Source organism: Antechinus flavipes, chromosome 5 (genome assembly GCF_016432865.1).
Source record: "Antechinus flavipes isolate AdamAnt ecotype Samford, QLD, Australia chromosome 5, AdamAnt_v2, whole genome shotgun sequence".
In the NCBI taxonomy this organism is placed as follows: Eukaryota; Metazoa; Chordata; class Mammalia; order Dasyuromorphia; family Dasyuridae; genus Antechinus; species Antechinus flavipes.
In genome coordinates, this window is record NC_067402.1 from 222,560,376 (window position 1) to 222,621,323 (window position 60,948).

The 60,948-nt window shown below is 38.3% G+C and overlaps 1 protein-coding gene across 6 annotated transcripts; it reads left to right on the forward strand.

The window, feature by feature from the left end:
- The first annotated feature begins 47,097 nt into the window (after positions 1 to 47,097).
- NFE2 (nuclear factor, erythroid 2) lies at positions 47,098 to 60,332 on the forward strand. 6 transcript variants are annotated; one of them, XM_051961589.1, is made up of 4 exons: positions 47,098 to 47,371; positions 48,865 to 49,152; positions 51,898 to 52,067; positions 57,401 to 60,332. In XM_051961589.1, the coding sequence occupies exons 3-4, from the start codon at positions 51,954 to 51,956 to the stop codon at positions 58,412 to 58,414; spliced, it is 1,128 nt and encodes a 375-aa protein (XP_051817549.1). In that variant the 5' UTR covers positions 47,098 to 47,371; positions 48,865 to 49,152; positions 51,898 to 51,953; the 3' UTR covers positions 58,415 to 60,332. The 6 variants fall into 6 exon arrangements, with proteins under 6 accessions (XP_051817549.1, XP_051817548.1, XP_051817552.1 ...); XM_051961588.1 differs by lacking the exon at positions 48,865 to 49,152; XM_051961586.1 differs by lacking the exons at positions 47,098 to 47,371; positions 48,865 to 49,152 and adding an exon at positions 50,266 to 50,458.
- Positions 60,333 to 60,948: the final 616 nt, after the last annotated feature.

The window sequence follows — 60,948 nt, forward strand, 5'->3', positions numbered from 1 at the left end:
AACTATTATTTTATCCATTCTTATTTTCAAAAAGTCTATTTTATACCTAGGTGAGATACCTCTTGTGCTAAGCTATTCATTCTTTTTTTCAAGTCTTGCCTCCCAGTTCTTACTTTTTTTTCTAATTCTTTCCTTCATCACTCTAATTTCCTTTTGATGTCATTTAATTTTTTTAAATCTTGCTTTATTTCTTCTAGGAATGCTACTGGATCTTATGGTCAACCAGTGTTTTTCTTTGAGGCTTTGCTTGTAGATGTTTAGGAGTTATTCTATTCTAGGTTTGTATCTTGGGCTTGTCTAGCCTCATAATAACTATTTTTCTTTTTTGTTTTCTCTTTTTTTTTCCAGAACTATTTCTAGGATTGGGACTTTATATTAGAACAGGCTCTTCACACTTCTGGCAGGATTGTCATGGCTATGAATGTTTCCATCCTGCTGCTATTTTCTGTTGGTGTTGAGTGCTTTGTTCTTTAAAGATCACAGGACAGTTCAGCAGCTTCCATTTTTTAGCAGGCACTAGACCATCAAACCAAAGGCATGATCTGATCACTTCCCTCCTGGGCATTCCACAGTCCACAATCCACAATTATATCTAGATTAATAGCTACATATTTGCTCTTGGTTGGCACTCCAGTAGATAATAGTTGACTGCAGTCCCCTACTAAGTGAAAGGCTCATCAAGTTCAGAGCAATGCAACTTTCTGATCTTGCTCCTTTATCGGTGCTCAGAGTCAGTCCTCACTCCGTCCTGGGCAAGTGCACTGTTCTCTTTTGGAAGATCTGGGGACTAAATTCAAGATTCTAGTCCCTCTGAGAGACTGAACATTGCTGGATTGCACCAGGAAATGAGTATACAAGCCCAATCTACCTTTGTTCCACAAATACTGCTCTGGTCACTTGTAGGTCAAATTTGTGATTTGGGTCTAGATAGATGCCACAATATGGTTTTTCATTAAATTTCTTTATCACTGTTCAGTTTGATGGTCTTCTAAGAACTTTGTTGATGTATTTATGAGGCATTTGGACTACATTGCTTCCTCCTACTCTGCCATTTTTCTGGTCTCCTCAATCGTATCTTTTTTATGACTTAGTTCTCTGAGAATCCCTCAGTTTCATTCTACTTCACAAATTCTCTATATTTTTATCCATATTCTTTTCAGATTCCTTCCTCTCATTTCAGAGGGAATATGTGTCCTTTATTCTTTTGAAAATAACCCCTCTTTTTGTACTCTGTATCCATTCCTTCTTAACTCCTCTGAGACATTGTTTCATAACTTTTATCTATTCTCATATTTATCTTTAATCCCTTCCTTTTAACTGATTTCTTCCTTACCTACAAATATTATCAAATGTCTGCCGATTTTTCTCCTTTCTCAACCAAAACGTATTTTCTCTATGACTATTTTCCTTGGATCTGGTCTCCCACTTAAGCTTTCATTTAATTTTTTCTTTGTCATTTTCTTGTCAAACTTCTTCAAGGGGTGAATTACATTTATTGATATATTTCCTTAAAGCCCATCCACTCCTATAATCTGGTTTTCATTCTAATTACATCCATAAAACACCTTTTTAACAAATCACCAATGGTCTAATTATCTAAGTAAATGTATTATGTTGAATTATCATTTTATAATACATTATATTATGTTTTAATTATCTAATTCATCACCTTCCTTGACTACTCTGCAATTCTGTTTGTTTTTTTTAATGATTGAGTCTACTCATATACCTTTTTTGTGGAAAACCCAGAAATTCTGCCTATTCTAAATGGGGAAATATAGTAACTTCATGGCGTGGATATAGAGCCGTCTAAGTTTTAGCCTGATGATGCTCCAGAATTAGTCCTGGACTTGCTGTTTGAATGCACTGTGCTTTTTCAAAACCACAGTCTTTGTGCATGCTAGATAACATTCTTGCTTGTTCTGTTTTTCATGCTTAAGAAAATTAAGCTGCAGTTAGTAATAGAATGTCTCTCTTAGGTAAGATCCAAGTGCTTTTTTCTTTTGAGGGGAGTGTATAGGTGATGGGTATAGGGAAGAGTTTAGATACTGCATGTTTTTCTATGTGAATTGAATAAAGGATGTCATAAGCACTTCTGTTCCAGATCCTCCCTTTCTGACCATTCCAGTGTCCCCATCTTTTTTAGTTAATCTTCTTCCCCCCATTTTTAAGTTTAAGTGTACCTCAAGGTCATAGGATCCAGGATTTGGAACTGGAAGAGATCAGATTTGGACCTTATCTCACCAAGGAGAAAATTGAGACCTAGAAGAGTCAAATGCTTTGTCTAAAGTTATAGAGCTAGTTTGTGTTGTGGTTAGAACATAGAATGCATGCTTCCTGAAATTCCTGAAGTTGAGCAAGAACTTGATTCCATAACATCAGAGAGCCCCTCATTCCACCCAAAAAAGGAGCACCAATCTGCCCTTTCCCTGAGAGCTCTTTAATTCATACTTATTTCTGGAAATGCCATACTCTTCTATGTTTAGAAGTTTAGAAGACTTTAAACAATGAATAGGACTGGGGGATAGCACAGTATGAGATTTACAAAGGATTAAAATGGTGATAGAAAAACCATTTCTGAGGGTTGCTTATATCTATCTCTTTGTGTATGGAGGTGTGTTTGGGGGCTGTGGATGTGCATATACATACATATATATATACACCTATAGACCAGGGAGGGTAAAATCTTCCACTTATTCATAAAATTAAAGAGTGTTCAGACCTTTTTTCCACTACATTATTGCTCAGTGGCTTTCCTTTTAAAAAGAGAGCTTATCTTCCCCCATTTGAAGTCACTTACTATTATAATGGTTGGGTCTGGATTTTCTAAGAGCCAGGAAAGGGCCAGCAGGATTTGGATAGGGGAGGAAGAATGCAGTCTCCAAAGAATAAAGTAGCAGAGCTAGATTGCTGGACAAGATAATTCCTTGATCTCCTGTCTATGTATTCTACTCAGTCAATAAAGAAGTAAGTAGTCTTGCCTTAAACTCTTTGAAATATCCTAGTAGCCTGTTACTTTGTCCAAGTGAAACGGAGAGTCTCTTTCTGAGCTTAAGGAGTGTTGCTGAATTATAATAATACATGTCATTATGGGGGATTCTATGCTAAATAGTGAGTGAATATCAAACCCAGAATTCAGTCAACAGATAGCACTTGCTATGTATATTTTTCCTCACAGTCTTATCAAGACTTCATTAGTGAATCAGACAAAAGTCAAGTTCTTAAATATTCCACAGTACCTTCTACAGCCATCTATATGGCCATCAAAATACATTGTTCTCATCTACCCATTCTGCCAGAAGTCTTCATATACTTGGGATAGACATCACCAATGGGTCTAAGGTCTGTCAGTTACCCACAACCTGGTTTAGCCTGCTGAGCTGGTTTATTGGGATGTGACTACTGTGCATGCTTCATGGTTTTTGAAGGTAAAAGTGAATGTCAAAGGTGGATAAGCAGCCTAGAAAAAGCCTTAGCCAGCCTTCATACAGAGGTACTTATCTTCCCCAATCAACAAATGAACAACAAGGAAAAAGGAAGAGAAAAACCAATTCAGGAGGAAAACTAGCCTATGTAAGAACTGACAGTGTATTCTATGTTCCCTAGTCCTCTCAAGCCCACTTACTCTGCCTCCCCCTTCCACAAAGAAATAACAGATATGGATTTTCTCATCTCTTCTTGAGTAGACATGCTTTTGTAACCATAGATTCTCAAACTCTATGCCAGCAGAGAATAAGCTCTGTCAGATGTTACATAGCTGGAAAGACTCCAAAGATAAGGCTATATACTTTCAGGAGGTCTGAGGACCACCCTAGATAAAATTCAAAGGATTAAATACCAGCAAAGTAGCACATATTGAGATCACAACTCTCTTCACCAGTTCTAGGCAGGTAATGACATCCATGACTACAGACTTACTGAGCTTTGAACCATTGTGGCATAACTGGTACAGCTCTGTGCTAAACATTATACAGGATGCAAAAGACATTCTCAAAAAACTTGTTTGATCTTCCTCACTGAGAAAAGGGTTCGTCAAATATTATATAGCAAGACAGATGTTATTACAAGGCAATGTTGTGACTCAGGATCATTTAAGTGATCTTAATTATATTCTACAGGAATTCACAAATTACTAGGAATAGGATGAGCTGGAGGAGGTAATGAATGAGGTTGGACCCCAAAGAAGGGTAGGATTAAGATGGGGAAAGGAGATTGCAGATGGGGAAGGCAACATGAACAAAGACTCAGAGCTAGGGACAAGAGGTCCTTGAGGCACAGTCAGAAAACCATCCATGATTTTTTTTTCCTGTAAGAAAACCAAAAGCTGGGAAAGTAAAGAAGAGATTATGGAAAACACTGAATGTCAGACCAAGGAATTTGGATTTGACCTAATTGGCCACAGGAGACCATTGGAGGTGGGATTACATTTTTCTGAACTGTTTGGGCATAAGGATAAGTATAGCATAGAATACTGAAAAGAGAGTCTAAAGACCTAGGTTCAAGGCTCTGTGAGATTGCTTTTTTTCTTAGTCTCAAGCTCTTTGCTTTTCTGAGCTTCTGTTTTCTCCTCTGTAAAGTGAAGTTATTCTCAGTTCCCTATGTCTCTAATATCTGATGCTATCAAGTGGTAATAGTGTTAAGAAGGAACTGATGTGTGTGATGGAGAGAGATCAGAGGCCTAAGACAGACAGCAAAAGATCCAAAAAGAGGAGAGATGAAAGAATCAGGAAAAGTGGATCCCTCAGCAAAGTTTCTGACCTGACACCCAGTACTACTCTCTTCCTATTGCTCTCAATCATACCACTTAATTCTGAAAGGCAGACACAAATAACTATATATGTGTGTATAATTATTTTATACATATTTCTATTTATTAGTTTTTTCTCTGGATGCAGATAATGTCTTTTTTTCGCATGTCCTTTATAATTTATTTGTGTATTTATGATAGACAAAATAACTTTTTTGCTCAAAGTTTTTCTTAAAATAATACTGCTGTTACTGTGTACAATGGGGAAACTGGGACCCAAAAAGTAAAGCTTCTCAGTGTGGGGATGAAGCTAAGATTGGACTCTGGGACTCTTCTGAATACCTGCTATAGGAATGGGGCAATAAGTATTTCTTGAAACCCAAAATCACCGCATTTTTTGATCAAGAAGTGCATGACTAGTTCCAAAATTTATTGTTTTCTGTGACTGAGTTTAAATATACTATAGAAGAGGAACAAGTATTATTAAATTTAATGAATTTCTTACAAATTAGGAGTGACCTCATACTGAAAGTGATTCATTTGTCCAAGTGCATCTTTCTCCACAAATATTTGCACAAGCTTGGGTAAAGATTCCTGGCCTTTGACATTTTCTTTGTGAATAGGGCCAAAGGATTCCCACTCTTCTATAGTTTATGTCTTTCCTTCAGCCATCTTAGAGCCAGTTGTAGTCAGCAGAGTCTTATTCTTACAGAGTAGCTCTCCCTTTGACTATAGCTCTGCTTTTCTTCCCTTCCCTGCCAAGAACTGAAGAAGAGGGTTTTTCTCTTTGTATTGAGTTAATCAGATATTACTGAACCATTAGCAAGTTCATATCCAAACTACCTATGAGAGTGCAATATCAATAGGAGAAGGCAACGTGGTGTAGAGAAAGACTCTGGGACTGGAATCAGAGGAGGTGAGTTTGAATCTCACTGAAGTTCACTGTGTGAATCTGGACTAATCGGTTCATCTTTTAGTACCTCGGTTCCCTCTATGAAATGAGGGAAATAGAGGCAGAACTTGTATAATCACTTTTGGGGAATGAAATATTCTTTTTTATTCACAGATTGAAATAAATAAGATCACTTATAGCATCTGGGATTCAGTGATTCAATGAGTTTCAACAAACACTTATAAATGACTACTGTGTGCTGTGGATACAAAAACAAAAAACAACTGTCCTCCAGTTCCTTGCCAATCCCAACCCTATCCTATTTTAACTTCTCAGATATTTCCAAATTTTTTCTCCAAACCTGCCTTGTGGGAAATATTGCCAGGCCCTCCTCACTACTAAAGACTGGACCAGCTTCCCTTTTAAGGAGTACAGTAGATGCTGTCATATTTATTATGTCAGGGTACACAGTTGCCTACCTTCCCACTTTGTGCCTGGCACAGTGCCTAGTAATATAGGGAGAGGTGTCTGCTATACCTCAGGGTGCTAGTCATCACTTCAGAGGGATGAGGGTGGTTCATTCACTCAAATGCCTACTAAACGCCTCTGGGCACCTGCCAGAATAATCTTTCTTGTATGTTGATCTACTCATGATATATCTGTCCAAAAATCTCTAGTAGCTATTCATTGCCCATCTGGTAAATTTCCAAATCTGCTGCTTGGCCTTTACTGATGCCCGAAAGCTGGCTCCGCCACACCTTATCAGCCTGATCTCTTGTTATTCCCTGAAGGAATCCTGTGCTTCAGCCAAATCAGAAAAATATGGCCTGAGAGCATACAAAGCATTTGCTGTCCTGCACCTTCGCTCACTCTATTCCCCAGGCTTGGAGGTGCTTGCACATTCCCTCCTTGCCTTTTTATTCCTTCCCTGGAAAGGTTCCACGATGGAGATTATGTCTTCTAAGGGGCAACAATTCAGATGGGGGAAATGTATCAGTAGAGAGTTGACCACGGTTTTTGTTTGACCAAAGTAATAAATTGTCTCCTCAAGCATGAAGGACTTCAAAGATCCATGGGTACTCCTTCCATTGAAACTATTCATTTTGTTTTAATGGAAAAAGTACCCATGGATCCTTGAAATAGTAGTAGCAGTAGTAGTAGTAATTGCCATTTATATAGTGCTTCCAGTGAATTTTCCAGTGTCCGTGGTACCCCATAACTAAACCTCCTCTTTTGCCCATTTGACAGAAAAGAAAATACAAGCAAGGGTCGAGTGGTGAGTATTGTGTTTAATGATAGATGCCACAGTTTAAGAAGGATGGTAATAAGTTGGAGAGTTTCCTTAGGAGGAGAATAGGGGAAGTTAAAGATCATTGAGTCTGACATACGAAGACTGGTGGGAAAACTGGTTGAGTTGAAGGCCTGAGCCTCTGAATTTCTGACCATCAGTTGTATGAACCCACCCACCAAATTGCTACTTCCAATCTTATTCATGCCTTGCATACCTATCTAGCCCTCTGTCCTGTTTTAACCTTTATCTCTGGAGCAGTAATCAAATTTACAAGGTCATTACTAGAAAGGAGAAGCCAATTGCTTAAACTCCACTCACCATGCCTCTAACTTTTCTAACCAAAACATCCCTCTCTGAGCACTATTCTTTTACGCTCCATTTAGGGGTCTAGAACAAAATTTATTTTTCCCAATTGCCCTGAGCATATAGAGTAGCTCATCCAGTGGAGGTAACAGTTTATTCCTGGCAAGCTTAGCTCCTTTCTGTCAAATATTTGACCCCACTTCCTTCAATGTGAAGGAGTTCTTGGAAGCCTTTTCAATGCTTTTTCTCTATTTCATCGTGTTTCTTAGAGCACAATAACAGATGGTCATTGAGAGTGGGCAACCATTTATTTAAGCAAAGGGTGAATTGGAAATTGAGGAAGGAATACAAATTAAAGAAGAGGATAGAGTATAATTGACTCAGGAGGAAGCTAAAATCTAGACTCAAAGATGTCTGCACCTAGCAGTCTTTGGGGTAGTAGGAACTGGGAGTCAAGAAACATCTTTTGAGGGAAAGGGGGTCTGGGAGCTAGCTTTCCCCACTTGTATGTAGCACTGGGGAAATCTCCTTTCCATCTTTCAAAGACTGTACCTTGTCTTTCATTTACCATTTCTCAATGATCCTCCAGTCTCTTTGAAGAATATCTCTCAGTTACATGAGACCCATAGCCATGAGTTCATAAGTTTCTCAATCAGGAATCTAACTTCTTACATTTACATAGGATCAGAAGACTATTTTTTAGGGATCTGACCAATACCTTCTTCATTCTCCATCCCTGTACAGGTATTTTATATATTTGAGAGCTTAAGGGTAAATGAAGAATTATGCAAATAAAATGACTACAATATCCCTATTGGCAGCTAGGTGGTGCCATGAATAGAATAACTGAGTCTGGAATCTGGAAGATCCAAGGTAAAATCAGCCTACTAGTTATATGATTCTGGGCAAATCAATCCCTTAATTCTTTTTGCCTTAAATCCATCAACTATAAAATGGGAACAATTACACTTACCTCACAGGATTGTTGTAAAGATCAAAAAAGATGCTATTTGTGCTTAGCATAGTCCCTGGAATGAAATAGTAACTGCATAAATGTGTATTTCCTCTCCTTCCTACTCTTTGACCCAGAGATTGCATTATTGGGTAATATTCTAGCACCTCTGGAGACCCACCTTTAGTGTCTACCTGTTACCTAATTCTCACCTGGGGCTCCATGAAGCTCTAGCATGAGCAGTGACCATATCCCAGTAAATCATCTTGATAAATTAAACCAAGCTGAGAGTAGCTAACATATGGGGGAATGCCTATTCCAAGCATTTGAAGAGTTTTCCTGGCAGGAATGGACAGAAATTGTTGCATTGGCTCTAAGGATGACTTAGCTCTTGAGTGGCCAAGAGGCCAGTAGGTTTATTGAAATGGATTTACTGCCCTAACTTTGAGAGGTTATTATAGTCAATTTGGGTGCCTTTAGAATAGAACATCAATGACCACAGGAATATAGAGGGATAAAAAGGGGACCTAGAATAAGGGAGATATAGGCAGCAGATTTTATACTTTTTCCTCTGAGACTTAGCATTATACAAAAATCAAGGTTTTCTGGATGTGAGGGTTATATATTGAAAAAGGTCCTTGATGAAGCTTAGCTTTTCCAGTGTGATAAATCCATGTGGCCTTCAGGACAGGGGATCATTCCTACTCACCCCAAATTTCACTTCTAAGCATTTTGTGTTGTCAATTGGTTGGAAACACAAAAGAAAACTCTACTCCTATATAACTAGAGTTGAAATCACTAGAAGAAATCCTAAAAACTTTGTAGTCTAATCACTATCATTTTACAGATAAGAGAATTTTAATATAAATGTGAATATAACCAACTACATTGGAAGAAGTAGATTTTCCTTCACTTTCAATGCTAGAAGAAGATGAAATATGATATCCACAGGACCAGAAGGCTCATCCATCAATGTTCTTATGAAGAACCAGATAGGAAAGAGAGAGAGAGAGAGACACACACACACACACACACACACACACACACACACAGACAAAGAAAGAGAAAGAAATACAGAGAAACAGAGAAAGAGAGAGAGAGAGATTGAATGTGTGTGTGTATACCTGCCCATGCATGAGTGTGTGTGTGTGTGTATGTGTATGTGTGTGTAAAAATGAGTTAAAAGATCTAATTAATAAGAGCTCAGATGAGAGGCTTTAACTCATAAAGGCCTCATTTCCAAATTATATAGAAAATTGTAATTTATAAGAAATCAAGCCCTTCTCCAATTGACAAATGGTCAAAGGATATGAATAGACAATCTTCAGATGAAGAAATTGAAACTATTTCTGGCCATATGAAAAGATGCTTCAAATCACTATTGATCAGAGAAATGCAAATTAAGACAACTCTGAGATACCACTACACACCTCTCAGATTGGCTAAGGTGACAGGGAAAAATAATGATGAATGTTGGAGGGGATGTGGGAAAAGTGGGATAATGATAATACATTGTTGGTGGAGTTGTGAATACATCCAGCCATTCCGGAGAACAGTTTGGAACTATGCTCAAAAAGTTATCAAACTTTGCATACCCTTTGACCCAGCAGTGTTTCTACTGGGCTTATACCCCAAAGAGATACTAAAGAGAGGAAAGGGACCTGTATGTGCCAAAATGTTTGTGGCAGCTCTTTTTGTAATGTCCAGAAACTGGAAACGGAGTGGATGCCCATCAGTTAGAGAATAGCTGAATAAATTGTGGTATATGAATATTATGGAATATTATTGTTCTGTAAGAAATAACCAACAGGATAATTTCAGAAGGCCTGGAGAAACTTACATGAACTGATGGTAAGTGAAATGAGCAGAACCAGGAGATCATTATATACGACAACAATAAAATTATACGATAATCAATTCTGATGGATGTGGCTCTCTCCAACAATGGAATGATTCAAACTAGTTATCATTATCTCTGGTAGCATCTCAGGAAATATAACATGGCCAATACAGGTCCCTTTCAGATCATCAGGGTGGCCAGCACAGGTATCTATGAGAGCTGCAATAGGTCACTGCTCCAATGATTTTCTAGCCATTGGAGGGCAGCAATGTTTGCTAAATATAGTGGCTCCATCCAGGGCGCCTGTGGAAGTCCTGCCCAGACAAGAATTGATAGCCATAGGGAGGACAAATCAAACAGGATTGCTATCTGTGGCAATCCCAATCCAGTCATCTGTGGAAGCTACTCAAGGGCCAACTCAAGCAGAATTTTTCTTTGTGAGTCCTTTGTGCTTGTCTTAGATCATTATGTTGCTGAGATGAGCTAAGTCATTCATAATTGATCATCACACAGTGTTGTTGGTGCTGTGTATAATGTTTTCCTGGTTCTGCCCATTTCACTTTGTATCAGTTCATACAAGTTTTTCTAGTTTTTCCTAAATTAGCATAGTTATCACTTCTTATAAAACAATAGTATTCCATTACATTCATACGCCACAAGTTGTATAGGTATTCCCCAATTCATAAGTATCCCCTCAATTTCCAATATTTTACTACCACGAAAAGGGCTGCTTTAAGTATTTTTGCATCTGTGGGGTCCTTTTCCCTTTTTTATGATCTCACTGGGATACAGGCCTAGTAGTGGTATTACAGGGTCAAAGTATGTGCATAGTTTGATTACCTTGTGGGGATTGTTCCAAATACCAGAATAATTGGATCTGCTCAAAACTCCACCAACAATGCATTAATGTCACAATATAATTCATAGCAGGGCTTCATGACCAAGAAACAATCTTGGGACTTTGCAGTGGCTGGGATTACCCAGAAGGTGAGCATAAAGGATTATTATTATGACAAGCTCAGGGTACAGTGTGTTTGTGGGGCTTTAGCTCTGAAAAACAGGATGTTTTCTAATGTCTTGACACTTTTTACACCTTTCTAATTAACTATCAGTTAAATTCTTAACATTTGACTTTTTCATTACATGACTATATCACAATAGTTCAATCATTCTCTGATTAATCAACACCCACTTCTAGTTCTTTGCCATTATAAATATATTTGTTCCTATGAGACATTTCCCTCTGTTTTTGATTTCTTAGGAGTCATTGTCTATTTATGGTATTGCTAGGTCAAAGAATTTGTACACTTTACTGACTTTCTGGTTCTTGTTATTAATTGTTTTCCAGAATATTTGGACTATCACAAATACATTAGTGTACCTAGACTCTCTAATAGTTGTCATTTTTCAGTTTATTATATTTGTCAATTTGATTGAGAGATGGTAAAACTTCAAAGTTGTAAACATTGTACATCAATTATATATATGTATATATATGACATATATATATACACACACATACAACATTATTATTAGTGAATTTGGAGCATTTTTACAAATGGTTGTTGGTTGCCTACATTCTTCCAAGAACTTCCAGTTCATATCATTTGACTCCTTAGCCCTAGAAAAATGCCTTTTCTTTCTATATATTAGCAATAATTCTCTATCTTGATTGTCAAAATCTTTTCAGAGATTATTAATGCAAAAATTTGTAAGATTTGCTCTAAATTAATGATTTATCTTCTAATTCTAGCTATACTGATTCATGTAAAAGCTTATTCATTTTATCATTCCAAATTTTCAGTTAGTCTTCTGGGATCACCTTTATCACTTCTGGCCAAATATATCTCCTTCCTTGCTCCTTTACTTCTTTAAATGTGACATTGAATATTTAGGTGCTATATCTTTTAAGGCATAAGTGGCATATGTTGGACATCTAATTTCTCCCAGAATGATTCATAGTTTTTATCAAATAGAGAGCTCTTAATACAGTAAGTGTTATTCCTGAGATTATCAAACATTAGATTACTTTCCTTGGTTGCTTCTAGATTTAGTCTGTCCACTAATCAATTTTTCTATATTTTATCCAATGTCAAATAGTTTTGATGAAGGACTGAAGGAAAAGAGGGCTTTTGCTTCACAACACAGCCCTGTCTCTAAATTCTCTGAGAGGTCTTGTTAGTACTGACTCATTAGCAACTTCATACTCAACCTCTTTGTAAGATCTCTGTCAATGAGAGGAAGCAACCCAATTTAGGGAAAGAGCCTGGGATTAAAATCAGAGGACCTAGATTGGATCTCCGTTATGTCACTGTATAAATGTTGACCATTGATTCATCTTCCAATGCCTCAATCTCCTCCTCTATAAAATGAAGTAGGTAGAAGATAGATGACTGCTTTTTGGGGGGATGGAGGATTTCTTCTTATGTATATATAGATTAGAATAGATAATCCTGAGATTTTTTTCAGACTAAAGTTTGAATTCAATTTTGAACTCTTGCTTACTGAGTCCCAACCTGTGTACTTGCCCCAGAAGGCCCTCATATTTTGGGACTGATGAACAAAGTGCATTTCTTCCCTTGGTATTTGTGATGCTAGGAGCATTCACTATAATAGAGGGCAGTGTCAAGTTTTCCAAGTCACAAGTCATATTTAATGGTCTTTTAGCTATGAGGAGCAGCTGCATATTTTTTTTTTAACTGCGTAATTAATGATACTTAGGAAATCCCTTTCTCTCTGTAGAAGATCTGATTCACTTAATTTTCTAGTTTAGGAACACTTGATTTGACATTATTGATCAGCCAATCTCTAAGGTGAATCCCTTTTGTGGTTAGACAGGTTGATGCTACATTCTGGTTCCTAGAAGCTCAGAATCTTCCCTCTTTTATACATTAAGTTGGCATCCATCTCTCCCTCCATCATCCATTAACTCCCTTTTTCTTGGGTAGCAACTTGCTTTATTTTTTTATGCATATGTTTTTGTTGGAACCATATGCTAGCTGCTACTATTTCTTGGAATAGCAAAGTCACCTCCTTGAATCTTTCCTATCAGGCCTCTTGAGGAATATTTTTTCCCCAATAGTATTTTATTTTTCCAAATATATGTATAGATAATTTTCAATATATATTTTTCTCTATTTTTTATTAAAGCTTTTTAATTTTCAAAAGATAAGCATGGATAATTTTTCAACATTAACCCTTGCAACCCTATGTTCCAATTTTCCCCTCCCTTCTCCTCACCCTCTCCCCTAGATAGGAAGTAATTCAATATACAACATATTTTTGTATTCTAAATTTTTCTTCTTCCTTCCCTTACCTCCCCCTTCCCCAAGACTGTAAACAATCTGATTTAGATTAAATATGTGCAATCCTTTTAAACATTGAGGTTTTTATCACTTCACTAATTGTCTCATTCTGATTATTGGAGTGTAAGAAATTGTGCGATAAAGTGATTCTCCTTGTCTCTTTGGAATGGCTATTCGATTGAAGGGCCAGAAATCAAAGCCAGAGGACATGTGACCTAGGAGCATGACAGAGGCCCAGTCTGAGGGCTTTAGGGTAAAGACAGAACAGATTACAGTTCAAAGGGAGGGACCTTGTGGGTAGAGGACTCCCAAGTTGGAATACTTCTAGAAGAAAAGATTTCTTGTTGCTCCCAGGATGATCTAAACCAAAGCAACCTAGATTCTAGGAATGACACATCTCAGAGGATATTTGAGAATCATCCTTCAGGAATCACAGTAAGGTCAAATTTTGCACCTCCAGTGGTCATGGTAGGGCCAAATCAGGCAGTTTTTTTTTTTTTTTAACTTTTTATTGATAGAACCCATGCCAGGGTAATTTTTACAGCATTATCCCTTGCATTCATTTCTGTTCCGACTTTTCCCCTCCCTCCCTCCACCCCTTCCCCCAGATGGCAAGTAATCCTTTACATGTTGAATAGGTTACAGTATATCCTAGATACAATATATGTGTGCAGAACCGAACGGTTTTCTTGTTGCACAGGGAGAATTGAATTCAGAAGGTATAAATAACCCGGGAAGAAAAACAAAAATGCAAGCCATTTATATTCATTTCCCAGTGTTCTTTCTCTGGGTGTAGCTGCTTCTGTCCATCTTTGATCAATTAAAGCTCTCTTTATCAAAGAGGTCCACTTCCATCAGAATACATCCTCAAACAGTATCGTTGTTGATGTATATAATGATCTCCTGGCTCTGCTCATTTCACTTAGCATCAGTTCATGTGAGTCTCTCCAAGCCTCTCTGTATTCATCCTGCTGGTCATTCCTTATAGAACAATAATATTCCATAACATTCATATACCACAATTTACTCATCCATTCTCCAATTGATGGACATCCTTTCATTTTCCAGCTTCTAGCCACTACAAACAGGGCTGCCACAAACATTTTGCCCCATACAGGTCCCTTTCCCTTCTTTAGTATCTCTTTGGGGTATAAGCCCAGTAGAAACACTGCTGGATCAAAGGGTATGCACAGTTTGATAACTTTTTGAGCATAGTTCCAAATTGCTCTCCAGAATGGCTGGATGTGTTCACAATTCCACCAACAACACATCAGTGTCCCAGTTTTCCCACATCCCCTCCAACATTCCGCATTATCTTTCCCTGTCACTCTAGCCAATCTGACAGGTGTATAGGGGTATCTCAGAGTTGTCTTAATTTGCATTTCTCTGATTAATAATGATTTGGAGCATATTTTCATATGTCTATAAATAGTTTCAATTTCTTCGTCTGAGAATTGTCTGTTCATATCCTTTGACCATTTATCAATTGGAGAATGGTTTGATTTCTTATAAATTAGAGTCAATTCTCTATATATTTTGGAAATGAGGCCTTTATCAGAACCTTTGATTGTAAAAATGTTTTCCCAGTTTATTGTTTCCCTTCTAATCTTGTCTGCATTTGTTTTGTTTGTACAAAAACTTTTCAATTTGATATAATCAAAATTTTCTATGGTGTGGTCAATAGTGATCTCTAGTTCTTCTTTGGTCATAAATTCCTCCCTCTTCCACAGGTCTGAGAGATAAACTATCCTATGCTCTTCCAATTTATTTATAATCCCATTCTTTATGCCTAGGTCATGAACCCATTTTGACCTTATCTTGATGTACGGTGTTAAGTGTGGGTCAATGTCTAGTTTCTGCCATACTGCAACTCAGGCAGTTTTTTAAGCCATTGCAGCATCAACTTGAGCAGGTTGTGGTACCTGGTGTTGCCAACACAGACAAGATGGGGAGCTTTGAGGGGATAATTAGGGCTGCTTTGGGAGCCCTTCTGGGGCCATATCAGATAAGTTGTGGAGCCATAATTGCACTAATTCAAGCAGCTTTGCAAGATACAGCCCGGTCTCCCTAAGTGCCAGTGGCAAGCCCGGTGGCACAAATTTAGATAACTTTGCAATCACTGTCAGGACCAATCCATGCTTCAATGGGTACCCATGGAGGCAGCTGGATTATATTTGGAGACACAAATCCAGGGAACTTGAGGAAAGCCCAGGGGACAACACTAGGCCATCTCTGATCAATTCAATAGCTAGCGCTGGGCCATCTCTTAGGGAAAAGACCCAAAAATAGATCATATATAAAAGAGGGAACAGAGAAAGTCAAGTTGGAGTGCTTAAAGATGTTTTTCAAGGAGAGGAACAGGAAGAATTTCCCTTAAATAATAAAATGCTGATGGGGCTCTTTCTCTCAGAGCAGGAGCAGATCAGCTGAAATAGATTAATACAACATCATCTCAGGAGAGAGGCAGAAAGCCAAGTCTGGGCCTTCTCAGGCTTAAGCCCCTATTGAAAGGGTCTCAGATACAGTGGCAGGGGAAGCACTGCTCTATGAAGATAACTCAGACTGCACTGTACCTATCTGAAGAAGCAGATCTAAGGGCTTCTCAGCTGTAGTCCTCAACTGTAAAGTTCAGGCAGTGAGGAATTATAAAACTGGACGTTATGTCAGAAACAGAATCAGAAGTTTTCAAGGTGGGAAAAATCAATATGTATAGAATATTGGTAGAGACATTCTCAAGAGGTTCAGCCATCCCCCAATTATCATACTTTGTTACCCTTCCACTGCCAGCCTGATCATAAGAAAAATGGCATGTGGGACAGTAGAACCCAAATGAATTTGGAGATGATCCCAGGCATGAAATTGTGACACTTGAGAAAATGTGAGTATAGTTTGAGGAATCCCCTCTCTTATTAAGAGCTATGTGACTGTAGTTCGTTGGCTAAAGGCAGGACCAGCATCTAGGCCAGGGGATAATAAATTCAGTCACCAGTCAACATGAACATTCAAACATGGGGAAAAAGATTGCACAAGAAATTGTGAATTATTACACAGTTATTTTTTTTAAGTTTGCTAATAATTTGACAGAATTGAACAAATTAAGGAATGACATAGGTCCGCTTTAAACTTTTTTGTTTAAGCATATATATTTTTAATATTTTGGTATTTTAGTACTTTTTTTTGTACCTGTCCCTTTCCACTAATATTCCTTTTCCATTCCCTTGTAACAAATAAATGTGTTTAAGAAAAACAAATCTGTAACTTGGCCTTGTCCCATTCCTTATCACTTCTCTGCCAAGAGTTGGGAGGAGTCCTCTGAATTTGCAACTGGTCACTGCATTGATTAAAGTTTTGATGTTTTCCAAAGTTGTTTTCCTTTACATTATTTTATTTATTTATTTTTTAAAGGTGTTTTTTTTTTTTTTGCCAGCAAAATAAGAATTGCTTTTTTATTTTATTTTTTTATTAAAGCTTTTTATTTTCAAAACATATGCATGGATAATTTTTAAACATTAACCCTTGCAAAACCTTGTGTTCCGATTTTCCCCTTTCTTCCCCTCCCCAGATGGCAAATAATCCAATATATCCTTTACATTATTTTAGTTTTCATAGAAATTGTTCTCCTGGTTTTATTTATTTTTCTCTATGTAATTTCTTAAATTTTTCTTCAAATTTCACTGAATTCATCATATTTGCTACTTTGATTACATTCAGATACCTCTGTGTTCAGCCACTCTCCAATTAATGGACACCAACTTTGTTTCTCATTCTTTTTTGCTATAAATGTCTTTGTACCATTGACTCCTTTCCCACTATTTTCTATCCTTTAGAGTAGAAAATGCCTATTCATGATATTGCCAAATCAAAGAGTCTGGACAGTTTAGTATCTTTTTGGATCTGGCTTCAAAATATTTTTCAAAATATTTGGATTAACCCACAGCTTCACTAATAGTGTGTTAGTGTGCCTAGCCTTTCCAACATTTACTATTTTCACCTTATGTCACCTTTTCTGTCTATTGGCTGGATACTATCACTTCAAAGTTAAAATATTTGCATTTATCTTATTAGTGAATTTGGAGCGTTTTTGCAAATGATTATTGATTTCCTACATTTCTTCTGAGAAATGTTTATTCATATCATGTGACTCCTTATCCATTGGGGAGTGGCTCTAATTCTTATAGGGGATATCCCAAAAATCTTAAAGAAGTTAGTAGCTTAAAACTGCTCTAAGATTTTTGTACCCTGTATATATTGGTAGCAATTCCATCTATATCTTGGATATCAAACATTTACCTAAGATATTGGCTGCAAAGATTTTGTTCCAAATTACTAAATTATCTTTTAATTTCCACTACATTTTTTGTTTAAGCAAAATTTATATGAATAAAATTGTCTGTTTAATCATCTGTGTTCATATCTGCTCCTTGATGAGTTCATTCTTCTCCTAGATATAGTTATAAAACACATCTCCTTCCATATCCCATAATTTATTTTTTTATTGATATTGCTTTCAATATTTAGTTCATATGTCCTTTAGAGATTTATTGTGATACATGGAATGGGATGTTGTTCTAAAATACTATCCATAATATGTTTAACATGATTGTACATTCTAATCTATATCAGATTGTTTAGCATTTTGGAAAGGGGAAAGAGGAGGAAGGAGAAAGAAAACTTTGGAACCCCCAAATCTTATTTAAAAATGAATGTTGATGTGTCAGACTGTCCGGGCACACTATGAATTTTCCTAATGTGTTAAAAACTATCTTTACATGTAATTGGAAAAAATGAAATTCTAGTTATATAAAATAATAATTTCCATGAGACTGCTTTATAATTTTCCCAGATATTTTTTGTTAGTGTTCTTCATCCAATGATTGGTATCCTTGAATTTATCAAAGGCTAGCTTATTGTGGTTAATTGCTTCCAGGTCTTATTTATCTAGTGTGCTCCACTCATGCACTACTTTCATTATTATTACCAGAACCATATAGCTCTGACGATCATTATCTTCTTGTTTCAGTTTAAGATTCACCACTGATAGATTCCTTTCATTCTTTCCTTGAGATTCCTTCCTTTGAGATGTTTGATCTTTTGTTCCTCTAGATAAATTTTGTTATTATTCTGGCCAGTATTAGAAAGCAAGACCTTGGTAAATTGATTGGTATCAGCTCTTTAAATTAACTAACATAATATAATTTTGACTCAAACATGAATAGTAACACCTCTCCATTTATTTAAACCTATAGTTATATCTATAAAGAGTATTTTATATTTTTACTCATATAAGTCTTGAGCATGTCTTATTTAACTCCTTTTGTTGTTTAGTCATTTCAGTCACAATTATTCCTGACTCCTTTTAGTGTTTCTTTGGCAAAGATACTGGAGTGGCTTGCCATTTCCTTCTCCAGCTCTTTTTACAGATGAGGAAACTGAAGCAAACAGGGTTAAATGACTTGCCCAGGGTCACACAGCTGGGACATGTCTAAGATTAGATTTGAACTAAGGTCTTAACTCCAGATCCTATCCATTCTATTCATTGCAATATCAAGCTGCCATCCTAGAAAAATTTATGTTTCTATGTTTCTAATTGCATATATTAGCTCTTTTGTTTAAATAAGGATTACAATAAGTTTTTTTCATAAGAAGAGGTCTACTTATTCCAATGAATTTAATGTTTTTAATATGAAAACATCATTTTTTATAAAAGGCATTTTATGGTTCTGCTTATATAATGGTGACTTTAAAATTTTGTCATTATTGTAATATATCTTCCTAAAGTTGAACCATCTCTACTTTTTTTTTTTTTTGGCTGAGACAATTGGGGTTAAGTGACTTGTCCAGGGTCATACAGCTAGGAAGCATTTAGTGTCTGAGGCCAGATTTGAACTCAGGTCCTCCTTACTCCAGGGCCAGTGCTCTATCCACTATGTTATCTAGTTGCCCCAGTTATTTTAATCTGTATTGCTCTTAATGACACTAAGTAGTTTAAATGTGTTTTTGATAGTTTGTACTTCTTTTGAAAGTTTTTTTTAACAATACTGATTACTTAGCTCTTGGGGAATCCAGCTTTGTTCTTCTCTAGCTACAGTTTCTCTGTATCTTTACTTACCTTCTGTTCTCTCATTCCCTCTCACTTCATTGGGAAGATGTACCCCTAATTCTTTTAAAGGGAGTCCTTCCATCTATTCTGAATTACATTCCTACTTAACTCCTATAAGATATACCCACAAATTAGCCTTGCTCTTAGAAACTTTCAGTTTCTGCCTCTACTGGTTTCCTTCTCCTTCATATGAATACACTTGGCTATCCTGTGAGACCCTCCCTAATTCCCCAAACCATTTGCCTTTTTTTCTTGTACATTGCTTTATCCCTTAATATGTAATCTAATTTCTTTCCATGTCTGGTTCAAACATCTTCAAGGATTGAATTACACTTAGTGTTTTTTTTTTCCTTAACACCCATTCATTCTGTAATCCACTAGAATCTGACTTCATACCATCCCACTTCCATCCTAAAAGTCTATTCTCAGAAGTTGTCAATGAGGCTTCTGATTTCTGTTTGTCGATATAGATATAGGTGATAGGTGATGGATGTAAAGGTGATATAGGTGATATAGATGATATAGGTGATGGATATAGTATGATATAGGTGATTAGCTAAAATCTGTTTATTGGCAAATTAAATTGGAAGTTTGTTTGAGACCAATTTGTTGAATGGATGCCCATCAATTGGAGAATGGTTGAGCAAATTGTGGTATATGAACGTTATGAAATATTATTGTTCTGATAGGAATGACCAGCAGGATGAATACAGAGAGGACTGGCGAGACTTACATGAACTGATGCTAAGTGAAATGAGCAGAATCAGGAGATCATTATATACCTCAACAACGATACTGTTTGAGGATGTATTCTGATGGAAGTGGATCTCTTCGATAAAGAGAGCTAATTCAGTTTCAATTGATCAAGGATGGACAGAAGCAGCTACACCCAAAGAAAGAACACTGGGAAATGAATGTAAACTGTTTGCATTTTTGTTTTTTTCCTCAGGTTATTTTTTTACCTTCTGAATCCAATTCTCCCTGTGCAACAAGAGAATTGTTCGGTTCTGCACACATATATTGTATCTAGGATATACTGTAACCTATTCAACATGTAAAGGACTGCTTGTCATCTGGGGGAGGGGGTGGAGAGAAGGAGGGGAAAAATCGGAACAGAAGTGAATGCAAGGGATAATGTTGTAAAATTACCCTGGCATGGGCTCTGTCAATAAAAAGTTATTTTAAAAAAAGAGAGATACCAATTTGTTAGGAAACTTATAAATGACCTCTGTTGGAGAAGAACAGACCACACCAGAGCCACACGACTGCATCAGATGTTTCTAGAAGAAGGGAGACATCTACTTTTTCCCTTTGTGTCTTTTATCTGTAAGGTCTACTTACAGATAAGGTCTACTTATCAAAGAGGACTAACCTCTTTGATTTTTTTCATTGTTATCAAAGGAGATTGCTCCCTTTGATTTTTGTTAAGCACTACCCATTTTTTCTCTCACATTTGGGGAGGGGCAATTTAATCATTTTATTAACTAACAGATTATTAAATTTAAAAGAATGGTCATTTGGCCATCTCTTTTAGACTGAAGACAAACACTTCATCAAGCATTTCTTGGGACTCATGAAAGGAAAAATGGATAGTGCGTGACAAAAATCAAAGAAAACAATCCCCTTTGATAACAATGAAAAAATCAAATACTATATCCAAAAAAAGATGACAATAAGTTAGTAATTGTCTAATCCTGTGACCTCTTTTCAGTTATTCCCTTCCCTGATCTTTAGGCAACATTTCACACTCACAAGCTGCCTCCTTCAACTTCTTTCTTCCTGAGGCTCCCATAATGCTCTATTATCTTATATTTTCTCCGAATTTTCTGAGCATTCCAATGTCTCCTTTGTCTGGCAATTTTCCCCAATTCCTAAATGTGGATGTTCCCCAAAGTAAATTAGCAACAAGAAAATATATTCCAAACTCTTCCTGAGGACTATTTAATCCATCATACCCATTTCCATGAATGTTTAGTCTTCCAATTCCCATTTTATAAACTATAAATAATGAAAATAAAGGGAAGGGATGATCTTTACAAGAGGTAGGTTAGTGAGAGACAGACAGGACAGAGACAGACAGACAAAGACAGAGACAAAGACAAAGAGAAAGAGATCCCATTTCTAGGGATTGCCAACATATGTATGATATGTGTGTGCACATATATATAAAACACACATTTATCATGTATATGATTGACATGCATGTTGTTTTTGGGCATGTGTGTGTGTGTGTGTGTGTGTCTGTGTGTCTGTGTGTCTGTGTTTTATTTCTTCCCCCAAAGATGGTGAAATCTTCCATTTGGACATGACCCTAAAGCAATTCAAGAATTCTTCCCACTATAACATTGCTCAGACTCTACTGTGACAAAGACAGCTTATTTCCCTCCTCAGAAGTCCTTTACTGGAATAATGCTCAGGTCTGGGTTCCCTGCAACTAGGTAGAGTCTAGTAGTGCTAATAGGATTTGAATCAGTAAGGAGGAAAGCAGCCTGGAGAGATGAAAAGGAATTCTTAGAAGGGTTGAATTGCTGCACGGGATAATTGGACATTTCCTCCATGGCCTGTGGATGTTCTCTGATCAGTACATAAAGGGGGAAGTCTCTTCAATCACTGGCAGCCAATTAGTGCCATGTTATTTTGTCTAGGCTTCACTGAGGCTGTGTTACCTCCTTGGATAGGAGAACTATCAATGAAATATCCCCATGCATAACATTAAAGAGGAGAAAATGATAAACCAATGAGATGACTATCAGACTAAGAACTTAGTAAATGATTATTTGGCACTTATGTATATCTTCCTCCCGGTGTCTATGAACTCTTACATTTTAAAAATATCTTTTTGTTTATATTGCCTTAATTTCTGAAAATATCCCTCCCTCCTCCATCCATTACTTAGTGTGCCAAAAAATTTAGTAAAGAATAAAAAAGAAAAAAAATGATGGAAAACAGTTCAGCAAAACTAACCAATGTGACAGCTGAATCTGACAGTAAGTTTCATGTCCTGTAGTCTTCCCAAACACATACCTCCTAAAGGGAGAAAAAAAAGTAAGTGGGTTTTCTCATCTTTTATTAGGACCAAGTCCTTGTGACCGTGGGTTCTCAAAGTCTAAGGCAGCAGAAGACAAGTTCTACTAGATCTTGCCAAGCTGAGAATGGTCCAATAACAAGCCTCAAGGCTTCAGGACCGCCCTTCCTAAAACAGAATGAATTTAACTTCAGGTGGACCTGAAGATGACTTGTGTTAGAACTACAACTCTTCCTAACAAATTCTAGGCATGGTATAATCTGTGTTGGTGGAGGGAACCGCCACAATTACATAAGTACCAACCATTAATGTGTAATTGGTTGGTCATTTTCATACAACACATGTAATTATACATATGTATATGTATATATATTCACACACATATGAATATCTGATATGCATTTATATATATATATATATATATATATATATATATATATATATATATATAATATATATATATATATATATATATATAATATTAATATTGTGTGTCTTTTTCATTTCTTTCTTTGTGGACAGTTTTCCTCTATGGAGAGTTTTAAAAGCCAGAGTAGATCTGGATTTTACTCTATTGTCCACAGGAGCCCATTGAAGGCAAGTCTAAATTTTCTGGGTAGTTTAGGTATGAAGGAAAATGTAACAGAGAATACTGAATTGACCCAAAGAGACCTTAAAGGAGGGAAAGGGACCACATGTGCAAAAACTGTTTGTGACAACCCTTTTTGTAGTGCTTCATGTAAGTTTCCAGCAGATAGTTTTCAAAGACGTGAAGTTTGTCCAGAGCTCAGCAGTGTGTGTTCAAGGGCTGTCATTTTTGGATTTTCCCAGCAGGCTTTGGATAGGAGTAAGATGATCCTAATATGGTACAGGATTGACCATTCATCTTTGAGGACATCCAAATAGACAGTGCCTTGGGTATCCACATACTTAAAGGTTCTATCTCTTAAACTAAACAATGCCTTGGGTATCCACATATTCTATCTCTTAAACTAAAAATAGTTAGAAATTTGATTACTGTATAGACAGGGTGGATATGACCACCCCCTTTGCTGTTTTCCAAAAATAGCATAGCTATCCCATTTCATCATTTTATTCAAACATTCCAGGGACTTAATTCACATGGTTTTTTCACTTGAAGCAGGGCAGCTGGGCTGGCACACAGAAACTGTCCTGTCCTTTAGCCTCTTTGGGGTGCTTAGAGTCCTGTACCTTATTTTCAGGTTGTTCCCTTTTGGGGGGAATACTCTATCAAGCCCCTCATTCTCCATACAATCCTCTTTGTCATGCTCAGTTCTTCCTTCAGTTCCTTTCTTCCTCCTTTCATCTCTATTGCTTCTGAGTTTTTCTATCCCCTAGCCAGGGTCCAAAGAAAAGAATTGAATTAAAAGGCAGCCTGAAATGGAGGGGCCTCCAACATTCTTGTGGTCTGTGATCCTTTTTGTAAGTTACTAATATAAATTGCTAAAGAGTAGAATAAATATTTCTGATGCTGAAAATTAAATTTATATCATTTTTGTAAGGTAATTTCATTTCTTAAAGCTTGAATTGCTAAAGGGGTGAAATGTTGAAGTTCTTTTCCAACCTCTTGGCAATCCCAATTCAACTAACTGCTTAGATAAATGTCTGATCATATTCTCTTCTTAAGCTCCAAACCTGCCTTGTGGGAAAGAGCACAGCAGATGCAATTATATTGATCTTCTTGGGCCACAGAAGTGAATGTCTACCTACTCTGTAATTGACACCATGAAAGTCTGCCTTCAAGTAGTTCATATAGGCTAGTTGTCATTTCAGAAAGTGAGAAGCAGTCACTCACTTGAATTTCTTGAATGCAGTATTTGAAAGTCTCTTCTATTTTGATAGGTTCGCGTGATTCTTCTGTTCTAGAGTCAAGAAGAATAGAATTAAAATCTGGCTTCTAATCCTAAATAGGTGACTCCAGGCACCTTGCTTTTCTGTCCCAATTTTTCAGCAGTAAAATGGGGATAATAATAACACCAATCTCCCTGGGTTATCGTGAGGATCAATTGCATATCTTTTGTAAGCACATAGCATAGAATAGACATCCATTAAAAGCTTGTTTTTTTCCTTTCTTTACTGCAGTCCCAAATCTTATTACACTAAACCTGTTTCCAATCTGATCTCTTGTCGATCCCCTGCCTTCATCTTATATTACTAGCCAAATCAGACAGATGTGGCCTGAGAATACATCTGGAATTCCCCTGCCTCTCTGTGTTAATGCATTCTATTTCCCAGGCTTGGAAATGTAAACATTTTCTTTCCTTGATTTTGGATTCCTTCTATTTCCCTTTGATCCTCTGATTCTAAGAGATTATAACAGTTTTTCTTTTAAGATTTCTTGAAATTTGATTTCTAGGATTTTTTTTTTTGGTTATGAGATTCAGGCAGTAAAATGATTCTATTTTTCTCCTCAAACTGTTTTCCAGATCAAAAAAAGATAATGATAACAAGAACACATTTCAAAATTTGTAGGATGCAACCAAAGCAGGACTTAGTGAAAAATTTATGTCTCAATATGCTCTCCAACCTCATCTCCACCTCTGGGCTTCCTTTTAAGGATAGCTGAAATTCCATCTACTTTTATGATGGTAGATGTGTCTCTCTCTGTCTCTCTATTTCTCTGTCTCTTTGTCTCTTTGTCTCTGTCTCTCTCCTCTATTTTGCAAATCATTAATATTGGAATTAATTGCTCTTTCGATGTTTGAGAGATTTTCTTTACATTTTCATCTGATTCTGAAGATTTTTTTTTTGAGAGTTGGGAGTTTGTTCAGTTTCTTTTTCTAAGTTGTTTAAATTATCTGTTTCTTAAGTTTAAAAGAATTGCACATATTTAACCTATATCAGATTACTTGCTGTTTTAGAGAAGGATGAGATAAGGAAGGGAGGAAGAAAAGTTTGAAAGACAAAGTCTTACAAAAAATGAATATTGAAAACTATCTTTACATGCATTTGGCAAAATAAAATACTATTGAAAGTTTGTTGAAAACTATCTTTACATGCATTTGGCAAAATAAAATACTGTTGAAAGTTTTTTAAGCATCTATTTTTTATTTAATCCGAGCATTTTAGACTTTTATAAAAATTCAGCCATTTCATTTAAATTGTCAATTTTAATGGTAGATAGTTGGGTAAAGTATTTTCCAATAATAGCCTTTATTTATTCTTCATTTATAGTTTCATTTTTTTATGTTGGCAGTTTGTTCCTCTTATTCATATTAGCTGTGTTTTCTTTTCCTTTTTTTTTTTTTTTTTTGATAGAGCTTAGTTTTCTTTGTTCAATTTTGTAAAATTTCCATTTTACTAATCTCTTTGGTTTTTAGAATTTCTATTTTTTTCATATACTGTTTTTCTAAATTGTTTTTCTTTTTAAGTCCCACTGATGTAGTCTCTCTTCTATTGTTGCAGAAAGCTTTGAGAACAATTTTCTCCCTAATGACTGCTTTGACTACAACCCACAGATAGTTGTATGTGATCTTAATAGGGTGCGGGGGTTGAATCCAAAAAATATATTGGGGCTTTAGGATGGTGTTGAAAGGTGTCTCAAAAGAATTTGTAGGCTTAAACCATCCCCAAATGAAAAAGGCATTTATTTTATTATGCTGTTGGCAGCAGGCTAAGTTCCAAAAGTGAGTTTAGTGATTAACAAGAAGAAAGATTCAAGCTAAGTTTTCTAGTGGAATTCACAATTAACAAGTGGGAAGATAGGAATAACCTGCTGCCATAAGGCAGGCAAAGTTCATAATGAATTATCTAACCTAAGGTCAATGAAAGAAATTCAACAAAGGCCCACTTAAGGAAAACAAGGGCACTCTCCTGTCCTGTCCCTATGGCCCACCTGGTAACCAAGAGCATGGTCTTGATTCATCTTATTAGTCTTATTGTTGGTATAATCTTTACTAAATTATCTACCATTTCAGTACTTTGTTCTTTGGCTTGAATTCTAGGATTAAGTTATTTAATCTTAATTAAATTAATTAATTTTAATTCTTTATTCAGCGACCCTTTTCAAAATAAAATTGTTATTGTGGTCAGTAAATGATGTATTAATATCTGATTTCCTGACCTATTTTGTGAGTTTTTGATGCCTTGAAAGATGGTCACTGAATAGGGTAAACTGAATGAAGACCTCTCAAGGGAATATGGATTTGAGACTTTGCAATAATAACTTGAATTCTGGCTAAAAAACTGCAAGTGTTTGATTGTCTTGGATGAACTTTTCTCCTCCTGTTTTCCCCCACCTCTTAATTAGTATTTAAGGACTTCTTTTAAAGAGATGATGGCTTTGGGAATTCGGGTAACAGAATTTCTCTCATCCAAAAATATCTGCTTGTGTAGCAGTTCCCTTGGGAAAATTTAAAATAAGAGTTTGTTATTTACTAATATTCTTTTGTTTCTGGGATAGATTTCTGCATTTAGAATGTAAGCCTGGACTCTCCCCCAGACAATGGGAGAAAGAGTTAGAGGGGAGAGGGGGTTTCTGCATTTAAGGTCTATTTAATCATGTATTTTACAGTTTGTGCTTTGTACTCCTTTACTGACACCACCTTGTCTGTTAGGAGTTGCTCTTTTTCTTAAGATCAAACTAAATCCTTTTTTTTTTTTTTTTTTTTTTTTTTTTTGCTTTTCTACCTTGAAAATCTCAGATTTTAATTCGGGTAAGGGTTATTGTCCCACACAGTCACCTTTTGTAAAAATGCAATGCACAGCACGCGGGCACACACACACACACACACACACACACTCATTTCTTTCCTATTCAACAACTGCCAGAAGCATATATAGCTAACTTTTCTAAAATCCTGTTCAGATTTTTAATGTCTTTTTTTTTTTTTATTATATTTGTCTAGCTCAAAAAGTTAGACTTTTAAGATTCTCTGATATTATAGTGTAGTAAAATTTAAAACTGACTTTAATCCCATTTTGCTAAGACTTAATCAACCTAGATTTAATATTCCTTTTCATGTTTCCTCTCTTATAAAATTCAGCCACTACTCATATCCCAGAGAAATTTGCCAAAAAGTCAAATCATTACTTTATAATTACCTCCACTTTTGTAATCCCACCTATCACCTATTTTCCAGAAAAACTTGATTAACCCAAAAGGTCAAACTCAACAATTTAAATTATTTTAGCAATTACTTTAGTCTGCAGACTAATCCTATCACCTGAGAACCTTTGTCTTATAAGTCAAATCACATATCATGGCAGTGATTTAAGGGGATTTCAGAAGGGGAGATCCAAATGATGTAATCTCAATTTTAATTACATCATTGATTGCCAATCAGAAGACACACCTATGTTGCTTGAGAGTTTATAATCTTGTTAATTCTTAGAAGTCATTGATCCAATTTATTGGTTATTGTTAGATTAATTGTGCTTAGAACCTAGTTTCTCAGCTTACTTTAATTTCTACTGAAATAGTGTTACTATTACTGCCCAGAGTTTGTTTAGCTTTTCCTTTAAGTATTTAGATGCTATTCCATTTCATGTATTTATGTTAAGTATTGCAATTAGTTCATTGTCTGTGGTACCTTTCATTATGATGTATTTTGCCTGTTTATATATTTTAAAGTCTATTTTTGCTGTAGGCTTGGCTGAGAGCATAATTACTGTATCCAATTTTCTGAGTTCACCTAAAGTATAATAGATTTTGCTTCAATTCCTTATTTGGATGCTCTATGAATCATTTCAAGTGCTTCAAGTGAATCATGTTTCAAATGCTTCTTTTAAACATATTTATGGGTTCTGCTTACCAATACATTTTGCCATGCTCTTCTGTTTTAAAAGGGGAGTTTATCCCATTCACATTCACAATTATGATTGTTAGTTGTATATTTCTGTTCATAATATTCTCTTACATTTTGTCCTTTGAAGATGGTTGTGCAGGGTAACAGTTTCCTCCATGCCAAAGTTTTAAGCTTGGATGCAATTAACTTCTATTTCTCTGCTCTTTTTCTTTTCCCTTCACTCAGAACTTAGTCACAGGTTCTTTCCTGTTGTTTTCTTTCTACTCTTCATAATCCCCTCTCTGAGTTAGGTTTTGTTTTGCCTGTAACTCAGTTACTATCCCCCTTATTCAAATCATCTTTCTCTATCCATCTTCTCTCCTGTTTCACTAACTGTATTTCTTTGACAAATTTTGTATATGTCCTACCCTTCTTTAAGCAGTTCAGATGAAAATGAGGTCCCAAGGATGCTTACTCCTTTAATCCTAATTTTTAAAGACATTTATTTTCATCCCTTCCTAATTATATGAGATGAGTCTCTTCCACTTTCTTTTCTAATATATACTTTCCCCCCTTTTCTTTTCTTTTCTTTTTTTTAAGATCATCACACATCACTCCTAGGCTTTCTGTCATATTTAATTCCTCCTGTGACTTCTGGTGACACTAAAGTTCTAATGAATTACTTATTTCATTATGTTCCAAGTACACCCCTTAGAATAGAAACATTTCATCTTGATAAACTCTCTTCTGGTTATTATTTGCTATAAAGACACCCCAATGTTATTTCTTGCATTTTCTGATTACTAATCAGTCTAGTGGTCTTCTTAGAATAGTTGTTGGGGTATGAGGGTACAAAAGCACTGAACCCCCAAGTATATTGGGGTTCTATGATTCTTCTCACATACTGTTGTGAAAAAGAGGTTGAACCCCAAAAATATATTGGCATTTGGGGCCAGTATTACAAGATGTCTCAAAAGAATTTGTAAACTTAGACCACCTTCAAATCAAAAAGCAAAGATTTTATTATTATGCCATTAAAGCAGGCTAAGATAGTTGCTATGACACTTAGTAAGTGGAACTCCTAGAAGGAGTTAGTGTAGAAGTAGGATACTTGTAGTTTTAATAGAAGAAAAATTGGGGCAGCTAGATGGCACAGTAGATACAGCACCAGGATTGGAGTCAAGAGGACCTGAATTCAAATTTGACCTCAGATATGCTTAATGCTTCCCACCTGTGTGACCCTGGGCAAGTCACTTAACTCCAATTGCCTAAAAAAGAAGAAAAATAACCTTAAAGGTTGTCATCAAAATTTAGCCTTCTGATTAAATACAGTAAGTGGGATCATAATAATTTTGTCAATGCAAGGAATTCAACAAGGAATTACAAGATAATCTTGTCAATGCTCCTCCCTGGGGCCCACTTCTAAGTTCTAACACTGAGTTGCTACCAAGGACATGGTTTTTTGTTGAGCTCTATTCACCCAATCACACTCAATCACTCTACTCATTTATTCATTCCCATCCTTACAACTTTCATTCATAAAATTATATTCTCAAAAGTTAACAATGAGCTAATTATCTAATTTAACAAACTTTTCCCAGTTCTCACCTTCCCTGACTTCTCTGTAGCATTAGACACTGACTTCCTCCAAGTTGTCTTTCTTCCTTGATCTGATAAAATTCTTGCCCATTCCAGGTTTCCTTCTACTTCTCTATGTCAATGTCTATATTGCTATGTAACCTATATTCTCTCAACATCTCCTAAATTTAGCTATTCCTCAAGTTCATAACTAGACTTGGAGCTTGAAGGGACCACAGCTGAATCTAGTACAATGCCTTCTTTTTGAAGATAAGGAAAATAAAAACCCCAAAAGATCAAATGATTTCCCTAAAATCACAGAGCTAGTTAATGATTGAAGTACTTTCCTTCCTCTAAGGCATTCAGGGTTAAGCTACTTGTCCAGGATCACACAGCTAGTAATTGTCAAGTATCTGAGGCCACATTTGAACTCAGGTTCTCCTGACTCTAGGGCCAGCTTACCCACTGGGCCATCTCTAGCTGCTCCAAAACACTTCTTGAAGCTTAACCAAGTGTCCTTTCTCAGCAAGTAAACAACCTCCATACCACCAAGAAAAAGCCCCAACCCAAACTCTCCCTGAGAACTCTTTAATCTATATCCATTTCTTGGAAAGCCATATTCCAATTCTCATTTTGGAGATGTTAGACAGTGAATGGGATTGAATGAGAGGAAGGAGTGAGATTTACAAGGAATAGGTTGGTGATTAAAAACCCCATTTCTGGGGACTGCTTATATGTTTTATTTATTTCCTTTCCCCCCACTTTTTCCTCATTTCTTTTCCCAGATATGGTAAATTCTTCCTTGGACATGAACTTCAAAAGCTTCCAGAACTGAAAAAATTTTAAAGATGAATGTTAAAAATTATTTTATGTATAATAAGGAAAAAAGTACTAATTTTTTTTTAAAAGAGCTTCCCAAACTCTTCTTATTACAGTATTTCTTGGAGATTCTCCTATCAAAAAGACAACTTAAATTCTCCATTAAATGTTATTCATTGGTATGATAGGTCTGGATTCTCTACAATCAGTTAAAGGCAAAGAGGAACTACACAGAGAGGAATAAGGCTAAGAAAATCCAAGTGAATAAAGGAAAGTAAAAATAAGTGAGTCCCTCAGCAAAGTGACAGTCTTCCATGCAGTAATTTATTACAGTTCTCAATCATGTCACTTAGACCAATTGGGAACAGTCAGCCTATTTTTGAATGGGTGAATCAGGAGCTACAAAGAGAAGTTTCTTAGTGCAGGAATGGAGTTTGAATTGATCTTTAGGGCTCTTCTCTGTAAGAAAGCATTCCTTGGAACCTCAATACTTCCTGTTTTTGTTTTTGATTTTTGGTCTGCATTTTCTTTTGTAATATGGTTAATATAAAAATGTTTTGCATGGCTGCACATGTATAATCTATATCAAATTGCTGAAAAAGGCAGAGAGACAGGGACAGAGAATTTGAAACAAAAAAAATTAAAGAATGTTTTTAAAATGTTACATGTAATTGAGAAAAAAATTAGAAAGGAAAGAAGGAAGGAAGGAAGGAAAAGTCTTGTTCCAACCCCATTCCTATCCCTTATGTTATAAGAAAATCCAACGAAGCATAATATTCCAACCAGTATCTCAAACTTTATTCTGAATCCTCGTTGCCAATCTAATCACACTCACCTGAATTGGAGGCCAACCTAGAGAACAACCATTTATTATTATTGGACAACTGGCCTCTATGCTCTTTTTTCTTTTTCTAGCTCTCTTTTGGTGAGACAAGGGCAAATAAAAGCCTCCAATTTCCTGTGAAGGGGAATAAAGGGAATGAACTATGTGTTCCCTTTCTTTTCTGTGGTCTTCTCAAACTGACACCAAATTATATCCCCATAGGTGAGACTCTGACTATTTCCTGTTCTTCTTGATTCCCTCTTCTGCTTCCCAAGTCATGATTTTTAGACAACTCAAAATGCCAGCCATGGTGAGTGAAGATCTAACAGATACCTATAGTGGAGTTTATATATATTGAAATCAAATGATTAGAGTGGTTGGGAAAAAATTGTTTCACCCTGATGAAAATGGTGCCTTTGAAACTTGTATATTACTTCTACTATAAGCACTTTCACTGTTATTTTCTCCCTAATTAGGCTCTGGTGTTAAGAATCTACCAATTCTATACTCCTGAGCTCTGAGTGCTGTACCAAAGGCATGGGCAAAGTGGGAGGAAATGAAAGATGCAGAGGAATCTCTTTCATAAAACTTTCTCAGAACTGGAGAACATAGAAAAAGAAAGCCTGGATCATAATATAAAAAGAAGTTCAGAAGTGCTGGTTGAATGGATCTATTTTGCCCTCCATGCCAAAACTACATTTTCTATTCCCTTGGAACAAATAATTCCTTATGGTTCAGTCATGGTGCTAGCCAAAGTGCTGATTGATGTCTATTTGATTTTAAGGCTTTACCTCTTAAGTCAGATGGCCAGGAGTTTGACTTCTGTGTGGGCCATGTGAATATGCTCTCTATGAGCAAAGAAATACATACCCAGTCCTTTTGCTGTGTTCTTAAAAGAATATAGCTACCCCTATTTCATCATCTTAAAAATGCTGGAGACTCAGTTCACATAGTCTTCTGATTTGGGACACACAAGTCTGGGCACACAAAAACTGCCCTGTTGTTTAGTCTTCTTGGAATGCATTAGAGCCTTGTGAGCCTCATTTTCAAATTATCCATTATCTTTGAGATATTCTGTGAAGCCCCTCATTCTCCACACAATATTGTCTTTGTCATACTCAATTTTTCCTTCCTTTTCACCCTAATTTCACTTCCCTCTCTTCTTCTCTCTGTTGCTTCTGAATAACCTTTAGCCAGAGTCCAGTGTAAAGGATTAAATTGGGAAAAGCCTGAAATGGAGGGGTCTCTTGTATTATGGTTATCCCTTCTACATTGCAAGAAGTTAGGGGAATGGAGCCCCCACAATCAAGAAAATCTGCACAAAATTTTTTGGCCCTCACTTCATACCAGAGAAGAAGTGTGATTTTTTAAAAAATTTCCATAGAGTATTTACAATATTTTATTGCGAAATTTGGGTGAAAGTAGTTTTCTATGTCATCTGCTGGCCTGTGTGTTTTACTTTCAGCTTTGTCAAAACTCCCCCAAATTCTCATTTTATTTCTTATGTTGATCTGTAATATATTGAAATCTTAATGGGGAAAGTAGACATTTGGAAAAGATAACTATATTGTGCTCTGTGATCTTTTGTATAAGTTACCAAATTGAATTACTTTATTTTTTAAAATTTATTTTTTACACACATTATTTTAATCAATCATGTTGAGAAAGAAAAATCAGAACAAAAGGGAAAAACCATAGGAGAGATAAAAAAACAGAAAAAAGAACTGAACATAGCATCACACATTCTTGCTATTATTGTATACAATGTATTCCTGGTTCTGCTTGTTTCACTCAGCATCAGTTCATGTAGATCTTTTCAGACCTTTCAAAATCAATTTATTCATCATTTTTAATAGAATAATAATATTCCATTACCTAGATATACCACAACTTGTTCAACTATTTCTCAATTGATGGACATCCACTCCTTTTTTCAGTTCTTTGCTACCACAAAAAGAGCTGCTACAAACATTTTTGCACATGTGGGTCTTTTTGCCTCCTTTATGATTTCCTTGGGATATAGACTCAGTAAAGGAACTGTTGGGTCAAAGGGTATGCACAGTTTTATAGCCCTTTGGACATAATTCCAAATTGCTCTCCAGAATGATTGGATCATTTCACAACTCCATTAACAATGTATCAGTGTCCCAGTTTTCCCACATCCCCTCCAACATTTATCATTATCTTTTCCTGTCATCTTAGCCAATCTGAGAGGTGTGAGGTGGTCCCTCAGAGCTGTTTTAATTTGCATATCTCTAATTAATAGTGATTTAGAGCATTTTTTCATATAATTATAGATGGCTTTAATTTCCTGACTTGAATTACTTTAAATATTTCTGGTACTGAAAATTGGTCCATATCACATTTTTTTTTTTAAATCAGCTTCATTCTTTAAAACCTGAGTTGCTGAAGGCAAAAAATTCCTGAAGCCTTCTCCTTTATTCCCTTGGCAATTCCAAGGCTTTAATAACTACTTAGAGAGATGTCGATTTTATTCTTCTTAATCTCCAAGACAAACTTGTAGGAAATTATGCCTGGGTCCTCTCTGTTAGAGGAGCTGGATCAACTTCCCTTGGAAAGAGTACAGCAGATACTATCTATCATATGAGAACACATATTTTAATATTGATCTTTGTGTCTGGTACAAAGGCAGAGCTTATAAACTAATTGCTATTTCAAAGGGAGGAGGAAGACTCAATTACTCAAATTTCTTGAGTGCTTTCTATAAGGCAAAGCCCTTATCTGTTTAGCACCTTGTTTCCCAAAGTGCAGGAAGCACTTCCCATGGAACAAAGAACTTAAAGAGATTGAATCAATCAAGATTTATTAATCACCTATTATATGCTAATTTCCAAAAATACAAAAAAAAAAATCAAAATAATTCCCACAGTTCAGAAGTTTATATTCTAACAGAGAAACAATATGTAGGTTTGAATAATCTGGGAAGAAAAGATACTAGCCCCAAAAGAGGACCCAGAAAGATTGACTCTAGAGTCTTAGTGCAAGACTTAAGCTAATCTTGAAGGAGTCCAAAAAAGCAAAGAAGGAAGAGTGTTCTAGGCCCAAGAGATAAGAGATGGAGTGTCATGTATGAGAGACAGCAACAAGGTCACTAAAAATCATTTATGGTCAGTATAGGTATAGAATGTGTTTAGGGAAATCAAATATAAAAAGGTTGGAAAAGATAAAATGAATTAGCTTGCAAAGAGCTTTCAGTGCCATGTTTATATTTATATACAATATAAATTTGAGCTAAAAGGAAGTCACTGGAATTTATTGGATAGGGAAATAACATACTCAGACCCCAAATTGAAGCCACGTATTTTTCTGGTGGGAGTTACCTAGATGTCTGCAGTTGGAGTTCTCCTAAGTAGACAGAATGGATTGTGCAGCCTTTGGGGAATTTATCCAATACATGCACTAGAGAGCAGCCAAGATGGCCACTGGACTGGTGACTTAAGGAAAATGTCATATGGTGGACAATGCAAATATGATGCTCTCTTGCTGAGTAATTTCATTTAAGTACTTATGTGTTTCTCCCAAAGAGTTTCTGAAACCACATGTTCCCAAAAATCTCTGGAGCCCATTTGATTTATTCCTTATGCTGGGGTGCACCATGATATTACACTCAGTATTTTCTCTGCCAATCTGGAGTCACAATTCCCACCTTATAAACAAAATGTCCCAGGCTTGAAAGGAAGCCCAATGACAAAACATTTCTCCAAGAGGCCTGAGACGCAGTATCACAAATGCACACACCATCCACAGGAAGAATGTACCCATGTAGGGAAAACCTGCCAAGAGCAGTTTGTTCTGGAACACACTCACAGAGTATATCCATTTTGAGATGTGCCTATGGAGGGACACATGTGAGAAAGGATATTTTAGGTGAGGGGATCAATGAGTCAAGATGGGAAATTAGAACAAATAGACCATGTGCAGCATATATTTGGGATGAGGAAGAATATGACTTGATTGTACACAGGTAGTCTACTTCCCAACCCCACAGAAGGATGCCCTTTTTCCATTTCTCGCCCCCCTCCTCTTGTGGGGAATTGCAACAGGGTGAGAGACGCTAGGGTTCCTGGAAGGTGCCTGAGGCCTGGCAGAATGCCCTATCCTGTGGTTATGGCTGGCCCTACCCCATTGTGGTGGGGTGTGGAGAAAGTCAAAGGGTGGAGACTGGTTCCTGGAAGGTTGGGCCCCTAGGTTCCTACTGACTACTGGCCAAACTCTCTTTGATCTCTGGGAAAATCATCATCCCAATTCTATCCTGTGTATCCCAGTTATTCCAAATACATAGGCTGGCTTCAACTCAATGGTCCCCTGGAATTTCTGGCTTCAGGATTTCCACCTACCTCCTATTTTTGGAGTTCAGGCTTGTAGGTTTCTCCTCCTGGGATGTCCTAAACTCTCCAATATTGCTCTGGAGTCTCTCTGAAATTAGTCAACATTTCTAAGATGAGAAGTAAATGGAAATCTTAAATATTATAAACTGACTTCTAGATGGAAGTCCTCTTGCTGGGGACCAAATGCGTCCTCCAAGCCCTGAGATCCTAAAAGCTCCAGAAGGGATGATCTTTGACCTCCCTTAGATTCCAACTCTTTTCTTGTATCACAAGCTGGGATTTGAACCAGAGTATTAAAGCCTCTCTTCTGAGTCTCTGTTTTCTACTCCCCCCTCCCCCCCAATTAGAGGGCCTTCATGTGTCTCAGGGCCATCCATAGCTTCCCTTTCCACCACCTCCCTCTACCCCTGGGTAACCGCCCTGGCTCTGTGAGCTCAGGATAAAGCCCCAGCCCTCCCCTTGTCCCTTGTGGCTGCCTCCCTTTTCCGTCTGTTGAGAGAGGAAGCCAGGGGGGTGTCAGGGCCTGCTCTGCAAGGGCACTGATAAAGAGGCAGCCCATGCTCCCACCTCCTGGGGCCACTGTGGTCAGGAAGGCAGGCTGACTCCCTATAGGGACACCCTCCTCCTCCCCCATTCTGCCCCACACTCTCCACCCTTCTCGGGAAGCTGGTTGCATAACCAAGAAGGGTATTTGGCAACATCTCTTGTGGTCTGATGGCAGGGTGTGTGTGGTAGGGTATTTGGGGGTGGAGAGTGACAGAAGTCATCTTCTCTTAGGGAAGGGACAAAACAGGCTGAGAATGGTTGAATCAAGTAGAAAAGGAGACAGACCCTTAGGGCCTAGAGTTTGGTTCTCTTTGTGTCACTAATTCACTGTGTGTCCATAGCTAAGGCCTTTCTATTTTTGGCTCTAGTGTCCTCATCTAGAAAATAGAGGTAGGGCTAGAAAGTCTTTTGTCTGATTGTTGAATACTTCTACTATCTTTTATTTCTGTTCATCTTTGCCTGATGGGTCTCCTTTTGCCTCTATGATCTTTTGTCACCATGCATGTCTGGCTCTTCAAATATTTATTAGATATCCACTGTGTAAGATGCTCAAAGAGAGCATGTGGAATCTTTCATTCAAAAATGGAAAAAAATAACAATAACCTGTTCTCAAGAAGTTTATCTAGTAGGGATATAAGACACATCCTCAGTCTCTTTAAATTCTATGACCTATTCCTTCATGCCATAGGATTCATAGATCCATACTCAGGGATGGTCACCATATGATCTCAATAGAACCCACAAGTGTTCTACTTTCCTCATTAAAAACTGACATTCATCTATATGATCCTAATATATTATCATTCCTCTGCCTATTCTTCATACCTCCTAATTACCTCCAGACTTTCCAACCCTTCACGCCTCAGGATTTTCAGGGCATTACCATTGCTCTGACTTCCCTTCCCTTCTTTTCCAATCTTGACCCCATAGCTAGCCAAGAAACTCAACACTATCTTTTACATTTAAATCCCTGGCCCCTTCTTGCCTATCATTACTCATCCTTTGCTAAATCTCAGCCCCATGTCATTCTCTTCATCCACCTTTTCCACTCCTATTTACATGCTATTGAACAGATCTGGAAGAAATCCCAACCATGCTGACTAGGAACATAATAAATTCATGCCATCCCAGCTTTGACTGGGCCCTCATTTTGGTAAGGTAGTCTTTTGTTCTTCCCTAATTGCTTCCCCATCTCACTCTAGACAAAAGGTTTTTAAATCTTCTCCTTCCTCCTTTTCCAACTCTCCCTTTTCCCTTTTTATAAGCTGAAGACTTGGCTTCTCATAGTATTTTCACTTTTTTTTGTTATTGTTGGTTGTTTGTTTTTTCCCTTGTGTCTTTTTTAAAAAAGTTTATTTATTTATTGCAAAGCTAGATTATTGAACACTGAAAACTATCTTTGCATGTATTTGGACAAATAAAATACTATTAATTTTTTAAAAAAGAAAATAATAAATAAAAAATAAAATAATAAACTTCCATCAAAAAAATAGACTTGGCTTCATCTTGTATTGAAAAAAGTGAGGCTGTCAGAGGTAATCTCCTTCTTCTCTTTTTAATACACAAACTCCTTAATATCACTCCCCCCCATTCTCTTTTCGTTTCCCTTAGTCTGACAGTGAGATGGCCTCTTCTCTCCTCCTCTTAACTACATTGCAAACCTCATTCATCCCCTCTTTCTCTCTACTCTTCAACCTCTGCTTATCTATTCATTCCTTCTCTACTGCCTTCAGACACACCATTCCCTCAAGCTGTTGTCCTGTATTGTTGTTCAGTCATATCTGACTGTTCATGACTTTAAGGACATTTGTCCATGGGATTTTCTTGGCAAAGATACTTGAGTGGTTTGCCATTTAAATTCTTCTCCAGATTGCCTTTTTGTCAGTGAGGCAGTGAGAAAAAAGAAATAAGACTGGGAAGCATCTGAGGATGGATTTGAACTCTAGCCCACTGCTCTATTCCCTGTACCACTTAGCTGCCCCATTTGTTCTATTTCCTCCCTTTCTTTCTTTTAAAATCTATTTACTTTTTAATATCTATTGCTTTATAATTCATGTTGGGAGAGAAAAAATCAGAAAGGAAAAACTATGGTAGATATTAAAAAAAAAAAACAGAAAAAAAGAACTAAATATAGCATGTATTGATTTACATTTGGTCTCCATAGTTCTTTTTCTGGATGCAGATGGCATTTTCTGCCCAAAGTCTATTGGGATTGCTTTGGATTACTAAATCCCACTAAATCACTGTATAATTAATCATCACACATTCTTGCTGTTATTATATACAATGTATTCCTAGTTCTGCTTATTTCACTCAGCATCAGTTTGTGACCTGGCTTCTGATTTTATCATTCAACTAAAACTGCTTTCTCAAAAGTTACCAATGATTTTTCTCAGTTGTCCTCCTCCTTGACTAATCTGTAGTATTTTAACTTATAGAGCATTGTCTCCCCCTAAACACATTTTTCTCTCTGGGCTACTACCCTAACATGATTTTCCTCTTAATTGTCTTACTCCTCCTTCTAAGTCTCCTTTTATGATTCACCATACAGATCATGCCCCTTAACTAAGGGTGTTCCTCAAGGCTCTGCAGTAAGCCTCCTGCTCTTTGTTGACATTTTCTTTCTTGATGTTCTCATCAGCTCTCATTAAGTTTGTATTCCAGGCATACATTTTTTCTGTGCTGATGATTTCCAGATCTCTGTATCTAGCCCCAGTCTTTTCCCAGAGCTTTAATTTAGCATCACTAATTGTCTGTTGAATATTTCAAATTTAACATGTCTAAAACAACTCATCTTTCACTCAAAACTTTCTCCTCTTCCACACTTCCCTATTTCTGTCAAAAAGCACCAGCATTCTTCCAGTGTCCCAGATTCGTAAGCTTATATTTATCTTGACTCTTCATTCTTCTTTGCTCCATAAATCCAAACAATTGTCAAATCTTGGCAGTCTCCCTTGACAACATCTCTCAATCTGAACTCTGTTCTAAACTAACTCAGCTACCACCTTGGTTCAGATCCTTATGATCTCTCAGCTAGATTATTGCAAAGGCTTCCTAATTGTCCTCCCTGCCTCAAATCTCTCCCCACTCCAGTCCATTCCCTACACCTCTACTAATGCTATTTACCTTAAATGTAGATTTGTTTCTATGTCTCTCTATTCATCAAATAGAAATTCCTGGGTTTAGTTTTTAAAATCCATCAAAATCTGGCTCTGTATAATTCATCATTCCAGCTTCACTGGGTAGTATCTTTCCTCACACACCATGAAATCCTCACAAAATGAGCCCCGTTCTGTTCTTATACTCAACGCTTCATTTCTTTTCTCTGTGCCTGGAATACAAACTCTTTACATGGTTCAGTACATAGAACACTGGGCCTGGCAAGCTCTTCCAGAAAGAAGAAGACCTGAATTCAATTTTGGTCTCAGACATACTAGTTGTGTAACCCTGGATATATCATTTAACCTGCTTGCCTCAGTTTCTTCAATTGTAAAATGGGGATAATAATGGCACCTACCTCAAGATCAAATGAGATAATATCTGTAAAGTGCTTAGTACAATACCTGGCACGTGGTAGGCACTATATAAATATTTTTTTCCTCTTTTTGAGGAAGAACTTCTGAATGAAATGTTTCCTGATCCCCTCAAGTATTGGTGCCTTTTCTCTCTAACTACTTTTAACTACATTGTGTATATTTGAATTTATTCACTTTATATTCATTTTATATACACATTTGTATTTATCATCTTCTCCTACTAGACTGAAAGCTCTTTGCAAGTAAGAATTATTTCATTCATAGTATTTCTAACATAGACCCAAAGGTCAGTGATTGTTTTTTTGTTTTGTTTTTTTTTTGCATGGGTTCTCCTAACATCAAGGAGGATTGCAATTTCTCTATAATTTAAAAGATGACCTTAAAGGGTTACTTTAACTGAAAATTTCATCACCTGGAGCCAGTCTGGTGATGGGCTTCTCCCATGGAGTACAGGAAAAGCACCAGGCCAACAGATTGGAAATAAGAGATACATATATAAGTACAAAGAGAGGTAGATCTTGCCCTCAAGGAGCTTACCCTTAATTGGGGAAGAAAGCTTACAAAAGAAAGTTGAAAAGCAAGGGTGATAGAAATGGGAAGAGTACCTGCTCAGGGACATAGTGGCAAAGTTGGGCTCAGCTGGGAGGATGATGAAGCATGACTGACCAGAGCCCATTTCTAAAATGGAAACCATCTGGAAACTCACCTATGGCAGGAGAAGACAGCATGGAAAAGAGATGTTCTGAACTAAGAAGCAGCTGAGTCATGATGGGGAATTAGTCAATTTGAATTCAAATCCACCTCTCTAGCCCTTGTTTCTTCATTTCTTCTGAAAAGGGGATACTGGACTAGATAATTTCTGAGATTGCTTCTAACTCAAGATCTATGAGACTATGAGGCTAAGGCACAGTCTTCCATAAATACATATAGCATCCATGGGAAGAGGGCTGGAAATTAGAGCAAAATAGTAGTAATAAATGTCCCAGTGGCCCCCTTACCCTAGAAAGTACCATCCCCACTCCTTTGGCTCCCTCCTCCAAATGATGAACCCCTTCCCCCTGAAGGATCCAAGTTAGTCATGCTTATTCTTTCACTCCTCTCCTGGTTCAATCCTCAACTTCTTGGATTTCCCCATCATACCTCCAAATGGCATAATTGGAACCAAAGAACCTGGATTCAAATTCTATCTCTGCTACTCTGCTACTGTGTGACTTTGGGCGAATAACAAATTCTCTGGGTCTGCTTCTTTCTGCATAAAATGAAAGAACTGATGAAATGGGCACAAGCAGAACAATTTATATAGCAAATAGCATTTTAAGAAAATATTTATTTGGCAAGTATTTATCATCTCTCTCTTCTATTCTCCCCCAATTAAACAATTTTAAAATAAAAAATAAAACTCATAACAAATATTATTTTGTAATAAATATTACATTAGTCATATCTCAAAATGCATCTCATTTGACATTTTAAATCCATGAGTTCTGTGACAGGATGTAGCTGAATATATTCATCTTCAGTGGTCTGAACTTGTGGTGTATTAAACAATAACACTGTAAAGAAGGACACATTGGAGAGACTTAATAATACCTATCAATGATCTACCATGACTCAAGAGGAGTTATGAGGAAGCATGTTATTCATCACCTGACAGAGAAGTAAGGAACCCAAGGTGAAGGATGAAGCATTCATTTTGGGACATGGCAAGTATGTGGATTTTTTTTGTTTGATTATGCTTATTTGTTATCAAAATAGTTAGATAAAAAATGAATAAATAAATAGATGAATGAGTGAATAGAAAGAAGTAAATAAGTAGGTGAATGGAGGGATGGTTGGATAGATAGATAGCATGGATAAATGGATGTGTGGATAGATTAGACAGACAGATAAATAAGATAGATTTATAAAAAGAGTTATGGATATCCTTCAAGGTCTCTTCTAACTCCAGACATATGGATCTATGATCCTACCTTGATTTTGAGATAACATACAAGTCACTATTGGACCTTTATTGAAAACTTTTTCAGTCTGATAGGATGTGCTAGAGTTTAAACCAGCATTTCAGAACTTGAATCATCTCCATGCCATAGTGAGACATCAAAGTAACACTTTAGTAAAGCCTAAAACATTACAAAAGTATGTTATTATCCTAGCACCTCTGGTATCCTCCCAAATCCAAATTATTCAGAAATCTGGGATGGGAAAAAAATAAGCATTTATTTATTTATTTACTATGTGATAAGCACTGTGCTAAGTACTTTTAAAAATGAATATTATTTCATTTGATCCTCACAATAACCTTGTAAGGTAGGTTGTTAGTATCCCTATTAAAATTAGTATCCCTCAGTTAAAGACACTGAGGCAACATGACAAATGACATATTTAAAAGAATTGCACACATTTAACCCATATCAGATTGCTTACTCTCTTGGAGAATGGAGTTAAGAAAGGGAGGGAGAAAAATCTAGAACATAGTCTTACAAAAATGAATGTTAAAAGCTATTTTTACATGTATTTGGAAAATAAAATTATATTGAAAAAAAAAAAAAGAACAAGAAATTGAGGTAAGTTGAGGCTATGTGACTCGTCCAGGATCTCCTAGTCACACAAATCTAAAAACCATTGGAGGCTAGAGTTGAACTCTGTTCTTCTTGACTCCAAGTCTAGAGCTCTATCCACTGAACCATCTAGCTCCCTTTGGGGTAAACTCAAACTAAGTCAGACCTGGCCTGAGTTAAATGAAGCCTACAGGTCATAGAATTCCATGGCCAGAGGCTTAAAGAATCATTCTTAGCAGTTGCCGTGAAGTGGCAAATCTAATTCTGATGACAGAACCAAGCCTTGAAAATTGGAGGGGTGGAGGGGGAATGGCTTGACTTTTACCTACTAGAAGGGCATCAATCTGAGTGAAGGATGTCCCTGTCCTACTATATTCTGTCTAATAAAGATGGACAAAGATCATGCATAGTACTTATTATCTAGAACTCTTTATGTAAGTACTTATAAGGAAAGTGTTTATAAAACAGTCTTATATCTCCAATGAGACTGGAACTCTCTGGCTAGCAAGGATTCCTGTTCTTCTGTTTCTTTAATTTTTATTCATTTCTTTTATGTTTACATCACTTCACTTTCCACTATAATTCTCCCCTCTTCTCCACTTAGAAAACCATCCCTTATAACAAAAAAATTAAAATACGGAGAGTTACAAAAATGTAGTTGAATACAGTTAACCAGCAACACCCACTAGGCCTTGTCCCATTTAGCAGTGTCCCCACCTATGGCAAAGAAGACTGACCTGTTTCTCCTTCTTTTCCTGCGGCTAAACTTGCTCATCACAATTATACAGTGTTATTCTTTCCAGTTACCTTGTTGTACTTCTGGGTACATTTTCTTCCTGCTTTACTTGGCATCAATTCATAGAAGCTTTGCCATGATTCTTTGTATACTTCACATTCATTGTAATATTCTATCACCTTTGTGCTCTATACTCCTTTTAATCATTTCCAACCAACGGGCATCTACATTGTTTCCAATTCTTTATTACTACAAAAAGTGCGGTTATAAGTATTTTGGTTTCTATTCCACCTTTTTTTGGTTTTTGATCTAAATATACGCCTTGAAGGATCTCAAGGTCAAATGGTATAGCTATTTTAGTCACCTTGTTAGAATAATTCCAATTGGCTTTCTAGAATGGTTGAACCAATTCACAATTCCACCAATAGGATACTAGTGGAGTTATCCTTCCATAGCCCCTCCAACATTTTGATTCTTCCCATCTTTTGTCACTTCTGCCATTTTCCTGAGTGAAACCTCAAATTAGTTTTGACTTGCATCTCTCTTATTATTGGTAATAAGAGATAAAAATCTTTCTTATCATCTCCCTCTTACTCTTTGACCCAACCTGGACTACTTCTCTTTCCCCATACCATCTCCCAATGCCATGGTTTTGCCCAAGTTATCCCATGAGACATGCTAGGACATGGTGAAATGCTCTTGCTTCTCATCTTGGCTTTGGAGTGCTCCAATCTTTAATCAAAGATACTGTATCCTTTGTGAGTCCTTGCTTGGATTAGTGCTTCCTTCCTCATGTCAAAAAAAAAATTCTTTATAATGACTGTATATATTTTGAATATATTGATTTGAGAACACATTCTGCTCTTCTTCCCCAATGGAATGTAAGCTTGTTTTTTGTATCCCCATAATCTAATAGTTTTGTATTCCCATCACCTGGAATATAGCCAATTGTTACTAACTGTCAAACTCAATTACTTGCTGGTGCATCTCCAGCACTTTTTTTCACTAGGCAGAAACTTCAGTGGGCCTGAAGTCAGGAAGGCCTAAGTTCAAATCCAGCCATAGACGTTTACTGACGGTGGGAGCCTGGATAAGTCATTTGTCTGCCTCAGTTCTCCCAACTGCAAAATGGGGATAATAATAGTACCTACCTCCCTTTTGAAAGGATAAAATGATTGTAAAGTGCTTAGTACTATATAAATGTTTATTTCCTTCCTTCAACAAACAATATTTTATTCAGAAGCCCTTTATGATGACAAAGTTTAGTATCTCATTTGATATTTACCTGTGAGGAAAGTAGTGCAAATATTATTTATCATACCCATCTTATAGGGCAGGGATCCTCAAACTACAGTCCACAGGCCAGATGCAGCAGCTGAGGACGTTTATCCCCTCACCCAGGACTATGAATTTTCTTTATTTAAAGGGCCACTGATGGAATCCTAGTGTTAACTCAACTTGAAACAAGGTGACAACTAAAGGGAGAAGTTAGAATCCTAATGTTAACTCAATGTAATTGATACAATGCTTGTGTTTATACCTTTACTCATTGGAATTCCAATGAGTAAAGGTATAAACACAAGCATTGTATCAATTAGTTCTACTTAGTACCTTGTTTCAGGTTCTGGCCCAAAACATCTCAACTCTAATGACTTAACAGTTTGTAAAGATTCCAACAGCCCACAAAACAAAGTTTTTGTTTTTACTATAGTCCAGCCCTCCAACAGTCTGAGGGACAGTGAACTGGCCCCTCCTGTTTAAAAAGTTTGAAGATCCCTGTAATATAGGGAATGGGAAGGGAAAGGAATAAGCATTTATATAATACATATTCTCATTTAAGCCTGTCTCAACATATAATTAGCATCATTAGAAATTGAGGAAACTTAAGTAAACAAAAGTTAAATTCTTTGCCCAGGATCATACAACCAGTGTCTGTAGCTGTATTTGAACTCAGGACAGACATTCTGACTCCAGGACTAGGGTTCTACAGGTGAGATAACAGATTTAAATTATTAGTATGAGCTCCCTGAGAGGAAGAATTGTGTCATTTTACCCTTTTTAAAAATGTCCTTCAAGATCTGACTAGGAACTTAGAAGAAGGTATTTAATATTTTCTAAATTGGATTAAACTGAATAAACTGTCTACGGATACATAGCTACAAAGCATCAGTCTTCTAATTTAGATTTTTGACCTCCTACCTAGGCCATTCCACCAAACTACTTCCCCATGTCTGCTTATTGATTGTAACATGATACAATCAGTTTGCCATAAACTATGAATGCAATATTTCCCACCATTCACATTACCTGTATAGAGTTCTAATAGGGGGCTTTGGAAGTTTCTGCACATGACCAGGACATATGGCATCTCTGCCTGGTACCAGTTGGTGGATCATAACAAGCATAATGTGTGACCTAGACTGATACCTCTATGGGAAGCAAAGAGGCTTTTATGATGAGCAGACTTTGCCTCCTGTTCTACACAAGACATACATATAAAGTTCTGCTCTCCCCTGCTACCCTCCACCAAGACAGTCACAGATGCAACACGTTGCTAGGGAAGACTCTGAAAAGCAAAGTGGAAAGAGTATTGGATTTGAAGTCAGAGGACCCATGTTCAAATCTCAGTTCTAATCCGTACTACCTGAATGATATTAGGTAGGGACATTTAACCTCCTGAACTACATTTTCTTTTTTTGCCCCTCATTAAAATGAGGCCTCTGTGGTCCTTTCTTTTCCATATCTACAGCAAGAATCCTTGATTCCATGACTAGATGGCTCCTGTGGTCCATTTGGATTCCAAATCTATGATCCTCTAATAAAAGAAAAATGGGTTTAAGGTACAGCTTAAAGAACTAAGGTTAGAGATCAGGAAGGATTAATAGTGTTCCTAGAATCTGGAGTCTTAGGGATGATTTAGCTCACAAGCCCTCATTTTATAGAGGAATTCAGCCCAGAAAGACTTCATTAAACAACTTGTTCAAGATCACTTGGAGGGCACAAAGGAAAACCAGAATTCACATTCATTCATGTCTCCCAAGTCCAAATTCAGTATTCTTTCTACTAAAGCAATTTCAAAACACTAGAAAGCTAGAGGAAAGGGTGCAAAGGGTAAAGGGACAGCAAGAAAGGCCTTAAATTTTCCTTCCCTCCTGATCTATCTATTTGGGATGGAACAAGAGTTACGTACACCTGAGAAGGGGAATGGACACAGTATCTTTTCTAGAGCCCCAGTTGCCAAACACATAGAAGAGACTGAATTCTTCAGGGATGGGATGCAGTACTCTCCACACTTGCCCTGGCAGTTGGCAGGCTGCAGGGTCACCCTGCCTGGGACAAGAAAGCTGAGCAGGAGGAGGCCAAAGGCATCCCTTTAAGGTAGGTGAGTAATTCTGCTCCCCACCCACCACACACACACACACATACACACACATATCCTGGGCAAGAAAGAGGCCTTTGTCCCAGGCCATATGAGGCAGAGGGGGAGGGGAAGTTACAGGTAGAAACTTTAAAGCATCTGATTCCCCCTCCCCCCCCCCCCCCTCCTGCACATCAGTTCTCCTGCTCTCCAGGATCTAGTCCTGGCTCTGATGGGGCATCCTGAAATGAGGATCCTAGGTGTTCTGACCCCACACACCTCCACCTGCCCAGTAAATTAGGAAGCTGGACAGGTGGATCATGGCTATCTCTTTGAGGCCTTCTCTATTCCTCATTTCTGTCACTCAGGGGCTGCTAGAAATCAGAACCAGTTTAAGGGCTTGTAGGTCATTTTCAGATAGGGCTGCCACAATTAGGATCTCGTCTATACACAGAATGCAAGCAACTGAGGCCCATTGGGCAGGGAGCACGTATGTCTGGGTCTGCCCAGTAAGCCGGGGGATTGGGGGTGGAGTAAGAGGTGTGGGCAGAAACCACACAGGGCTCAAGTTTCCTCTGTCAGCCAGAAGGGGCAGGAGGAGAGGAGGGCCCCGGGAGAAAGGGGAGGTTGGGAGGAGGGACCGATAGCCCATAGCCTGGGGGCTTTAGAGAGGAGGTTTCAGCTGCCTCCGGATCTACTGCCTGAGCCCTTGAACTCAGTCCCTGGATATGCTACAAGGAACGGATCTCCATCTTTCCTCCCAGTGACATCAGTGTGGTCTGCCTCATCTCTCTGCCTTCTCAGAAACAGAAATACCAAGAGAAACATCTCTCCTCCCTCTCTCCACTGCCTGGACACTATTACAGGTAAGGGACTGGAAAGGAGATTTTAATGGGGAAGTTAGGGCAAAGAGAATTCTTAACTTTCCAGAACTTCTCCGAGTCTTAAGAGCAGATCTTTGGATTAGGAAATGTCTTTGGAAAGGCAAATAGATGTAGGTTATACACTCTGAGATCCTCATGAGACAGAGTACAAAAAGAGAGAATATCTCAAGAAATAGAAATTGGGATGGATTATTTGAAGGATTTGCAAAAAAAAAAAAAAGGGGGGGGGGGGGCTTGAGAGAAGCCTGAGAAAAATACAAGATGAAAAAATGGGACTAAGTAAAATCAGGAAAAATAGTGTTGTTACTACATACTAGGTACATGTGAAGAATTGGAAAAGTTCAGTATGTACCATCCTTCTCCTCCCATCCATCCATCCATCCATCCATATATACACAAATACATATATGGTCACATTCCAAGGTTCCTAATAGATTTAATGTGGGGGTTGTATGTGTGGCAGAGGAAGGTATATGGAAGCAGTATAAATGCTGAGGATGGGTCCACTCGGGATGCCTGGTTCCATGCCTCAGTTTATTCTTTGCCCCTCTGGAAAGATGGAGAGAAAGTAAGATTCAGAATTAAAAATGAAAAGTGAAAAGAGAAGGAAGAAAATCATTTCTTTCATAGAGGAACCTGGCTTGGAGTGGGAGATGCTAGACTGGGGAAAGTGAGGATGATGGGGGGCAAGGATCTTCCTTCCTTACTCCCTCTTCTCACTGCTTCCTCAAGGAATAGGCAAAGTGGAAGTTGAAGAGGAGACTGACTGGATAGTATTCTCTGCCCTCCTTCACCTTCCTCAGCTGTACTTACATTTCCCCTCCATCCTACTACCCTCCCCCCCTCCCACTCCCAACACATATATATATCTGATACTGAAACTCCCAAGGAACAGAGTTCTGTTCTGATCAACAAAATTTTCTTTTCTACCTCTTTTTCTCTGGTTGATCCCCCTTTCTCTCCTTTATTTCTTTTGCCTCTTTTTCTCTTGTGTATATTTCTTTAGTTTTTTTTCTCTCTTCAACATGTCTAATGTTACATCAATCTCAATTACATCTAACAAAGTTTTAGCCAACTTTTCTTGACTACCACCAAAGGCAAGCTCATCTCCTGATTGGGAGGCTAGTATGAGAACAAAATGAAGGTAAAAATAGAGACCTTGGGGCAGCTAATTGGTGCAGTGGATAGAGCACCAGCCCTGAAGTCAGGAGGACCTGAATTCAAATGTGACCTCAGACACTTAACACTTCACTTAACCCCAATTGCCTCAGTAAAAAAAGAAAAGAAAAAGAAAAGAAACCTTGAAACCAGGATACATGAATCAGGAAGCCCAGAACTCAGGAATACTTGGGATCTCGGGCAGAATCAGGATTTGGGAGGGTTCTCCCTTCTTTCCTCAGCACCTCTAATTCTCAAGCCTTGGTGCTTCCTCCCTAGATGATCCTAATAATTCTCTATTCCTCATCTCCTCGTAGGACTCCAAGATCTTTCTGTAAGTGTTTAGAGATTCCATCAAGAATATACAGAGCAGAACTAAGAAGAGGCAGCGGTAGCCTGAGGGAAAAGATGTTTCCATCCTTAGAAATCTCTATATTCTGTTGGGTATATTCAACTTCCATTTGTATGGGCTAAGAAAGAGATCATTCAACATGAAGGCAGGAAGATGGAGAAAATAGCCCTAGCAGAAGCTGTATGCACTACTGAATGACCACCTGGAAAAGTATCAAGAGACAGGGAGATTTCCCTCAGAAGACCTTCCTCAGGTGAAAGTCACTAAGAAATAAACTTAGATGCATTTGTATGGAATAAATCATATGTCATAATCACAGATATCTCCCCACTAATCCTTGGCCCTCTCCCTCACAGTACCCCACACCCTTTCTATTTGGAGTGATCTTTTTCACCATCTGTCCACTCCTTTTTTCTCCCCACTTCATTGGGTCTCAACCACCTGTTTTCTGAAATTGAAAGCCCTAAGAGCCAATGAGGATAAACATATGTTTGAGGGGACTCTTGACTATCACCAGGTTAGTTGGGGGGGAGAAAAAAATTATCCTTTCCTCTGGCCCAAATCCCTTAATTTCCCCTTGCAGAAAGATGGTAGAACTGACCAAGAGATAAATCCCCATTTTCCTGAGGAGTGAGAAGGACAGAACTTCAGGGAAATGGGCCTAAAGGGAAAGAACACTAAGGCCAAGGGAGAGAGAAAAATCAAAAAAATTTAGATCTTGGGTTTCCAAGGGACCTTAAGACATCATGCCTTTTTACTCACAAGGGCATTATTTGCATTTAAATATGAGGCAATAGAACATCAGAGGGTTTCAATGACATGCCCAAGTTTATATGGGCAGTTACTGGTAGAGAAGGAAGCACATTCTAGTCATCTGCCCGCTGACTCCTGAAGGAAGCAAAGGCAGAAACCCCTTCCCAGAGAAATTAAGAGAGGGAGAGAAAGAGGAGCTTGGGGGGATAGGATAAGAGAAAGAGGGGGCACATCTATGAAGAGCCATTCCCCCAACCCCTCTCACTTTTCCTCCATGTCACCACCCTTAAAGGGACTCAGGAGTGACTGTTCTTCATTCACATTGCTTTTACACAATTTCCGGCCAGAAGCCAAAGTAGAGGGCCAGAGGTTGGGGGTTCCGGTGTTGAAATGGCATCAAGAACAGGACACAAACACCCCACCCACTTGGCCAGGACACATAGGGGTTCATCCTATGACTACACCCACCCTGAACCCAAGGAGGCATTTCTCCCGCCAGGCCTATGGATACTGGCAAGGAGGAGATTGGAAGGGAGGCAATGATACTGGGAGGAGGGGGGGAAGATAACACAGAATGGGGAGTCATAGGGTCAGTGTTCAAATCCCAGATCTGTCCATTGCTTTCTGTGGGAGCTTGGACACATCTAAGCTCTCTAGTCTTTAGCTTCCTCCATTATAAAAGGAGAGGGTTGGACCAAATGACGTGTCTAAGGTTGCTTCAGATAGAAGCTATAATTCTATGATGCTCAAGACAGAGGACACTAGAAGAGAGGGACATGAACAGAGAAGGCCAATAGGGGAAGAAGGTAAGGGCCATTGATACATTCCTCCTGTTTGTGAACATTACTGTTAAAAATATTACAAATAATTATTTTATTAATATCACTAATAAACTTTAACAATACCTTATGTATACATAAGAATCTTTTCTGGTTCTCACTAAATTGAGTTATTGAATACTACTCTTTGAGGATTAGTGCCTAATTAAAGAATAGAGACTATATAAATTAACAATGATTGATTGGGAATGTCTGTTTCTAAGGCCATACTTACTGCTGAGATCATTAAAGCAATTTAGCTTTCGGAAGGTTTCTCCTATGCTAAGAAAAGTGAGTTTGGCCTCCATTCGGAACAAGAGGAGGTCTCTGACTCTTAAATTATGAAGAGGTCCCTCTTGATGTCGCCCTCAAACTTGTTTAAATTTCTTTCCCAAAGAAGATGATGGGGTGCTGTCTTAACAATTTTTAGATTCTTTCTCCCACCCATTCCCAACTACCTTACCCTACACCTTTTCTATCAGAGAAAAGATAAAGAGAAAAGGGATGTGAGCTGGGGTGAAGAGGAATGAGTTGTCAGTGTTTTGTCTAGAGAAAAATAGATTGGGGATGCTAATAAGGGTAATGATCTTCATGTCTTCAAAATGGATTCCTAAATGGATGGAACAACTGGAAAATATTGAGGGTAGATAGTAAAAAGAACTTCTAAAAAAGAGATGAAAGAATGAAGAAGGAAAACTGGAAGTAGTTTTGCTTTGAAGAGATCTCAGTTTAAAAAGAAAACTGTGTGGGCTGGGGAATGGATAAAATGACTCTTTTGGGGCCACAGGCACAGAGGTTATGCCTAGAAACCCTATCTTCCTTTCCTACTCTACTCTTTGCTCTAGGGTTGATAAGCTCTTATCTCCCTCAGCCAGGAGGAGCCTAGGGTGGGGAAATAGGAGAGGGTAAGGCTATTATCAAGGACTAGGTCTGGAGTAGAGGTTGACTCTTTCCATGGCACAGCCCCTTAAGGATCTCAAACTTCTTACATATCTTAGGAAGAAAAAAGGTTAAGGTCCAAGAAAGGATAAGTAAAATGAAGGAGAGAAATAAACTTCTGATGTTACCCCAGAGAAAAAGCCCTGGAATCCTGACTCCCTTTCCCAGCTGTGGATGTGGTTTTGGGGTGTGAGGAGGAATAGAAGAAAAGTCTTTAATCCAGGGATGATAAAAGACCTGTTACTGCCTCTCCTTTAAAGACAAATAATTTATTTTAACAGAAAGGTGGGTTCTGTGATACTGAGGACTTCCTAGCTCATAGAACTTGGTGATCAAATAAGGGAAATAGGAGCCTTTTTCCCTCGAGGGATGTCCCAATAGTCAGAGAGTTGAGATGAGGGGAGAAGTCCCTCGTGACACAACCTGGAGGATGGACAATAGGCACTTGAGTAGGTGAGATCCTTACCCTTCTCACTTCATCATTTCAGGTTGCTTGGGTGACCTTGGCCCCAGGGGAGCCTTTCCTGGCTCCTGGCCTGGTAGGATGCCCCCGTGTCCTCCACAGCAGAGCAGGAACCGGGCTTCGCTACTCACTGCCCCAGAACTGGGAGAGATGGAGCTGACTTGGCAAGAAATTATGTCTATCACAGAGCTGCAGGTGAGAAGGGGGAGGATGGTCTGGGCAGCAAGGATGACTAGGAGTCTGAGGAGAAGGGCCAGAAAATGCTCTCCCCGAGAAGGGTGTGACTGCAGGAGTAGGCCAGAATGGGAGATCAGGTAAAAATCAGACAAGCCCAGGTCAGGAGGTGGGGATGGGCAAGGAATTTGGGCTGGGTAAACAAGGGAGAGGGTACCAAAGACGGATGGGAGCAGAAAGAGAGTAGCTGTTGATGTGGTAAAGGAAACACAGGCTCTCTCCACTGCTTTCTTCCATCTCCCTTTTCTCACTTGCTCACCTCCTTTCCCTTTTTTTCTCTTCTCCATCACTCTTCCTCTTCCTTTACTGTTTCCCTATTTAATCCCCTTCCCCATACCTTTTTACTTCCTGCTTCCTCTCACCTTCTTAACCTCCCCCTCTTCTTACCCATGCCCCTCCCCCCAGGTAAGAGAGTCTGGGGCCTTTGAGGGAGGATGATGCAGGGGTCCCCTCCTCCTGCTGGTCAGACAAAGGGGTATCTGTTGAACAGAACAATGACTTCTTTGTCCTTAGTTGGGTAAGGATCTGGGGTGGCCGCTGGCCATGGGCTGGGGGCAGTGCTCATAGCAGGCTCACTGCATCCCTACTTGGACTGGATGGCAGACAGAGAAGAGACAGATGGAAGGAGGGGCAAGAAGAAATTGTATCGATCCTCAGAGTCCTGAATTATTCCAGAGCTCTTCACTTCCAATTGGTCCCGTTTTTCTGACTCTCCTCATATCTCACTCCCCCTCTTTATCCTTTTTCAAGACTTTCTCTCTTTTCCCGGGTTCTAGATTCCTCCTCCCCGTCTTCCCCATATATTCCACTTTTCTATGTCCCCCATTCTGTCCCTTCCCCTTCTAATTCACCAATGCCTTCCATCCCACATCTCCCTAAATTCTAGGTTTCTAAACACAGAGGAGCATCTAATATTAAAATGTCCTCCCTCCTTCCCTCACTGTTCTTATACCTTATAAAAATAGCTACAGTATTATAAGATCTTGGGGTCCCTTATGGAATCACTTTGTTGTTGCTCCTCATCTCAAATCTCCTCCACCAAACTGCCTCCTACTCAGCAATTGTCCTAGCAGATTGGCAGAAAAATCCCCCAAAGAACTTGACCATAGAAGGAAGACTTGAAATCTATTCCTCTGTCTACACACAGAAAGATTCATAGGATTATAAGTAAAGCTAGACTTGAAAAAGACCTCAGAGGCAATCTAGTCTAAACCCAAAAATGGGACAATGACTTGACCAAGATCATATTCACAGACGTGTTAAAGGTTTTCTGATTCCAGAGATTCTTTGATTCTTTGTATATTAATTTACCATTAATGTACTTCCTTCTTAGTACAATGAAGATCTTTTTTAAATTTTAAAACTTTTTCCAAAATATTCTACAACTAAATGTTTTGGATAATCCTTCCTTTGATGCTAAACTCAGTATCTCCTATAATTAATAATAGTAATAATATAGCTAATATTTAAATAGTACATTTAGGTTTGCAAAATACTTTACAAATATTAGCTTAGTTCATCCTCACACCCTGGAAAATATATGTTAATATAATCCCCATTATACAGGTGAGAAAAGTGAATACAAGGTTAAGTGACCTGTCCAGGGTCACACAGCAAAGCAAGTAAGTATCCAGGACCACATATGAACACAGGTCTTCCAGACCCACTACTCAATCCACTGCGCCACCTAGCTGCCTCTTTATTTACATTTTAGTTTAATGGTTCCTTGTATCAAGGACTCTTTTCACTGAAACCTGTGAAACCTTCCTCAGAATCATGTTTTTAAATACATAAAATAAAATATCCATAAGATTGCAAAGGAAATCAATTATAATGAAATAATTTTTATTAAAGAAAAAAAAGTGCCTGCATCCTAAGAACCCCTGACTTAGTCAAAACTTAGTAAATAGGCCATATTTTCTGTCCCAGCCTACGTGCTCTCTATTCCCTCAAACTTCTTTCTTGTCTTCAGACTATCATTTCAGATCCTTCAATCAGCCATTCAGTCAAAAAATATTTGTTAAGCATTTACTATGTGCTAGGCACTGTGCTAAATTATGGGGATATAAAAAAAGGCAAATCAATCAATCAATCAGTTACTCCCTGCCCTCAAGGAGTTCACAAGCTAATTGAAGAGAGAACTTGCAAATAATTATGCAAAAGTAATATATATACAAGACAAATTGGTGATATATCACAAAGGGAAGGCAGTAACTTTAAGTGAGGTCTGAAAAGGCTTTTTTTAACTGGGACTTGAAGAAGGCAGGAGAAAGGAAAAAATTCCATGGGGGATAGAGGGTGAGTGGAGTCAACAGTAAAAATCCATGGATTTGGGAGATAGAATATTTTGTTGGAGAAACAACAAAGAGGACAATGTCATTGAATAACAGTGCATGAAAAGGAGTAAGAAATAACAAACATCGAAAAGTTGGAAAGTTATGATGGGCCTTAAAATCCATAGGATTTTATATTTAATCCTGGAGCTAAAAGAAATCATTTAGAGTTGATTGAATAGAGGGCAGGGCAAGGCCAATGTGAGACATAGTCAGACTTGTGCTTAAGGAAGATCAATTTGACAGCTGAGTAGATGTCCTGGAGTGGGGAGAGACCTAGAAGAGACCAACCAGCAGGCAGTTTCAATAGTCCAGGTATGAGGTGATGAGAGCCTACACAAAGGTGGTGAGAAAAGGAAACACATCAGGGAGATGTTACAAAAGCAAAATCGATGGAATCGATTGCATTGGGTGACTTAATGGTGCCTTTGACGGTAACAGGAAAGTCAGGAAGAAAGGAAGACATGTTGAGTTTTAAATCTCTATAGGACATCCAGTTGGAGATGCAAGACTGGAAGTCAGCAGAGAAATTAGGGATAGATAAAAAGATCTGAAAAACACTTAAATTGAGATATTTGCATGATGTTAATGAGATCACTAAGCAGAGCTGTAAGAGAATACTTATAATTAAAGGGCATGAGCTGGAAGAGGATCCAGCAAAAAGAGACTCAGAAGAAACAGTCAGATAGGAGAACCAGGAGAAAGCAATGCTGTGAAAACCTAAGAGAAGAGAATAATTAGGAGAAGAGGGTGGTAAATGGCATTAAATGTTAAAGAGAGCATGAGGAAAGAGAATTTAGATTTGGCCATTGAGAAATCACTGGTAATTTTGGATAGAGTAATTTCTGTTGAATGATGAGATCAGAATCTAGACTTTAGAGCGTTAAGATGAGAGTGAGAGAAAAGGAAGTAAAAGCACCAACTGTAGACAGTCTCCTGAAGGAGTTTAGCCACAAAAGGGGAGAGAAAGACATAGTGGATATAGATCAAGTGAGGATTTTTTGAGGATGGTGGAGATGTGTGAGTATTTGTAGGAGGTGGGAAAGGAGCCAGTAGATAGGGAAAGGTTGAAGATACATAAAAGACTAAGAATGAGAGAGGGGGCAATCTGCTGGAGAAGACAGGATGGAATAGGAGGACGTGTGCTTGTAGAATTGTTTGTCTTGGGAAGAAGAAGGACTACCTCTTCAAGAGGAAGACCACAGAAGAGGAAGCTCTCCATGAATAGCCTCAATTTTTTTTCAGTGAAATATGAGGAAAAGGTTTTAAGATGAGAGAACAAGAAGTTTGAGGAGGGGAAAAAAAAAGTTTAGAAAGGGCAGCTAGATGGTGCAGTGGATAGAGCACCAGTCCTGAAGTCAGGAGGACCCGAGTTCAAAGCTGGCCTCAGATGCTTAACACTTTATAACTGTGTGACCCCGGGCAAATCACTTAACTTCAATTGCCTCAGCAAAAAAAAAAAAAAAAAAGAAAAAAGAAAAATCACTGATGATTGGGATAGGGAATTAGTTTAACGAAGTGTAGTAAGACTGCCTTGCTATGTGAGAGCACAGTTGAGATGATATAACACAAAATTGTAGTGGTTTTCATGAGCAGTTCATGATATTCTCTAGCTTTGTTCAGCACATAGGTGACAGTGAAGTAAGCAAAGGCTAAGAGTAATCCATGGTTAAGGCTTGGAAGGACAAGATGGAAAATAAGATAAAGGAGCAGGGATTTCTTTTTTCTTTCTTTCTTTTTTTCTTTTTTTTCTTTTTGCTGAGGCAATTGGGATTAAGTGACAGCTGAGAAGTGTTATGTGTCTGAAGTCACATTTGAACTCAGGTCCTCCTGACTTCAGGGCTGGTGCTCCATCCACTGCACCACCGAACTGCCCTAGGAGCAGGGGTTTCTAGAGAGAAGATATTCTGGGACTGAAATGATTCACCAAAGAGTCAAGATGAAGAAGGGAGGAGAATGTAGTCAGGGTAATAGTGATGGACTGGGAAAGAACTGAGGGGAGGAATGTTGGGAAATTTCGATGAGCGCAAAGTATTAAGGGTTGCAAGACAGAGGTAAAGGGGGAATGGTAACAGATTGGGAGCAGTTGAAGTAATTTCAGAGTTTCCTCCCATCCTCAATCTTTCTAAGTTCTGTTTTTCTCTTATCTTTTTCTCATCTATCCCCAAGTATTTCCTGACCTTTCAGGAGGGAATATATGTCAGGATGGGACTGGAGATGGGAGTAGATATCTATGGAGAGTTGAAGCTGTAGTGCTGGGCCTTGATATGAGATCTATCCCATTCTGCCCTGCTCCCCAGACATCACTATTCTTCCCAGAAACATACCAATTAGTCATGGGTAAAAAATCCCATGGGGGTGCTCCTTTTTCCTGTCTGTGGCTTCAGTGCTTTTAGGAGTCTGGCTTGGGAGAGAGGTCACTCCATAGAAACGTTTCCTGCCCCATTGCCTGGAGGAAATGCTTGGATGTGTGTGCTAGAGGAGCTAAGAAACTTGACTGATGTATACTACCTGAATATAAGGCTGGAAAGTCTGTGTGGAGAATTCAGAGCTAAGCCCAGAGAGAAGGAAGTTGATTATAAGGAAATGAGGACCAGTTATCGGTGATGTTGACTGAAGGGCTAAGTATAAGAGTAGAAGAACTAAGGAAAGTATTAGGGGCTGAATGTGGGCAAAAAAGACACTGTAGGATTGGGGTAACTATAGAGAAAGGAGGCTACGTGTAAGGATGAAAAGTGGAATTCAACAGAAGTTAAGTATAGGGGATGGGGATGCTGAATGGAATGGGAAACTGGGTATAGTAAATGGGGAGATGAGTATGGGAAGTATGAAGTTGAATAGAATGGGGGGGGGGGGATGAGCATGAAGGAATGGTAAGGGATTCTGGGGATGCTTGGAAAAACAGGCCTAGCCAGGCAAAGCTCCCTTTCACAGTGAACTGACCGGTCTTTCCTTGTACAGGGCCTTGATATGCAAAATGAGCCAACCTTTGAGTCCCCAGTGCCATATCCTGGGCCTGCACCTCCCCCTGCTTATGGACCTTGCCCAATTCTCCCCGACACTGGCAGCCACCTCACCTCACCCTATGAGGGTCTCTACCAGGACTTCCCCCCACCTTCAGCTCTAGTTCCAGACTCTCCTTATGCATATGGCAGCTTGGCCCTTCCTGTTTCCAAACCCATGACTCTCTCAGGACTCCTCAGCGACCCTCTCCCCAAGTCCCTGTCCCTGCTGGACATGGGGCTGCCTGTGGGACCCACCAAACCTCAAGAAGATCCTGAATCTGACTCTGGTTTATCCCTCAACTACAGTGATGCAGAATCTCTAGAGATGGAGGGAATAGAGGCTGGGAGACAGAGGGGAGAATATATAGAGATGTTCCCAGTTGAGCACCCCTACCCGCTCATGCCTACCTCTCTCGTCCACTCCAACTATCCTCTGCCACCTCCTGAGACTCACTTGACTTTTGAACCCACGATGTGCCCTGGAAGGGCCAAACCCTCCGGGAGAGGGGAGTCGGGAAGCAGGGATGAGCGCAGGGCTTTGGCCATGAAAATCCCCTTTCCCACTGAGAAAATTGTCAACTTACCTGTGGATGATTTTAATGAGTTGGTGGCTAGGTATCCGCTGAGTGAAAGCCAGCTGGCCTTAGTCCGGGACATCCGACGGCGGGGCAAAAACAAGGTAGCTGCCCAGAACTGTCGAAAAAGGAAGCTGGAGACCATTGTGCAGTTAGAACGGGAATTGGAGAGGTTGGGCAACGAGCGGGAACGGCTGCTCAGGGCCCGAGGGGAGGCCAACCGGACTCTGGGGGCCATGCGCCAGCAACTGGCAGAGCTCTATCGAGATGTCTTCCGGAGACTGCGTGATGAAGCTGGAAATGGCTACTCCCCAGAAGAGTATGCCTTGCAACAGGCTGCTGATGGTGCCATCTTCTTGGTGCCCAGGGGAGTCAAGATGGAGACTTCAGACTGAATGGGGGAAATTAGGAGGGAAAAGAAATTGGAGGTCGCATGCATTTCCTTCTTCCCCCTTCTTAGATGGGTGCTTCTCAAACGTGGTCCTTCCAGACAGAGGTTGGAGAATTGAATTGATTTGGAAGGTTCGGGAAGGACATCTCTGGGGAAGTGAAGGGTACAACCTGGAATGCCGTGGTGGTAACTCCAGGAGAGCCTGGTTTGGGGTATATAGGAGGTCTGGAAGCTGTTTGCTCCCTTTCTAATCGTCCCCCTCACTTCAATTCCCCAGACAGGTCCCTGCATCGCCAAGGACTCAAATTAAGCTTTGAAAGATAAAGCATGATAAAAAAAAAAAAAACAAAAAAAAACTTGGTCTTCTTTCACTTTTATAATTTGGACAGTGCGGGGCAGCAATTGAGACTGCTCATAGGCATTGTGGGGAGGGGAGAAGGATATGGGGGAGTGTTTAGGGGATGAATGGAGAACATACTGGTTGGATTCTGAGGAATAGGTCGAATCTAGTGCCCAATAACAGGAAGACAAGGTTCTGGAGATTTAATGTCTAGCAGTTATCTTCCCTGTCCCTTCTAGACCAGGAGATCCTATTGGTACAGGGGACTGCAGTTGGTACAACTTCCTCCATCCCCCCACTTCCCAGGAACATTTCTCCCTTAGAGAACAGATGAATTTTTCAAAGCTTAGGGTTGGGGAGTGGGGGGGAGAGGTCAGGGAGATGGGAAAAACGGCATTAACATATGCTAACTTTCCTTATCCACAAAAGTCCATAAACCTGTATTCTAATGAAATCAGTCCAGGGCCAAGCTGTAATAGAAAGCCCAAAAATCTAATAGGCAAGTTTTAAGTTAGACCTCACCATGAATACTGATCCTTCCTAAAAGAGGAGTGATAAAATTCTCATCATTTGTGATGAGCTTGCTCAATCTGTTCTGCCTAGAAGAAATGACTGCTCCCTGAATTCAGACACTATTTGACTCACACAAATTAAGAATTTCAGGAGAGGAAGCTAGTCTAGGACTATCTCATGTTCCAAAGATATAGGTCATCCAACTGCACTGTTTATAATACAGAGACGACTGTACACAAATATGAGAGAGGAAAAGATTTGTTGTCAGAATGGAAACTCTACCAAAAAAGCTGGTGGGTATTAGAGGTAACACATTAGTGTAGAAATGCCATTTAATAGAATGGACAAACTATTAGATGAGGTAGAGCTGTGTAAAGTGCAATGAGAAGGGGGAACAAAAGTTGTTCAAAGAATTTAAGTATGCACTCCTCCCATTTCCAAAAGGACTTCAATAGGAACAATTAGACAAAACCATTCAATCCTTGAATAGGAGGATCAAGTTGTTTAAAAAAATTTTTTTTGACGAAAGCTAGACCATTCATAATCTTGAAACCTCATCTTTCCTTTTCTCCATCCTAAAAATATCTCTAAGCAACTTGTTTTAGGATTGATCATTACAGCTCAAGAAATTCTAGGTCCTTCTTAAATCCACATCACTGCATCTTACCCTATTTCCTTTTTAAAGGATTGGTTCAGATGGTGCTCCATACCATTGAGTGGCTATTTAAAGAGAAACTTCTAATTTTGGTAGCCTCTATTCCATTGGTGGCTCCAGAGTGGAGACTTTTGGAGTTGTTGCACCTTGGCTGTAGGGAATGGAGTCTTGAGTTTGATTTCCAGCTTCCTGAAATCTGATGTTCATTGATTTAAAGGGCTAATTATTTACTAGGCTAGGAACTGGACCTGTGATTTTATTTGTAGAGGGAACTGCAAGATAAAAGTACTTTTTACCTACCTGACTTTTAAGACCTGTTCTGTGGATTTCTAGAAGCAAAATAGCAATTTATTCATGTACAATAGAAAACTGAACAAGGTTTTATAATAAACATGTAAATAGCACTATATGCTATATACTATGTGCCAGGCACTGCTTTCTATTTTCTCTCACATGGTTCTCAAAACCCCTAGGGAAATGTAATTATCCCCGTGTTGCTGATGAGGAAACTAAAGGCAAGGGTTGTGATTTGTTCAGGGTCATAGTGTTGAGATATCTAAACAGTGTTCAGGCCCAGAAGTCTAACCACGGTGCCAACTAGCTGCCCCAACTTGGCACAGAATTTGGGTTCAGATTTTGATAGGGGTTCCTAACCTGCATTGCCTTAGATGGGGGAAAAAAATAAAACCATCTTTATCTCATTGGAATCCTACTAAGACATAGATGATGCCAAAAAAAAAAAAAAAATCAAATCTAAAAACTTTCTCAATCTAATTGTAGTAGGTAGATGCAACATGGGAATTTCAAGGAGATGGAGGTGGGGAAGGCTGTTATGCCACATGTCTGATACAAATTGGAAGATGCATGAGATTTTAGGACTATTTGACCAGGTGTGGCTTGGTGAGAAAACCCAGCATAGTATTTTGCAGTTGACCTAAGTGGTCAATAATGGCCGTTAGGGGTTTGAAAGCCAAAGTCTAGTGAAAAACTTGAGAAGGCAGATTTGACTCCAAATCCTCCTTTGGACTCT

Excerpts from the sequence above, each read along its gene's own strand:
- NFE2 (XM_051961586.1), top strand. The coding sequence starts at position 50,392 with ATGATGCTCAAGACAGAGGACACTAGAAGAGAGGGACATGAACAGAGA. Across the intron at positions 50,459-51,897 it reads AAGGCCAATAGGGGAAGAAG|GTTGCTTGGGTGACCTTGGC; the intron begins GTAAGGGCCATT and ends TCATCATTTCAG. Across the intron at positions 52,068-57,400 it reads TGTCTATCACAGAGCTGCAG|GGCCTTGATATGCAAAATGA; the intron begins GTGAGAAGGGGG and ends TTCCTTGTACAG.